This window comes from Crassostrea angulata, chromosome 2 (genome assembly GCF_025612915.1).
Source record: "Crassostrea angulata isolate pt1a10 chromosome 2, ASM2561291v2, whole genome shotgun sequence".
NCBI classification, from domain to species: Eukaryota; Metazoa; Mollusca; class Bivalvia; order Ostreida; family Ostreidae; genus Magallana; species Magallana angulata.
Window position 1 is genome coordinate 34,092,106 of NC_069112.1, and position 62,733 is coordinate 34,154,838.

General features: G+C 35.9%; 3 protein-coding genes, 1 long non-coding RNA gene and 1 pseudogene across 4 annotated transcripts; 3 read left to right on the plus strand and 2 right to left on the minus strand.

Moving 5' to 3' along the window:
• Nucleotides 1–4,502: 4,502 nt before the first annotated feature.
• On the minus strand, nucleotides 4,503–6,896 carry LOC128174231 (zinc finger MYM-type protein 1-like). The gene has a single exon (XM_052839829.1). The coding sequence runs from the start codon at nucleotides 6,894–6,896 to the stop codon at nucleotides 4,503–4,505; it is 2,394 nt and encodes a 797-aa protein (XP_052695789.1).
• A 5,335-nt stretch (nucleotides 6,897–12,231) lies between these two features.
• On the minus strand, nucleotides 12,232–13,230 carry LOC128174232 (uncharacterized). Its single transcript, XM_052839830.1, has 2 exons — nucleotides 12,641–13,230; nucleotides 12,232–12,610 (listed from the first exon to the last, which is right to left on the minus strand). The coding sequence occupies exons 1-2, from the start codon at nucleotides 12,791–12,793 to the stop codon at nucleotides 12,239–12,241; spliced, it is 525 nt and encodes a 174-aa protein (XP_052695790.1). The 5' UTR covers nucleotides 12,794–13,230; the 3' UTR covers nucleotides 12,232–12,238.
• Nucleotides 13,231–30,574: 17,344 nt separating this feature from the next.
• On the plus strand, nucleotides 30,575–31,855 carry LOC128174233 (uncharacterized protein K02A2.6-like). The gene has a single exon (XM_052839832.1). The coding sequence runs from the start codon at nucleotides 30,575–30,577 to the stop codon at nucleotides 31,853–31,855; it is 1,281 nt and encodes a 426-aa protein (XP_052695792.1).
• A 9,626-nt stretch (nucleotides 31,856–41,481) lies between these two features.
• LOC128174234 (uncharacterized) lies at nucleotides 41,482–42,695 on the plus strand (annotated as a pseudogene).
• Nucleotides 42,696–50,621: 7,926 nt separating this feature from the next.
• On the plus strand, nucleotides 50,622–52,940 carry LOC128173485 (uncharacterized). The gene is made up of 2 exons (XR_008242510.1): nucleotides 50,622–50,845; nucleotides 52,643–52,940. It is a non-coding gene; the product is annotated as an uncharacterized LOC128173485 (long non-coding RNA).
• The last annotated feature ends 9,793 nt before the right edge of the window (nucleotides 52,941–62,733 follow it).

Below are 62,733 nucleotides of genomic sequence, written 5' to 3' on the forward strand. Positions count from 1 at the left end.
TTGTATGTAATGCAAAGGCAATCACCCCAATTCCAGATGCACTGATCATGTCAAATACCAATCACAAACTGCATCAAAACATTCAAAAGCTGGGTTTTTTTTTCGTTAAATATTGTATAATCTGAAAATTTTAAACCAATGAAAGTATTTCAATTAACGTGTACTTTAATCTACATAAATATTAACAGATTTCCCATACCACATTAAGCCGCTCTTGTTAGTACACTACAATACGTGTATACAGGTAAATCTGGTATACCACTGTAAAAATGATGTAAAGATTTTAAACAAATTATATACATGTATATGTTTAACATGTTCAAGAAAATGTTTACATGCTTAACCCTAAGGAAACAAAACGCGTCTTAACTTTATATGTTTAAGATGTAAACATGTTGAGATGGGTTAACATGGAGGTAACCAAGAAACTTAAGTTTCTATGCTAAACATGTTTAATGTGTAAACGCATTCACTTAGTTATCACCTGTTTATGTAATTCGCGCCACTTTCTGAGAACAAAGGAATTGGTCAGTGAGTGACCAGCCATGTTGGAAGCATGATCAAGGAATCTTCTCTTGGTAATATTTATTTCTTTTTTGAAATGTTATGCTTGTTTTGTTTACTATACATAAAATGTAATGTAAGGGGAAACTTTGTTTCTTCGGGATAATTTAATAATGTACAATTTATATTTTAAATATATGGAGATTTTGGGGGAAAATATTGTAAACAGACTCTCTAAGAGCGGTACTCTCTCATTAAATCCTGTTTATATATATAAGTTGTAAAGAAAATAAATGTGCATTTGAAATCCATGCAAGTTTAGTTATTTTTGAAACGTTGTAAGTCTAGTTATTGTATTTATGTAAACAAACTCGGTCATCATCATGACAAAAATATTCCATTTTACCAATACTCTGTCCATTTTCAATAAGATAATATTGATCAGTTACTTACATTTTAAGTTGTATTTGAGAATTAAAAAATTAAGGAATTCTTTTCAAATTAAGTATTTTGTTTCTTTCTGGTTTATTATGGACTCATATGACGTTTCAATAAAAAGTGAAATTGAGTTGTTTCTTTTGAATTACGTTCCAACTAAAAGCTTGATATGTGCAAACAACACGGAGGCACTCGCCTAGAAAGATAGAAACGGACGGCATTTAGGAGGAGGAGACCGACAGACAAGAATGTTTGATACAAGAATGGTATCAAACAACTGCCCTTGATTTCATCATGCAAGGTATGAAATAGAGTCAGTATCGGTAGTAAACAAATAATTTTTAGATGACAAAACTGATCTCTTTTCAGCGATAAACCTTTAAATGTTTAGATTTGACGCACCTTTTTTTAAGGCAAGCGAGTGGAAAGGTTCACACGCGAAAGATAAAGACCCCCAAGATTAGTTGGAGTTCTCAACCACCCGAATGAGATTCAGCATATGTATATTGTTGGAGCAGGCCAAGAGACGGATACAAATGTGGGAATACTCAGAGATGGGCTGTTACGATTAATGTACATGTACTTGTACTAAGCATGGGACGGTGCCGGACATCTCATCGAAAGACAACTCGCCGAATGCGACAACTCATCGAAAGTCAACTAATCGAAAGTAAAACTCACCGGCGCGACATTTCAACGAAAGACAACTCGTGGATGACGACAACTCATTGATATAAAAATATAAATGTTTGAACACTGTTCAGGTTATTGTCTTCATTTTTTTCTCAGTCACAATATGGCAGAGGGAGGAAGCGATTTTACATCTATTTCTTCGCAAAGGAATAAAAACAAATTTGTTTACAACGTGACTTGTCGTAAGAATAACGTTCATAGTAAGTACATGTACTTATACCGTTTTCAATTTAAACTTAGGTACTCGATCGATGAAACATTCGGAGAACGAGTCGCGAATGGCAATTTTTACTAGCACACAATATAATATATTTATGTAAATGTTAACCAGTGCGAATACAATTAAATTATTGATACCTATTAATTAATATGTTTTACTTTTCACTTTTAGTGTCTAATTTTTCACTTTTTCAATTTCCACTTTCGATAAGTTTCGATGAGTATCGTTGAATGTTCACTTTCGATAAGTTTCGATGAGTATCGATGTACTGTCGTATCCATGAGATGTCTATTCCATGACTTGTCGTATCGATGAGCATTGGTGAGTTGTCGCATCGATGAATTTTTTCGATGAGTTGTCATAGACCTGGCATGGGATTTATCAGATCCAAAGAATTATCAACTTTTGGTCTTCTTACATTTACAGCATTATATTCTTAAAGACGCTTGATAATATTTTTTTAATTCTATATTTCTTAAAAATTTTGAATTCCCCATCTTAGTATAATTGTCTTATAAAATACATGATGTACATATTGAGGTACTTCTTTAGTATTTGAATAACACTTATTTTTTAGAAGGTAAATCTATGCATATTTGTAGATATATTTGATTAATTTGATTTGATCATCAGAGTAAGGTATATGCACACCATGTACATTGTTATGCTAATACATGTTGTTTAACATGTAAATGACATATGACCCTGGTCCACTGCCCACCCGAATACCTGGAGCTCCAGAGTAGTCACTCAAGTCCCGTCCGCCTACCAGTAAACTCATAGCTGTATCTACATGTTCGTCTTATATTGTGTGATGTACCTCATAACCTTGTCCATTGTTTGTTAATCATAAGGTAAGGCTTATTGCATTATGCACATGTACTGTGTAATGATTACACAATATCGGTTTCACGACAACTCTTTGGTGCACCTTGTTTTTCACTCACCTCGGTTGCTAACAGTTGTTAATCGGTGCGAAATAACCAACAGTTGCTTGCTTATACTACATAAAGAAAATCGGTTTTTTTCTTGGGGAATAATATCGATAAACCTTTACACTGTAACCGTTTCGAGATATTTATAGAACGACTTAACTTCATGTATTAACAATCAGTATTAATAAGTCGTACATGCAATCTCTTCGTAAATCGCAAGGCCGATTGTGGGCATTGTCGCAAATCGAATCAGTATCGTCATAAACTACAGAGTCTAAAAAAATAATATTGATAACACACTAATAAACGAACAATTTCAAGGAATTGTTCGCGTTATATGTTAAAATATTACAAAACTAAACTGATAAATCGGACATGCAATACATTTTAGTGTACGAAAATTGTATGTACAAGTTATCTTTTAATAATTTAAACAATATTGTTAACTTTTACTTGCAGTTTCCTAAAATATGAATCCGCATTGCGTCCATTTTTAGCGCCGGGTACTTTTTATGCAGTATATATCATATATTATGACATTCATGTAACATCATTAATACACAGTGCAAAAGCTGAAATAAAGGAATGGCATTCTGTGGTGCAGTGGTGTCTGATAGAACAGCAGTTTAATGCGTAGTTTATATAGTGTCGCACTGTAAGTACTGCATTTCTCAGTTATTCATGAGCTAGCAGTATAAGATTCAATCAAACTTAAAGCTAGAAGCCCGTCTTCGTAGCATACTAATAAATAACATTATGAATGCCGCGGATCTGGCGCACAAGTTTGTAATGTCCCATGTTCTTTAAAAATAAACCGTCGCAGATAATGGGCATCTAACTGTTGGTAAATCCTCTTAACTTCCAAAATTGTATGTTATGAAACCTACTTTGTTCTTGTAAAAGATTGTTGGCAGCGGAAAACGAGGCACTCGACATTGAAGTATGGATCGGCGGAATCTAGGTCATTGCTTCCCATCATCACAATAACATGGCTTGGTCTGATACGACTTACCGCAAAAGTTAATGACACTAAATGTCTATGGTTGGAAACACGGCCCCCACTGATAACGTAGTAAAGCATTTCACTCTATGAATCAACATTGTAAACAATGGACGACGGGGTTTTTCCCACGAATGTTATGCGAATCCTCAATACAGAGTGACGTCATAGTGGTCAAATAAGATGCATTTGTGTGAAGATTCACTTCGATGAAAGCTCTAAGAAGCCGCTGTTACATATCGAATGTAACTTCATTGAAGCATATCAAATTACCACATACGTTATCAGAGGCGTAGTCACAAACTTAAAAGTGGGGGGGGGGGGGGGGGGGGGGCTCAAATCCAAGAAAGATGTAAAACGTGTAATATAAAGAAATTAAGATGTAAAACATGTAATATCAAGCCCCTGTCTAAGTTGAATGAGAGGACTTCAAATAGTGCATTTAAAGTTGATTGACATTCATCACAGGTATACCACAATCAGAATATCCAATACTGCAGCTATCTTGTAGAAATTACTAATCTTGATGAGATTCGGAATGGCTAGAATATATTCTAAAGTACATATATGTAAACATAAAGAATACTTTTCAGATGCAAAACAAATTTATTAAACTTATACATGTAGGTTTGAAAATGAAGAGTCCTTAGATAATTCAATACTTAATTCTTGGAAACCAAACTGAAAGAGAACAGTCTTAATAAAACTATAGTTAATAGTTTCCAAAGTACAGTTTCCGACTTGGAATCTTCTGGATGAATGACTTTGCTATTTCTTTGATGTTGACTTGGTCTGTTCTCTCTTTGTGAACAAAGCAAGTCATACAGTGATTCAATCTTGCCTGCGTCATTGTACTTCGGAGGTAGGTTTTAATCCTCCTTAAGGACGAAAAAGATCTTTCTGGTGTGGCAGTTGTGACTGGAATGGTAAGATAAATTTGTACAAGCTTCGTAACTTCTGACAGAAGTTTCTTTGTGATAGGCTCCTTCATGTGTTGACAAATTGTATCTATCAAGGTAACTTTTTTGATTTCATTTTCACTGTCAACTTTGAAAATATCAGGCAACATTTTGAGCTGCTGTTCAAGCCTTGGAAAAGAAATATCATCTTTGTAAAGCATGGCAATTTCTTCAGACACAGAAAACAACTCTCCATTTGCTGCATTTAACAAAAGTGATTCGATTTCCTTGACGATGGTCATGTTTTTTTGTTCAAATCTGTTTTCAAGAGTGCCTACAGCTTGTTCTAATGCTTCAAAGAACTGCTGTTTAAAGTAATCCTTGGGATTGTCATAGCTATGGGGATTGGATCCATCATCTAATCTTTTGGGGGCACGCCTATATCTTGGAAATGATGGTTCGTCTGTCAGGTCTTTTGCCTCTGCACAAACTGCATCATAAAAGTCAGAAAACACAGAGTCATTTCTCTGGCGCTCAAAGAAGGATACAGTGGCTTTTGAAGCTCTGATAGCATCCTGTGCTGAAGTATTTTTCCCCTGGATTGAAATGGATAACTGCTCAGATGCAGCAAATATTAAGTGTGATAGCTTCAATCCTAAATAAGTTGAAAACTTTTCCATCATAGCCAGTTGTCCACCTGCTCGTCTGGAGTATTCATCATTAGTATTAGTATGTATGTCATCTAAAACGTCCTGTAGAACTTTGTAGTTCTGAATTACAGATTCTATAGCATATGTTCTAACAGTCCATCGAGTTGGACAAATTGGTCTGAGGTTTGGTGAACTAAGATTTGTTTCTTGCAATTTCTTTTGCATGAAGAGATGTTTTCTCTTTGGAGATAGACAAATAAGTTTTTCAATTTCAGTGACCAAGTTCATTGAGTCACGTATTGCGGAACATTTTTTGGTAACATCTTGAACACTAAGATTAATACAATGAGCAAAACAGTGGACGCTAATGGAAGATGGATACTGGTTCTGGATTTGTTTTGCTACACCTGTTAAGTGTCCCGACATATTTGGCGCACCATCATATGCCTGACCCCGACATAATTCTAAGGGCAAACCACTTCTAATAAGAACATCTTTCACTGCCAAAGCTATAAAGTCACTTGTTTGTGAATGAATTTCAAAAAGACCTAACATATCTTCATGAATATTGAAGCTGTCATCAACCCATCTGACACATACAACTAACTGTTCTTTGTATGCAACATCCATAGTCTCGTCTGCCATAATAGAAAACCATTTTGCCTGTCTTACATCATCAAGCACAGATCTCAAGATTACCAGTCCAATCAGAGAAATTTGTTCATTCACAATTTCTGGAGAAACATATCTCCCCTTTTCAATCCATGACAAGATTGTTGGGTTATCTTCAGCTCGCAATTTAAGTAGCTGAGTGAGGTGACCTTCAGATTCACTGTGTCCTCTGACTGCAAGTCCCTGTCGCAATAGAAATTTCAAGGAAGACAACTGACAGGAGAGTGCCAATCGTCTTTTCTTCTGGTCTTCCTTTTCCTTTTTCTCTATCTGCTCACTTACAGCCATGGCACCACTTTGCAATCTCCTAATATTTAATTCTGCCTCTTCATGAGCTGATGAATTTTCATGTTCCCTGAAACGATTCATGGCCTTTTTCCAGTTTGAAAAGCCATTTTTAGAAAAGGCCAATTCCGCATTTTTACTCAGCATCAAAACTTTTCTCTTAACAGCCTTTCTGGAGAAAAAGCAGAAGACATTTTTTCTAGTTGTGCAAAGTGTAAGCCAAGGAAAATCATCAAACCAATTCCCTTGAACAGCTCTTGTTATGGTTTTATTCTTTCTCTTTATTGTGAATTTTGTTTGCTGTAGTATGGCTTTATCACGTGGTTGAAATGGAGTGTTACCAGTACAGCAAATGTCTGCACAGTCATCTGCGAGTGCTGTTTTTTCAGAGCAACTTTCGTCAGCCAATGAATCGATAAACTCTGTATTTTCTGTGTCAACTAAATTCTGTTTTTCTTCTTGTACTATTTCCCCTTCCATAATTTTTTGTGCACTTTCCTTGTTGCTGTTCTCTTCGGCAGATTCCTTATCTTCTATGACTTGGCATTTTTCTTCGTACAGCGTGCTTGTTTTGTCACTCTGATCGGATTTAATGTCCATTTTTTCTGTCTCATTATGTATGATTAAAATTGATTTTTCTTTATATGCTGTAAATGTTGAAGGTTTCATACCTTCAGTTTGTTTCTCGGATGTTTTATTCTTTTTCTGAAAGAAAGAACTTATGGATTTCTGTTGCTCAACTTTTTTTCTTGATTTCTGTGGACTTTCTGACAGTTTTCTTTTTTGATGTACTGATGTTTGTTTCTTCACGAGTGGTACAAAATGATTTGGTTCAAACAAAGCACCATCACGTGTATCAAAATTGCCATCTCTAGACCACATGATATACATAATCTCAATGTGCCCTTCATTTACTTCATTTGAACTTACTGGGTAAAATAAATTGTTGAAAAGTGGCCTGATTCCCATATTAACCTCAGGATAAACAGAGTATATAGGGCGTTGGAGAACTGTGGCCAATGCCATGATATGTATTAAACCAGACCATGCCCTATCTGTACATGTAGAAAGTGCAACATTTCTCACATTGGTTTCATTTTCACTGCTAATCTCAGCTGTAGGAAATATCATTGCTCTGGCATCATTTAAATTCCTAGACATAAATTCTGGGTTCTTGATGAAAGTTTCTAGAGCAGGATGATCTGTGTACAATTGTCCATTGCTGAAGAGTTCGCAAGCAATTAAAATGCGTAGACTTGTGGACAAATGCTCATCTCCACAGAGCACAAGTGATGCACTATTATATAAGCAATTTCCATTTCCCGTGCATTTCAGGGCTTGTTGGCCACCTTCATCTACATTTATTTCCGATGGAATTAACATTGACGCTAATTTATCTGATTGGAGTCTTTCATAATCAGGTTGACACGAATCACCCTGGACTCTTCGCAAATGTTTTAAACGTATGCTTACCACAGAGTCCTCATCGTTTATCTTCATTGCTGACAATAAATTGTCAAGTTCATTCATTGTTCTGAAATAAAATTCCAGGTGTTCAAACAGATTTAACTTGATTTTTGTTTTAGTTACAGTAACATTAATATTTCAATTTGTTAACTCCAGAATAGCGTGAATGAGTGGTCTTATACAACAGTTTCATCTATGATGTATTAATTCTATATCAATTTAATCATTTTGCTAATAACACAAAACAAAATAATCATAAAAACTTACTGATTGAAAGAGATGGTCAGACTGCAAGCATATAATCACTAATGAATCAGCAAATAATTAAAAAATCCAGAGGTTTGACAAATCTTACTTCACGGCCTATGTGTTAAACAAGAAATGAGATACAGCAAATAAATAATGACTTTTAGATGTCAGCACAAGGGGCAGCTTGTACCTCTCATGTAATTTTGTTAGATAACAGATGCTGAGTGAAACAGAAACGTCTAAACTTAGGTCAAATTTATGACCCGCACTCCCTATCCCAAACATGCGAACACAAGAGGTCTCGACAGATTTAATTACTATACATTTCTATTTCTTCAAAAGAAATGCTTACTCAGTTGTTGCTGAAAATAAAAATAAATTTGCCATAAAATGAGAACTGTTATAATGGTTTAATATAATTTCAACATAGCTGTGATTTTGTTCGACATTAAGTGGGGGGGGGGGGGGGGGCACACACATACTCTTGCCCCCCATATCTGAAAGTGGGGGGGGGGGGGGGCTAGTGCCCCCGCTGCCCCCCCCCCCCCTGTGACTACGCCTATGTAACTTATGCACTTATTCATAGTTATATCACACAGTAAAGAGTTGTCCAATCCCTGCAATAGCACATTCACACGATGGCAAAATTTACCCGCGCCAAATGACGCTTTGGTAAATAAAAGACAGTCTGTAAAGAAATTCGCACGTTACCTGGATAAAATGATCGTCAGTATCCCAAGGAACGTTTCGCTGAATTCAAACTTTAATTTCTGCAGAACAAATGGTGATTTTCGTAGAAAGTTGACCAGACTGATTCGTTCTGTTTACAAACGGGGATTATAGATGCGCATGCGCAATTCCGTCAATGATGATATTATGTTAACAGTCAAGTTAAAAATAGCATTGAACTAAGGAAGACACATGGCAACATACAAAACCATTTATTACTATTTACCATAAATTATTTTTCTAATATTTATTAAAGAGAAATAACACGCAAAGTACATGTGATATTTAGTAATGAAACGTATTTTGTTGAGCAGGTGTTCGCGATCGCGATGCTTGTCATCAATAACAAAAACTCTAGGTGGATTCGAACTCAAACCCAATACTATAACCACTGAGCTACACGATTAACAACCCAATCAAACGATATAAACAGTTAAATCGCCGTCTTCTGACGTAGTGTCTTAAAAAGTCTCAGTGCAGGTGTAGTGAGGTACCTTAAAAAGGTCGCTTGTGTATGAGGTGTCAAATTATTTCGCCGCCGTTACAAAATGGTTACTGAAATTCAGTATTTTTAAAAAATAAAAACATAACTAAATGAAAGACATTATTTACAATTATGGATGCAAATATATGAAAAAAGTGTGATATTATATTTCTTTGAGTTCCAATATTGGTAAATCTCCTACTGAATACAGTTTGTTCTGCCTGAGAAAAAGAAATTCAACATTCTTTGTTTTTTGTCATTATGACAAGCTTACAGTTATGATCCTGTTTATGGTTTAGAGAGTGTAAATCAGAATTGGCTCTTTGTAATGATACCATAAGTTGTGTTGTATGAATTTAATGATGATAAAGAAGTTATACTTAAATATGATAGGTACAGTCATTTCATGCATATCTTTTACAATTCTATGCTACGCTACGATATGAGATTTAAATGGTATGCTATGAAATTTTAATGCATTGCTAAGATACTCGTATGCTATGAGAAATTGAAATGAAGGGCTTAATGATATGGTATGCTATGAGATTTGAAGAAAAACGCCTCCATACATAGAAGAGTTCTAAACATTTCAATGGAAAATGATTAAAAGCCAAACTTTACCAATAATCTGCAATGCGGTCATTTATTCATTTTATAAAATCATTTTAAGCAAGTTAAAACCACGTTGTATGGTATGATATTGTACAGTGCTGCTATCCTGAAAGTTGACAAGAATAGGGAAGGATACAGGATACAGTCAAGCTCTATCCTATCTTGCAGCCAGATTCGACTTTAAATTTAGAGTGGTTTTGCGAAACGAAAATTAATGTAGAAATACATTTTCAACATCAATTTTATTTGTAAAACATTTAAAAATTAATAATAAGTGGTAAAGAAATGTGATGCGCACTAGATATTTGTCAATTTGAAAACGGCATAAGTATGGTGATTAAGGTACAAATGTAGACTGCACAATGAAGGTAACATTTATATATAAATAAAGTTTTATTGCTTTATTCAAAGACTTCAATAGTTAAAAAACAATTCTTATTCTACGCACAACTGACATATAAGTAGACATGTGTGTAATGCTGATATAAAGTTAGATCAGCATTCCACAATATTTGAACGGTGAAAAGGGGGAGGGGGTCATCGCAACAAGTATTATCTATTACGGTACAATGTAAGATTACAAGAGGGTCATCAGTTTGGATTAAACAAATATATATTTATACAGCTGGAATGTTTACTGGAAGAATTAAATCGCCAAAGCGGGTTGTGACCCAATTTTCGATCAGATGGGCGATTGCAAGAACACGACGGCATCCAAACATGTCTTAAACTAATTAGAACCCGACACTCTTAATGAAGCGTTAGGTCAATTGCTTCTATGTCATAGCTAGTAAAGAGTGTTCGGCGGTATTAAAAGCACATGTCATTTCAGAACTGTAATAAGGCCCGCTTCGTCAGGAGTTCACCTTATGCAAAAATCAATTAATCTTTTTAAATCTTCAGTTGGTCTTAATTTGGATCTAATGATTACTGCATGCAACCATAGGAGGTGTTATGAATAATGTTTTTTTGCATATTTCGTCATGTTGTATGTTATCCCAGTATATCATAAGTCGTATCCTTAACCCTTTACATGGGTTAAATTTGGTCACCAAAACTTTCGGTACAGCCTTTTTAATGTTTTTCTTCTTTTGTTTATTGAGAAGACCCATTCTATTTGCAGAAATAGTTTCTTGCACAATTGGTTCAATTTCTGTCGTTCAGTTTTTTTAGTATTCTTCCATAATTTAACAAATTCGTCGTCGTCCTCTAGATTAAGTTAGTTAACATGACACTGAAATTTTAGTAAGAGCCAGATTGGAAAGATATTAGTTTTCATAGCAAATTTTAGACTTCTACTTTTTGGCTAGTTCTTGTCGATTTTGCATTAATTTGTGGATAGTTCCAAAAGACGGCTCAATTTCATCATGTAGTTTCCGCACCATCTTCATTAAGTTTAACGGTTTAATCCAACTCGTCATCCTCTTGAAGGTAAACTGCTTCTTGATTACAGGGAATGATTTCATCTTCCATTTTTGTAGTCTTGTCTTCAAGTTTCTTTACTGATAATTTTGTTGAATTGTTGTAGCATATTTGCTTTTAGTGGACTCTCATTATTATATTGGCTTTATATGTCGGTCAAGACCCACTTCGTTTTGGGAGTTTTTGGTTTTAACGGAAATCACACCCAGTGACTCACAATGGAAAAGCCTTTGATGACAGAGATTTTCCATTTGTCTCAGAAGTTGGAAATTGAGAATTAATTTTGATGAAGTTCGTGAGCAATAGCAAGTCCAAATAAAATCAGAAATGCCGATCGCGTTCAAGGAAGGCGATACACGGTCGGATGCCGGCTGGGACATTGTCCCGACTCACAAGTGCAAGAAAACGACGACATCCTAACATCTACACATGTCTTAAATTTATTAGAACCCGACACTCGTAATGAAGCATTTGGTCAATTGCTTGTATGTCATAGCTAGTAAAGAGTGTTTCGGCGGTTGTGTTGATAATTGTGAATAATTGCAAAGAGGTCATAACTCGCCTGTCACACTTAATGTACATTACTACATTTAACAATTACTAATCAAGTGTGTTTGTTAATTCCTATAGATTTCCAAAGCACCCGATCCAAAGAATGATGTATATGTAACTGTTACAAAACACATGATAAAAAAAATTCATCTGACCCCCCTCCCCATGGATCTCTGACAGTGGATGAGTTCATTTAAACAATTGGATCAAGATCTCAGCCCTTGCCTGCAGAGTTAAACAGGACTTCGCGCCGTAATGTTTCTGTGCGCTGATTAGTGGATGAGTCCGTTGGGATCGTGCGAATACCCCAGAGCACATCGTGTGTTTACATCACAGTGTTAACATCATAGGCAATTACCATCGGGGGGGGGGGGGGGGGGGCGAATATTTCGAGTCCTTAATTGCCAAAATTGTAGATATTCACTTATTAGTTTCCTTTCTTCTTCCTCGCTACTCCTGCATTTTTCAGCTGTTCCCTCCACTCTGTAAGTGGTGTTTTGTCCACAGAAGAGCAGTATCTGTATTCCATGTATTGTTGGTGGGCAGGTGGAGTCCTCTTTTCTCCACATTTACCACATCTCTTCAGTTTCTTGGCCTCAGTAGCTGTAGTCCTCACTTCCTCTCCTTTCTGTTTCATTCCTCCCTGGCTTGTTGAAGTAACACAAGCTGGTGGTACACTGGATGGTATGAGTACTGATGTGTTCCCTGGACCCGTAACAAGTTGGAATGAGACAGCTGGATTGGGGGACGGCAAATATCTTCCTGTCCTTAACCTTGGCCAGCCAACAGAAGATGGAGGATTATGAAAAGCTTATGGCTGAGTGTCCCTGGTCGGAAGCACTGAAGGTTTGGACAGAGCGGCAGGAGTCTTTCTCGTTGTCTGTGAAGAATTCGGAAGCTCTAAACCTTGAGTTAAAATCTTCTTGTCCTGCTGTTTACTTTTGTAATTAAACCTATTAAATGGAAAGTGAAAATTTAACATAAAATTGTGTTCAACAACTTTATCTAAAATTAATTTTCATTCCAGTAGTGTTATAAAGTTCTAAATTTATTTAATTTACTACTAGATGTATTTACCCCTCTTTGAATGAATGAGTAATAAAAATATCCCAGAATAGCCTTAACTATCATACTTTTTACAAAATAAATCAAAGGAAATAATGATGAAAAATTAATTACCACTAGGTAAGCGTCTTTTTGTTCAAAAGTGGGAACTGTATATCCGTTTTCTCCATTGCTTCATGGTTTTCGAGGATTGTGTGCCTGATGTGATGGAAGGCTCCAAGAACCAATGAAAACCTGGTAACTGACCTCCCTCCCCTCCTAAGATCGCTCCTACAAATATGCAGGAGCTGTTGAACTGTGGCCTCTGTTTAGCGGTTACAGTTTGGCCATGGTACGGGTCCTTGATTCGGACCGAGTACAGTTCTGTGAAAAGAAAAGAGGAAAAGAGGAAACTGCAACTTACTGATTTTCAGGTATATTTTTTCAAGGTTGAAACTGGACTAATAAATAACATGTTTTATGGTATGACCTAAAAAAATCACTATCAGATTCATTGGAAACATGATTTAAGGATTTTGTTTTGAAATTATGTAATGTTTGATTTTGATTATACATGATAAAAAAATTTTGAGATGAAACTTTTCCCTCTATCAAATAGAATTTGCAGCATTGTGCATGACTTTTTTAATGACACTTGGATCAATTAATTTTTCATAAAAATGAAAATTAAGGTATAATTTATAAGTACCTTTCAATACTCACGACCCCTGGTGCCACCTTTTTCATCGGGATTTTAAATCTGCCCTGGAGAGGTCCCTTCTGATGTATTGGAGAGAAGACAGTCCTCATCTTGTCATAATCACTGAGGGCCCACCACAAGTCCTTATTTAACCTATATGCCACTGGTGAAACTCTCTTACGTTATACAATCTGTAAAATCAATGAGGTGGTTATGATTTAAAAAGAGGAATATTTATTAAAAAATGAAATTTCATCACATTTATTTTCATTCAGTCATGGTTTTCAAAATATATGACCTTGCAAACATTATTTAAAGCTGAAAAAGTTGTTTTATCAACAATTTATTTATTTAAATATAGATTATTAGTTTTGCCTTTGATATATTAAATAATATATTTATCATTATAATGCATTTATCAATGTGTATTTCAATATGTTCTTTTTCATATCATTATAAACAATGATCTAAATTTTAATTTTTCAGAAAACATTACCAGACTCCACTTCAAATTCTTGAACAGCTTCTAGTAATCTCATGTCATCTGCTGTAGCTGGTGACCTCGAAGGCTGCTTTAAATCTGAAATTATAGAAAAAAAATGACAAACTTCTTTCATTGAATATCTTTAATATTAGTGTATGTGTTAAGGAATAAAGAAATAATTCTTTGAGTATTGTAAGGTGATAATTTTGGTAAAGGTGATCAATTCCAATGAAGTTTGTAGGGCTTTATGATAGATTTGATCATTAGTTTACCAAACTTTTCATATTTTAGTTGTCTCTTATCCTAACGATACTAAACACCAAAAATGGTAACTAAAGCATTATATTAGAGAAGTTAAAAACCTATGGTAAAATTGTTAACTTATTATCCCCTCGCGCAACTTGTTGCGAAGGGGATATAGCATCGCTACCGTGCGTGTGTGTGTTCATATATGTGTAAGTATGTGTGTGTGCACTCCCATTTCAATTTTCTAGTAAATTAAAAGAAAACCTTCCAATAGAATTTCCTCAACCTTTGCACAAATATGCCTCATTTTTAAATGCAAGGCCATATTAATTGGTCAAATTTGTATGCAAAGAATTAGATAAAATTACACCATTGTAAAGGAGGGGGCAAACATTATGACAAAATTCATTCAAAACTAAAAATATTTATCAAAGATTGCACACTTCTGTAAAATAACAAATAAAAATGCATGTGCCTTTCCAAACCATTAATACTATTACAAATTATTATTTCATTATATTAATCAACTTTGTATACGAGTTATCAATCGAAATTTCTGAGTAAGAGTTATCAATCACCCAGAGCGAATGAAGCGTGACAGAATGAACAGTCTTAATCACCCCGCGAATGTTATTGTCCTTTCAATTTTAGACCACATGGTTTTAATTTAACTCTTTCAGTTTCGCAGTTAAAGTTGTGCCTCGTGTTTATAGTCTGTTTAAGAGAATCTAGGTACTCGTAGTCAAATTTAAATTCTAGAGGTTTATTGATTTTAAACTTTATCTTCATTAATTGGTTGATAAAATGTGTTCTAGAAATAAATTTGACAATACAAAAATAGTTTTTTTTTTGGCTGTTGCGACAATTAACATGCGTAGTAGAGATCCCCAAAAAGATTTTATTTTCGACCCGCGCCTGACCTAGTAATAACATCAATAGTGACACAGACTATACTATTTTATGCAGAATGTTCCTTGAAAATGGCTCGATATACTAAGTTTTTATGCAAAACATTCACCCATTATTTTAAAAAAAAAATGGTATTGCACACCACAAGCATCAAACCTGGCTATGATTTTATTAAGCAATTCAATGTTTATATTACCAAAAATATTCTTCCATATTTTTGTCTATTAATTCAAAAACACAAGGGTCATCTAGCTTTCAGATTTTGTCGCACACTTTAACCATGACAGTTGCTGATTTAACGACAGAGGTCTCAATATTTTGTAACTTCTTATCGATTGTACGAGTATTGGGTTGTAAAAATCCCCACACTGACTAGTTCGATTTGACAGTGACTAGACTCTCACAATTGTCTGGTCTAGCATTCATAGAATCTTTCGTGAGTTCAGTGTATCTATCATCTTCTATACCTTGTCTAATCCAGTAATTGACAAACGAAGCTAACTCAGCGTTAACTGTTAATGCTTGATCGCAAGTCACTCCTTAGCAATACGGTTCTGTTCTGACTGAGAAAAAGAAACTCTCCATTCGCCATGGAGACTAAAGTTGTATACCAAATTCTTTTAGAGTTCCCTTGTATGCCATTAGGAGGTCTTGTAAGATCCAATCTTAATAGACGATTTCGAGGAAAGAGTACAATATGGTGCCTCCTTTGTCATTGCTAATTCATTTTTACATTAAAAGATAATACAATTTACAACTATATTAGATGCTTAAAATTATGATAAAATGTTGAAAAAATCTTTTGAATGCCTTTTTAATGTTTATAAAAGCTTCGATTAAAAAGGACGAACATGGGTCCCCAAAGTTGTTGAGTTTATGAACGTATCTAATAGCAGAGAGATAGGATGGAATAGTTCTTTCAACATAGTCCCTTGAAAAAAAGTGTGAAACATAGTATTCTAATATAAGTTGCTTCACTGGAGACTCATTAATAAACTATATACGAATGTGAGTATGAAACTAACGTGGAATTAGTTAAGCTCGCATCCAACAGTCTCTGTGTGCCACCTCTAAATTTGGAAATGGCGGTAGTGGATGTATGCCAGTTGAATAAATGGGCATAAGCTTTATCACTGACTGCTTCTAAATGCTTAGCTAAGTTAGATTGTTGTTCCGGATATTTCATGTAATAAATTGCAGAAACATATATCATGCTGTTATCCAGTCATGCATAGATGAGAAAGTTAACTCGTTTTTGGTTATATCTTGACCTGGTGGATTATCAGCTTGCCTACAGTGTCACCATCTTCGACTTGTAGAGAGTACTTGCCTTTTCTTTAGACATCTTTGTTTGGTTTTTTAGCTGGATCAGTATCGTTAAAAAGATACTGTTCACAAAAGGTCAGTGAAGAGTGTAAACCCAACAAAAAATTCACTAATCACATAAGTTTGAAAAATAGAGTGTTTATTGTTCACTGTGGTATGTAAAATGACAGCCAATTTTGCACAACTGAACATTGCACACTTTACAACCAAAGACAGTCTCTTCGTGCTCCTTTTTTGACATGTGAACTTGACACATCCTTTTTGATCCCTTATGGACCGACTCGTGTCCAAGGTAATTCTGTGGATCCTGGACCACTTGAACGGATTCTTCAGCTTTTCCTTTGGTGGACTAGTTTCATCTTGAAGTCCAGGTGAGTGAACCTTTTCCTGGTATTTTGTCGGGTAGAAGTAGCGGAAAATAGGATAAACGCATTCACGATGGCGCAATTTACCAGGAAGAAATACATATATTTCCAGGCTTTCTTGCTGTCTCTTCCCAGGGAGTAATTCATCCTCAACTGATCGTGACGGTCAACCCCATTCATGTACTCGTTAGCCGCATTGGGTTGTGTTATCCTGAGCTCCTGGCGTCCTTGCCCTGTCACTCAATGTACTTAAGAAGGCCACAGGTTTTTTGTCTTGCCACACAGATGCAGTGAGACTTCCTCTTTGACTGGCCTCTTTGAAGTCGAAGGCGACCCTTCAGGTCACCCGGGAACCCTCTTCGATTTATTCCTACAGTTCCACAAGCGTAGATTTTATCGGCTAACAAATCCACCATCAGTTGGACACTTGTGAAATAATTGTCAAAGTAAACACGGAAATAGTTTCCTGTGATGTCCCTTGTCAATCGTGTGACAACTTCGTGTCCCAATCCATGTTCGGATACTTGTGTTCCTTTCCCAAGGTCGATTTCAAAGTCAGTCAGAAATGCATTGTCTGAATCGCATCTCATCCAAACTTAGATCCCTCTCTTTATAGGCTTTGGTGGCAAGTACTTTTCAAATGAAAGTCTACCAGTCCATTTAATCATGGCCTCATCAATTGCCAGGTGTCCATGGGGATTGTAGTTGTTTTTAAAGTTGTTTTTTTGGCCATTACAATAACCTCACGAACTTTGTAGAGTTTGTCATAAGTCCGGGTTCCCCAGGCAGGTTCTGTTCTTCTATCACTAACGTGAAAATATTCGGTAATTTTCTCGTACCTTTTAACAGTCATTACAGAGTTTACTCCTTCATTTTCGAGGAATAAATCCTTGAACCAATAATCTTTGTATGAAAGGAGTTGGTTTATTCCCATCACAATATTCCAGCCGAGGTATGCCCTCATTTCGGGTTCTGTGATTTTATTTTTAGTACCACATGACGTTATGGCAATCCATATTTGCTATTTTTGTTGGCCAATAGTTTTTCTTCGTTTTGGTATCTACCCCAATACTATCGACGTCATAGTCCCGTTTTCACACACTCTTAAAATGGAGAGACGACAACAAGCGCTTGCGAGGATATCTTCGTCTGGCTTCCATAGACGCTACTGCGGTAATTTAAGTTGGGCGTCGAGAGACGCTAGTGCGAAAATTCTGACTGTCCTTGTCCGCTCGCTTCCCTTTACAATCGGGGGAATCGCAACAAAAACCCATAACATCCCCTTTAGCATCGAAAACAGTTGTTTTCGTCTCAGAAGAGTGGTCAGTTTTAGACTTCGATGCCTTATATAACTATGCGAGTGGAGGGTTGATCAGGAATATGTATTTAGTTTTATTTGTATAATTTAGAAATTTATTCATTGAGAACATTTCAGGGGATTAATTATGCTCTCATCCACTTATTGAATTTAATCAGGGCTTACAGAAGGAACATTTTCAGGTACTATTCTGAAGTTTCCTTTCATATAAACATAGCAACCAAAAACAACAACAACACCAAAACATCCATTAAAAAAGAAAGAAAAAAGAGAATCAAAAAACTGATAACTAATAAATTTATTGTAATTCATATATTTTTTTTTTTTAAAAGAAAATAAGTATTTGGACTAGAATGAAATGTATTCTTTATCAAATACCATCCTTAAACTGAGGGGTAAAAAATATTAGGGTGCAGCTCATGGAATGAGAGTTTAATTTGATTACATTAAAAAAAAATTATGAAAATTATAAGTAACAACTGTATTTTTAAAATTTCAAGATAATTCCTGAATGTCCAAAACCTCTAAATAGTAACCTTGTATCTGATTAAACAGGGATAACCTTATGTCTTATAACAAAAACTAAATTAAATGTGTATTTCAAAAAGATTTAAACAGGTGTTTTATAAAATGCAAGCCTTCAGTGAATGCAAATACTTTGTATCACCCAGGGTTGACCTCAACTTCAAAACAAACATCATGTCATGATGAGTATCAAACAGTTTATGTTAGCTTAACAACTTTTTTATGAAAAATGATAAATAGGGGGGAAAAAGCAAGTTAAGGTATATAAATTTCAAAAACACAAGTATCGTCTCCTAATCAGAATTACTAATGTAGTAAACTTTAAAGTGTACAGTATCTTGAATTTGGCTATAACACTAATCAATGTAAGCAACAAAACAAACTTTCCTAGATATTTTAAAGAATATAAAAGTTAAATTTTAATTCTTTTAAAAAATGTTCAATGCATGTACTGACAGTATTATTGATGATTTTTATAGGTTTATAAGCTGTAATTTCTGAAATAATAGTTTAAGAATAAATATTGCATGAAAAAGGTTCCAAGAAAAAATTTAGTTTTAATTTGATTACTGCCTAAAGGCGGGATGTTGTTTACCTGAATCTTTGAATTACGTGTTGTGTTAGGACTTCTGTGTAGTTGCCATTCATTAAGCATGCAGTGTGAAATTGACAAATATTGCTAAATTTTCAAGTCTTCCTCCGCCATTTCCCGCCACAGTGTGACATCGAATATTTTTCTTCCATTTTTAGTCTTCTATACTTATTATTCTGATAACTGTGTCAGTTCCATTCACTTTCAAAGTTTTAGTAGATTCAATCATCCCTAGTTGGTTTTGATGATCATCCTGTAGAAAACAGGGTTTAGTGTTTTCCAGTTCGGAAACGGCTTTTTCAATGTTACTCAGATGTGATTTTAGATTTAAGTATTCGAGAGGGCGGAGGCAAATCCCCTTCTTGGTTACGAGGTTTTCTCCTTTCTCTGGTTTCCAGTATTTTCTTATGACACAAAAACTGTCTTCTTTGACCGTTACGAATATATTTGCACCGATATGATAGTTCAGATCTTCTTCTTGGTTAGGGCTGTATTGATCAAATCAATGGAGAGAGTTAGGGTTGTAAAAAGCTGCAAGTTTAAACTGATGCCTTTCTTAGTTGGGAACTGACGATTTTCCGTTGATTTCCATTCCTGTATGTCGACTCTACGTTCACCATTGCCTAATGTACATGTGTTAATGTATCGTCAGTTTTTCTATCTAAATGAATGAACCTATACCTATACTAGAGTTAAATCAGAAATACTGTCATTTCCGAAAATTTGTCTGATTGGTTTATAACATTTAAATGATTTTATCTTATAAAACAATAACACATCAAACGGACGTTTGTCTAATGAAACATATAATAATTACATTAAACTGTATTCAAACAAGGGTGTGAAATAATAAGATACAACTACACATCCTCGTGAAAGGTAATCATTTCCGATTTATGTTTATAGCATTGATACACATCCTTCAAAAAATTTTATTCTAAAACGTATTTTAAATGTATCTTACATAGAAAACGTGGGTCTATTCTGAGATTTATTTACGGAAAGTTCGAAATTTTACGTAGTTTTAATATTGTTTCATCATTAAACATTGCATGAATAATTTAATTTATATGAAACTAAACGTTTTTCAAGTATTGGTTCGAGGATTTGTAATAAACAATTAATCCGTGTCCGAAAACGACATCGGTCCACGACCATTATCATCCATTCCCCCTTACGATCTTCATAAGGATTGTTAATTATTGTATCATCACCTTTAAATTTTACAGTCTTTTTCATGTTTGTATAATTTTCTTTTTTGAGCGAACGATGGTGTTTTATGAATCCAAAAGAATTTGGCGGAATCTTTTTTTTGTATTCATTTACAAAGAAAGATCTAGAATTTGACTCCTCGGATTTCAATTCAAATCTATTGTAATAACAAATATATTTTCCCTTGACTTTATTATACTTCATACATATTCTCGGAATTCAGATTAATACATTAATTTTATGAAACATGTTCTTACGAACCAACTTATTGCAATATAAATTATACAACATCCGTCGCGAGAAGAAATGGCCCTTATAAATTATATGTTGTCAAAATATTTTAATATGTAATTATTTGTGTATTGATGAACAAATTAAGTTGTTAAAAGAATTAAAACTTTCGTGTTATTGATCTATTCATATCCGATTTAGACTTCCTGAACTTGCTATCTTGGTATAATACACTTCCATGATCTATCGTCGTTGCCGCAAATTTGTTGGAACTTCAAATTAGCACGAAAAGACCCACTCTATATTACTACTTCCTATTTTGAAAACAATTGAAAACGGAGGAGTTATTCGTGCAATGAGGGTACCCTTTTAGCAACCGCCTGCCATTTTCACCATTTCAATAACCGGATATTTTCGTTGGAAAATCTGTTTAAAAAGGAAAAGTAACTGCAAATGATCTGAATCTTTAACTCTTGCAAAAACACAGGATGAAGCTCTGCCATTCAGTCAACTGAATAGTCTAGAAGGTGACTGAATGGCACAAATATGCCATTCAGTCACTTTTCAGTGACCTTTGTCACTTTTCAGAGACCTTTCAATTGACTGAACGGCAGAGATTCATCCTGTGAAATTACTCAATCGTACCCAACGTAGTATGTACTTAGCGCAAGCAGTCTGACTATAGTTTTTTCCACAGTTTTTGCAATTCATTTATCGACTGGATTCAGCAGGACTAAGTTTAGTGTTGTTACATGAAGGGGTAGGACAGGCAAGGTAGGGAACACGGCGCTAATTGTTCCACTCTTGAAATCCATAGTTGGAGTGTTTCCCCAATTTCAATCATTGTCCACCTCATCGTCAAACACCAACAGCAAGGTTTCATCATAAGCAAGTTCCTACAATTTAATAAAAGTGGTGAGAAGTATCTGATTTACCTGATGATTACTGTTATTTTATTGTTATTGCCACATGGTATCACTTAAATTATCTAAAAAATATAAATTTTTGATATTAAATATAAATGTTTAAATGAATTATTTCACTTTTGTCACTATTATATACCCACCAGGGTTCGAACTTGGATCTCTTGTTAAAAAGACAAGTATGCTTTTATTGCATCATGAGAATTTTAAGTGACAGAAAGCAAAGTAAATTTTCAAAGACCTAATTAGGCATTATTAAAGATACCATAAAACTTTCTCTCTGCTTTATGAGACATACAGTATTCTTACTATATGTCTCTAAGGGCTTGGGACATTCTAGTTAAGCAGTTAGCTAAACTAGGCAGCATTAAAAGTATTTTTAAAATGTCTTTTGGGTTTTTTTTTTAAAATTTTGGTTTCGGTGAAGACTCTCACTTGTCATCTGAAGAGAGATCTCCTTTTGCAGTCTTGTCTGCCTTCGCTTTCCTCTTGCCATATCCTGTTTCTCTCAACTCCGTCTTCCAAGCATCATAGGATATGGTAGTCTTTGAGGGACAGTAAATGTTTCCAAAGTACTGCTGATGGCCTCCTCCTGACTTGTCCTCTCCACATTTACCACAAGAAGTGACAAGGGCCTTCCAAACATAGGGTCTTTTGAGGTTCCCTTTCTCCACTGACTGCTGTTTCATCTTCTGGTAGTGCTTGATAGAGTATGGTATTAAGAGAACCTGAGATGGCACTTGGTCTATTTTCACTGGAGGAATGTTGGCGATTGGCACGGGTCGGTCAAACACTGGTTGCTCTGGAAAAACCCTCCGTCTTCCTTTGGTGCTTTATCCAACAGTGGATAGATTCACAGTGAATCCATGGGGTCTGCTGTTCCAGTCTCCAAGGCCTTTAGTTTTAGCATTGGAAGAGGCAGTGACTGGGCCGCAACAGACGGGGCTCCTTGAAGTTTCAGACCCTGCTCCAATGTCTCCATCTCCCTTCTTGTCCTCTTGCTCTATACCTGCATTTTAAAAAGGAAAAAGTTATTTCTTGCATAGCTGATACTTTGAATGATTGCAAATAAACTTTTTAACTACATATAAAAATGGCATACCATGCTGTCAGAGTGCGCTGGTTAACATCTGGCTGTTGAAGGTTTGTTTCTGCCAGTATTTTCCCATCGTGAATATCACGCACTCTGTTGTAGGCGTCCACAACTGCTTTTCATCTTGGTTGGCGTCTTCCATCCTTGGAAGTTGAGGACGGAAAAGCCATGCAGAGCCGTGAGATGAAGGCCTCCTGATACCTGTTTGTGTCTGGCCAGGCTGCAGGACCGAGATGAGGAGCCAATGCACAACTGTTTTAAGAAAGGAGATTTGATCAAAATTTGATTATATTAAATTATTTTATTTTTGCAACTCTAAAAATCAAAATAAAGAATAAACACAAATAATTACCGCTTTACACTTTGCACTCCAGGTACAAGGTCCACTCTGGTTGATTTTGGGGCTTTAAATCTCCCTTTGATCAACTGCTGCTTTAAGTTGTCTCTAAACTTAGATGGCGCTTGGTCAAAGGGAGCAAGACTGTTCCACAACCTGATCACTCTGTCAGCATCAGCATTTGAATGACTGGTGGCTGTTTGTTCCTTAAATGGTAAAGGCAATCTGCCAGCGCAGCCACATGCTGATAGCCTCCAACATTGTCAGGTCCGACGGCCTCCTATTGATAAGATTTTGATTATAGTACATGTACATATCATTTAAGGAGTCTCGGGGGAGAAAGTTCCAAAAATACGATTTTTATAAAATGTTCTACAGTGAATGGATAGCTTATGATTGATCTATATGCAAAATTAAAAAAAAAATGTCTGGATGGTTTATCTGTTTACCACACTCAAAGTTTGGTCTAATTACCCGTCATCCCCGCTGATTTACAATGGGTTTTATAGGGAAAACGGTATCTGAACTTAGACAGACGGACGGACGCCGGACATAAAGTGATCAGAAAAGCTCACTTGAGTTTTTAGCTGAGGTGAGCTATAAATTGCAAGGAATAGCTAATGTACAACGTACCTTGCATATGTACATGTAACATGACTTAAGACATGTACCACTGATCTCAGCATTCCCGAGTCAGGAAAACAAAACTCTTCTTGATAACTTTGATGTAACTCTTGGTTTGCCAGATTTCGTAGGTTCAGACATCAAGGCATGTAATCAATCAATTCCATCTCTTTCAACTGCTAGTCTCAAGTGGGAGAATTTCAAGTTTGAACGTGCAGCTTTAGTAGCTATTGCTTTGGAAATGGCCTTAGCATTAATGGCTTCTGAAAATGTTTCTAAATTTTTTTGTTCAAGTTGAAAGTCACTACAATATGAGCACGGAAAGCTGAATTTGTTTAACCCTGGCTTCGTTAAGCTGGCTCTTTTTCTCAATAAGCTGAAGAAGTGTTGAAGCATCATCATTGGCATTGTGAGCCATGAAACTCTGACCAGGTAGAAGTGCTTGTACAAGTGAAGTTTGGCTATAGGAACTAAGCCCTGGGTGAGTTTCTTTAAATAGTCCAAAGTGTCCAAAAAAACACACACATGATTAGAGAATTCATTCCACATGTGTTGTGATTTTAGTGCGTTGTACAGAACATGACAGTCAAAACGTTTAATGTTGTGTCCAACAAACAATGGCTTCCCCGGAAAGGTGGACATGAATGAAATAAAGTCTTCCAAAGCATTGTGTGGAAGCTGATAATTAACTTCCTTACTCTGGAAGAACATTTTATTCCTTAACACGTGAATTTGCGTTATATCTATTGCCTCCTTTGATTGGTTTGAAAAGACGTGTTAAAGGTATCGTAATGTGTGGAGTGTGCAGCAATCTGGATTATATCAGCTGACCTACCTGTAAAGATGTTTTACTATGTCATATCAATAGCAATGAATAATATACACTGAAAAGAAATTAAAACTGCTCATGCACCCTTGCACAAATTTTTCAAATTTCAAAATAGTCTCAAGCCAAATACTTCACTCACTCAGTCCAGTTGTTTCCAGATCAAACACTACAACTGGAGCCTTGGAAACAACAGATAAATCAATGTCAGTTGTACATGTAATTGCAGGAATTTCCTCATCAACATCCTGGTCTTCACAATCCATTCCTAAATAAATGTAATGTAACTCACAGACTTTTTACTTCCATTAGATGAATCAAATATCCAAATATTTATTTCAAAGTTTGCTCTGAGAATGCATGATGTCAACCTATTTAGGATTGACATAGTTAAGATGGTGATACATTGTTTTACCTTGATTATTGACCTAGAAACTTGGTTCATATTATCTCTCAAACTTGAGAGATAATCTTCAGAAAAATGAAATGATAGATATTATATAAGTGATCTACAATGGACAGATTGATGGACAGACATACTATAATCACTATAGGTCAATCACAGAGTAATGCCCTAGTTAAATATTATGGTATGTATGGGTGTATATATTACACATACACAGACAGACACACACACATTGCAAAAACTCTCAAATTGACACATACTGTGGAATCATGTCAATTCGTGGGGGTCAATTTTGGTGGATTGTTGGTTTTTCGCTTACGCGGGTAGGTTAAGGCAACTTTTAGTTTAATGACCGTCAAAATTATGATCTATTTGAAAACTGTTTATTTTTATGAAAACAGTGTGTTATATTAATACCAAGTGAACGTGTTCACCAAGATATTATTTTTCTACTTCGGAATCGACTTGATCTTTGGAGCTGCCGTGCCATGGTATCACGTGACAGTTATAAATAGATCAATTTTTTACCTTAACAAAAAATCAAAAAGTGTAACACTACCCCGAGGTTCATTTGTCTGTTTGTTACAATAATTCGATCGTCAATTAGTTCAGGTTTATTAGTATTACTGCTAGAATCCTATTGTTAATCGCATAAAATAAATATTGTAAATATTTATCGGAAACCCTCTCAACTTCTATAATTTCATTGAAAATATTACGTATATTTCATTTAAAACAATAATTCACAGGATTCTAGCAGCACTTTTCAAGTAGTTTAGGTCATACACCGTTGATATTTAACAAAGTCATCTTTCATAATATCCGGGGTAGTGTTACACTTTTGCCTTTTTCTGTACACACTGACAGAGGAAAGGCTGGTCAAGCCATATAAATGTCGATCTGCTTACATTATAACACTCGCTGATTAAACAAAATATCCATGCCTGTATTATCCTGATTATATCCTAACTGACACTCATCTAAATCTTAGGTATCTGTATTAAATAAGTCTTATTTCGGCATTGTTTACACTGCATTCCGATGATTTGTCTCCCGACATGATCTTCTCTATTAAACATGCTTGTGACGTCATCAATGATAATTATACGTAATAGAGAAAAATCAAAGATATATTCAGCTAGAAGAGTTTTTAGTGATATTTTATGTCTGTAGTTTTTATAATTTAAACCAGAAATAAAGTTAAAATCGACATGTTTCTGAGTAAAATATGACATCATGCTGCTTATTGTGACGTCATATCGATCAGAGGAATTTGATCGCTGTTAGGGATGTAATTTCGTGAATGCGTCAGTTTTCAGTTTTAGTAAGAAAGAATACTCTTTCTAAATTTTTTTTCGTTGAGGATGTAAATTCGTGGAGATGGGCTACCCACGAATACCACGAAAATTGAGCCACCACGAATTCTAATGATTCCACGGTATACCTGCCCAAAGTGAATATTATACAAATATTGACTTTATTGACTTGGGTTGATATATATATAATTTGCTCCTTTATTTTTATACTTTGCTGTAAGCTAGAACATTATGGGAGAATGAAGTATATTTGATAGATTCATGTATGTTAGAGATTACCTATGTTTGAAACATAAGTTCTTCTTTCTTGAATTACAGCTCCGGTGTTTTTTGATGCCCTTGTTAGTTTTCTTAACTTTCTTTTCCCACTCTTAGAGCTGTTGGTAGCTAAGTTTCTTGTGCCATTGTACAAGTTTGACGGGGACTTTACGTGTGACATCCTCCTATACAAAAAAATGTTAGTTCTTAAAACAACATGTTAGCATATTGTTATTTCTTAAAACTGCAGGTTTTTCAAAGGTGTTTGACAGTGTTTCCACTACTTAATATTGAGACTAAGAAAATGCATTATTTACTTACTGAAACAATCCGTTCTACGACTGTCGCAATCGTTTTAGTTGGTAAAGTTCCTACCCGCACTAACGGAACTTCTAGGCCAGGTATGCGACATGCAATCAGCTTTGCTAGCCTTTGCAAGTCCTCTGGGACTTCTAGGCCCCCGATCTCCTCAGAACTGTTTCCTTTATGATAACTAGGCTCTCTGGGTCACTCATAACGATGGCATTGCTGATAAGAAGGCAGTGACCAACTACGCATTTTTGAGATGTTCCTTATGGTAGAGCACCCCCTTAATGGCAATCGACTCGTCCGCTAAACCAACAATCCACATTTTGTTGTCTGGTTTTCTTTCATTCATGTAGTGGAACACATGGGGGTCTGACGCTTTCCTCAGTCTAAATTGTTCATCGTACTTGTACCAACCAGAGGATTTAGATGGCGCAATGTGTATATCCCGCATATATTTCAACAGTTCCTGTGCTCTTGTTCGATATTTCTCCAGCATAACGCTGGAAAAAATTATAAAAGCAGTTGTCCATTTTTCAATAGAGAGGAGCGAGTTGGTATTTTGCTTTAACAGGCACATTTTACCTTCCCTGATTTGCAATTCCCCTTTTGATTCAATTTCATAAGCGAGTTCTATTGCGGACTTGAGGAGTGCCAAATCAATTAATTTCCCCTCCCAAATTATTTGCTTAAGTTTTGGGGGATGTGGCCGCCAATTGGGTCAAAAGTTATTATAGTTTGAACAGGTTGATAATTAAATAGATTAAAATCAGATTCCTCCACAACTGAGGCGATGTTAAAAAACTCACCGGCTTGCTGTGGTGGTTGCAGTCCCTCCTCTATTTGTGTGGACATAATGGAAGCAGACACATTGACAGTGTCCGAGGACGTTGTTGCTTCATCAGGTTCGAATGTCTGAATCCTTCCCTCCCCCTCCCATGGCCGGTGAGTTCCTCTGCCTATGGACCTGTTTATTTGACAGTTTGGACTGTCTCAAGCGGACGGGTGTCATGCTGCTTACAGATTTTTTTCTTTTTCAGAAGTAGTTTTCAACAAGGCTGTTCTTTGGCGGGAAAGAGGAAGAGGAACTTGATAGCTTGTACGAAGAATTACCTTTACTTCCTGTGCATATTTTTGGCAATTAGTCCCGAGTTTATTCCCCTTGTGATAACTTGTACAGTTCTATGTAACACCGTTAAATGTGTTTTTTCCTATATTCCGTCAATTAAGTTGATTATTTGTATATTGCATAAAATAATCATTATAATTTGCAGTTGCCGTTCATTTTCTTTGCAGAGGATTAACATATTTTAAAATGAAATTTAGTATACATGTTTATCATGATAATATCTAGGTCAAGTTCGATATTGGGTATACAGGTGCTTGGGGACAGGATCGATCATAATCCAGGGGACATGAAAATTAAAATTTCAGTGGAGGACTTCCTGGTACATGTAAACATAATTATAAGTCAGTTTTTAATTGAATGTGTGAGAATAGAGAAGAACATTTTTAAACGTTTTATGCATTAACAATTAACACTAAATCCCCCCCCCCCCCCCCTCGTCATGTCCTAAACCCCTGACCCAGGGGCGAGGAATTTCAAAATTTAAGTAGAGGAGTTAGTGGACATCATAACCATGTATTCATTTTTTGCCCACATGTGTGGATGTAGAGAAGACTATTTTTGAAGATATAAAACATTTTTACTATATGGCCATCTTGGCCCCACCCTACAGCCTTAATCCCTGACCCAGGGATTGTGATGTAATTTGTGTTACCCGGAATTGGTCGACCATGCATGTTTTTTGTGTATAGTATGACAATAAAAGAGCATTCTAGAAAAGACACATGGCGGTGTTGGTCGTATGTTAAACGTTGTCTCGATGAAAGACAATACATGGTGTCAGAAGTGAACAGTCACTGTTATGGAGCAGTTAAAACCTCCGTTGCACCTAAGTTTCTAAGGGAAATTGGCCGAAAATTGGAAAGAATGGCTGCAAGGATTTCGCCTATACTTGATCGCATCGACGAGAAAGCAGGCAAGGTACAAGTTGCTACGTTTTTACATGTTGCTGGTGTTGAAGCGAGACGCATTTATAATACATTCAACATTCCGGAGGAGGATGTAGATAAATTAGATGTATTGATTCAATGCTTCCAAGATTACGTCGAACCACGTAAGAATTTGACATATGTACGTCACATATTTTTCACACGTAAACAAGAAACTCATGAGACTATTGATAACTATGTCACAGACTTGAAAAACAGAGCATTACAGTGTGAATTCGGGGATTTGAAAGAATCGCTAATTCGGGACAGAATAGTATGTGGTATATCGAATGAAGCATGCAGAGCGAGACTCTTGCGAGAAGCAGATTTAACACTCGTTAAATGTATAGACATATGATGAGCATCTGAATTAACAGAACATCAGTTGAAGACCTTACATCAAGAACCATTGGCAGCTGTATCCGCTCACGTTGTATGTCAAAAGATAAATTAATCGAACAGTATGCAGATATATTTAGTGGTTTAGGAAAACTACCAGGAAAGTACCACATTGAAATAGACAAAAGTGAAAACCCAGTGGTTTACCCACCAAGGAAAATACCCACAGCGTTACTTAAACCTGTACAAGATGAATTAAAGCGAATGGAAGATCTGGGCGTGATGGTCCAACAGATTGGGTCAACAGTATGGTGACAGTACGCAAACCAGGAAAAATTCGCATATGTGTGGATCCAAAAGATTTGAATCAGCACATTAAAAGAGAACATTATCATCTAGTGACCGTAGAAGAAATTATTGAACGACTGCCTAATGCCAAAGTCTTCTCAAGATTTGATGCCACACATGGCTTTTGGCATATTCAGCTCGATGATGGAGAAAACAACGCGGAATATGATGAAAACCTTATTCGCATGCTGGAACGCTGTCGTAAAGTAGGACTCAAACTCAACAGGGACAAAGTTGAACTTAGAGTACCTGAAGTAAAGTACGTTGGTCACATTATTGTGAAAGATGGACTCAAGGTGGATCCGGAGAAAGTACGGGCCATTGTGAATATGCCGGAACCAACAGACATACAAGGTGTCCGCAGATTCCTTGGACTAGTGCAGTATGTGTCCAAATTCATTCCAAACTTAGCAGATGTTTCGGAACCACTCCGGATACTTACCAAAAATGATGTTGTATGGCACTGGGAAAAGGAACAAGTTGACAGTTTTGCTGGATTAAAAGAAACACTGACACAAGCCCCTGTGCTAAAGATATATGACCTTGAGAAGGACGTCACAATTTCCGTTGATGCTAGCTGCAAAGGATTGGGTGCTGTATTGTTACAAAATGGGCAACCAGTCGCTTATGCCTCACGAGCTCTTACTGAAACTCAACAGAGGTACGCACAAATAGAACGCGAGATGCTGGCATTTATATATGGATGTGAAAAGTTTCACCATTATATTTACGGTCGTTCGATTACCATAGAAACAGATCACAAACCGTTGTTAGCAATTCATCGCAAACCATTATACCAAGCTACTCAAAGACAACAGAGAATGCTGATGCGGTTACAGCGCTATGATGTACAACTGAAATATGTACCTGGAAAAGAAATGTTTATATCCGATGCTTTGAGTAGAGTATTCTTGTAAGAGTGCAAAGAGACTTTAGTAGATAAGGACATTAATGTGAACTTTATTGAACAAGAACTTCCAATGACAGAGAAAAAGCTTCAAGAATTGAAGGATGCCACAGAAGCCGATGAACAGTTTCAAACATTAGCGGACATTGTTAGAGTAGGATGGCCTGAGACTCGTGAACAAGTTCCAACTTGTGTCAGGATGTTCTGGAACTACCGTGGTGAAATTACTGTCCTGAATGGACTATTGTACAAGGGACAGTCTGTAATGATACCATCATCACTGCGGCGCCAGATGCTTACCAAACTGCATGAACCTCACCTTGGTATCGTGAAAACTAAGCAGAGAGCCAGGAACATAATATTTTGGCCGAACATGAACTTTGACATAGAACAGTTAATTCAGACTTGTGGAGTGTGCAACTCGTTCCGAAAATCAAACATCAAACAACCTCTCATTCCACATGATATACCGAATGCTCCTTGGACAAAGGTTGGAGCAGACATTTTTCATTTCAAGGGCAAAGACTATTTGTTATTGGTGGATTATTACTCGAAATACCCAGACATCATACCACTTCCAGATTTACGAGCCCGATCTACCATTGCAGCATGCAAACCAGTATTCGCTAGAAATGGCATACCACTAGAACTATTTTCAGACAATGGACCGCAATTTAGTTGCCATGAGTTTAAGTGTTTTGCATCGGATTGGGAATTTACACACAGAACATCAAGCCCTCGTTATCCACGTTTGAATGGTCAGGCAGAGCGCTGCATCCAGACCATTAAAAACTTGCTCAAAAAGGCCGAAGAGAGCAACGGTGATCCAAATATTGCTCTCTTAGAGAACAGAAATACACCTATTGATGGAATTGGAAAATCACCCGCACAGCTGTTGATGAACAGAAGTCTTCGTTCAAAGATTCCTACAACTCGAACATGGTTGGAGCAAAAACCTTTGGAATCTCAACTCTCCAAACTTCAACTTCGTCAGATGAAACAGAAATATTTTCATGACCGAACCTGTTCTAAACTACCGCACATTGAAGAGAGAGAGAGAGAGATCATTCGTATGCAGAATACAGAAAATCGAAATTTGGAACCAGGAGTCATTCAACAGAACCTTGGAAACCGTTCATACAGCATATTGAACCAACATGGAAGAGCTCTTCGGAGAAACCGTAGCCAGATATTGAAATCGCGGGAAACAAACTTCCAGATGTTACCCCCAGAAGTTGAACCACAATTGAGTGAATCTGTACCAAGTGAAAGTGAAAATTCTGGTGATGTGTCCAATGTTAATACCCCACATTCAAGTCAGGAAATCCCGTGGCAAACAGCAAACCCTCGGTAACCAGATCAGGAAGAATCTCGAGACCACCCGCCTACCTTTCAGAATATGTGAAATAACTTGATGTACTTGTGTTCATGTTTGTACGTCTACTATTCGTTTGTAAAAAAATATTACTTATGAAATCCAATTGATTATAATTTTGAAGAAACAATTTTGAATTTTAAGAAACTCTAAAACTTAAATGTGTTAGATTTTATAGTAAGTAAAGAGGGGGGATGTGATGTAATTTGTGTTATCCGGAATTGGTCGGGTCGACCATGCATGTTTTTGTGTATAGTGTGACAATAAAAGAGCTTTCTAGAAAAGACACATGGCGGTGTTGGTCGTATGTTAATTGTCTCGATGAAAGACAATACAGGGATCATTAATTTCACAATTTTGGTAGAGGTCTTCATGGACATTATAATCATACATTTAGTTTTTAACAAATATATATGGTAATAGAGAAGAATATTTTCCAAGATTTAATAATTTTTACAATATGGCCATATTAGCTTCACCCCTGACACTGGGGTCACGAATTTCACAATTTTGGTAGAGGGCCTCATGGACATTATAGCCATGCATTTAGTTTTTAACAAATATATATGGTAATAGAGAAGAATATTTTCCAAGATTTAATACATTTTTACTAAATGGCCAGATTGGCCCCATCCTAGAGCCTGAACCCCTGAACCATGGTAATAGAATCATACAATTATTGATATAACGGATGACAATACATGTAAAGGGGGTAAAGAAAAACTTTAATTTTCAATTCGGGCTAATTAGTGAGCTGTATGGTGAATTGGTTACAATTACTAACAACGGTCAGCTATAGACTGTTAATGATGCAGAGGGTTAATGATGCAGACTGTTAATGATGCAGAGGGCAGGGACAGCAACATGAAGATTCTAAGACCCCGGGGGAGAGAGCCCCGGGGCCATTGATTAACACGGTTACAGTGAAGCTGCAGGAAGCCCAGAAAGTGAAACTTTTAGACTTTTACACAATAAGAAGACTTCGGGTTATGAAACGCTTCATATAAGGATCATCGAACATTGAAACCAACCTGTAAATGGAGTTTAGATTGGAACTACTCTCGCGACCAAAAACGAGGACTGGCATGGATAACATCTCTCCGCTGTGTTAACTGCGTGTACCAGAGTTCTCCACGTAAGCTCTATAAGGAGTTAAGTCCCCATTTCCAGGGAAGAAAGCGTCATGCCTCAATGTAGCCATGTCGGTGGATCGTATGGGGACCTGTCTGACGACCGTGGGGATGCGCAGAATGCTCCTTTCAGCTAATATCCACCTAGGGTCAGCCAGTAGTATAAAGGAGGCAGCGAACAAAGTTGAGGAAAAAATACTGGAAACAATTCAACAAAGTATGAGAGGTTTTCTTTTAAAAATTCAAGAAAACACAACAAAATGCGGGCTTACTGCAACCTCGATTATACGAGCGGGAGACGTTAGATACAACAATTTAACATTCAGCGCAGTCGGAAAAAACTCCGTTTCAGGTAGCAACTCAAGTGACATGCATTCATTTCTTAAAGATTTCTCAGCAACTGTTCATTGTAGGTGCTTGAAAATTTAACACACTTTTTAAAACCGGCCATAATGTGGGATCTTTTTTTTTTATCCAATAGGGCGTCAACTTTCTGTCAAATGACGGCCATATTTATTTTTTGCCAAAATTTCCAAACAACTTTTTGTCAAAGTTATTTTAAGCAATTGGTTGAAGTTAATCCACTTGTGTGTTTAAAAGACACAACTGATTGATCTAACTTTTAACCTATTTTTTTTTGGCTAGGTTCATGTGCTTTTTAGAGACTGAACATGACAAGAAAAGGAAAACAGGCAAACAAACCTGTCGAAATAAGTTGGTACACAAGTGAAAATTCACGGTGGAATGAAAACGAGAATTGATTAGTGACCAAGGAAATTTGAAGACTTAATGCTGCAACTATCTTAGTGTCGGCGTCTTTACGAAAGTCACTATGAATTCAAATATATCGTGACGATGTTGTAGAGGGACATAACAATTCCAATATGTTAATAAAGTTGCAAAGTAAATAAAAAGTAAAACGTTTTAACGAATAAATTGAAAGAAAGGAGTGAACAAGCAAGTTTGACTTTGTCCTCTCCTAGACGGAGTGTTTCAGAGAAGCGAGTTTTGAGAAGCCCTGTCTCGTTACAATTTATAAAATTCATAGGATTTCCAACTGCAGTATCAACTGTTGTTCCAGTAAAGATGGAGAAGTTTTGTGATTTTACAGCATCAAGACCACTCGAAATACCATCGGAAGTGTGTCAATTTAAATTTTCTTCCGATTTTTCCGTGAGCAAGATACATCATTCCTGTAATTAAATTCATTTTACTTTTTATTCCTTCAATTTTTCATTCACTTTTGCCATACATTATAAGTAAAATTATAGGAAAGGAAATACCATCAGTTGTTCTTCAAGTTGAATTTTAATTTTTGTAAGTTGAATTTAGTTTTTTAAGTCAAATAAAACTATGGTTACTATATAAAACAATTGCTTTTAAAACTTAAGTGAACCATCTAGTATATAAACTAAGTTTGATATGGAATAAATTTACCGTGAATGCTGTTTGTTCAATTTAAATAAACACTCGTGCTTTGTTTTGACATGTTCGTTTAAAAAAAAAAAATATATATATATATATATATATATATATATATATATATATATATATATATATATATATATATATACCATAAGTGCCCGTAAAGATTTAATATTCTTGACTGTAATGTCGCCCATTTTTCTGTATGGGTAAAGTGATCTTGTATCTCAGCTCGTTGGTCTTTGTTAAAGCCTGTTCCCGACTGCCATTTTCGTTGAAATGCACTGTCGTAAGAAGCAATCTATGTGAATAAAAATATGTAAATAAAAATATCTTTTAAGGTCAAAGGTTTCAGAATGTAGTCATAATGCCACAGTTTGAAACATAATTTTAGTTCATTGAGATAATAATTTGTGTTTATTCTTGCCGACTCTGCATCCCCTGGTAAGAAAAATCATTCATTTTTTGTGCAAAATGATCGATCAGGGAGTGGTATGCTTCCAGATTGGCAGTCTGCAGCCGTGGGAAGGGCATCCTGATGTCCATCTTCATCTGCTTTGATTCAATGATGCTCTCCAACTTTTCTACCACCTTTGATCCTAAATAATAAAAGTTATAGAACATAAAACAAAAATATAGTCTTTATGCACATCAAACTTACAAGAATAACTGTGCCCACCTGGCCTGTGCCATCTCTGTCGGACATCGTTGTCCAGCTTTCCATGCTCTCATTGACGGCATCGGTCGCCATTGCCAACATGTATTTTTTGTACGTGTCAAAAGACGCTGAGCAATTCCCACCTAATGTTCTCCTCTTCTCTCTTTAGTGTTGTTGAGGGCACCAAGTAGAGGTGATTGGTGATACCTCTGATCCAATCTTCTAATACTTCAGAATCCGAACAAATAAGTTATTTTCACCAAGAACTCCCTCATGAAAAAGACGAGGAAAGTGCTGCTCTCCTGGAGACAACAGTTGAGGAAAAAGGAAGACAATGAGACAAGGTCGATGAACTTGAAAACTTTATAGGAAAACTCTGTCACATTTAGAGATAGCAAGACAGACAGAAAGTTAGTGTTCACCCCGTAATTATGCCACTACTTACACCTTCCTGCCCCATACCCAAGACTCAAGCCTAAATGTGAGACTGTAAAACATCCGCAGTGCAATGGTGGGTCAAATTCATGGCCCTATTGAATATGCAAGGATTGACAGAACAACGAGTTATGCTCTTCCTACCATTCAGCAGCAGCAACATGGTTTAATACCTTGGACGCTACAGTAAAGTCATCATTAACTGCGATGCATATGACATTCATTAACTGCTTTAATCCAGTGTCACATTATGCTACTGATCCCTTTTATTTTACACGAGGAGACACAAAATCCGTTGAAGAATTTGTACAACGAGTCTCCCTTGAAGCTACAAATATAAAAGTCGATTCACCAAAGATGATAGGACGCATTATGAGCGGGTTTATGCCCAATATAAGGGGAAATTTTATTTGTCACAATCCCAATACCATGGAGCAATGTTGGCAGAACACAGAGCCTGGAGTCAGGAACAACGGCCGTTTAAATTCCGAACAATGCCACCATGAGCAACGCCGTCAGTTCTCTGGAGGAACGGGTGCAGAACATATGAACAAACAACATAAGCATAGAAAATATGGTTAACACGCCGCACTTCATGAACCACAAACCTCGGCCAAACCACAGTTCACCCTGGTAAACTCCAGTGTACCACCAGATGCATGCGCAGTATCCTCTAGCCCAACCTCCTCACATGCAACCTGCGCATTGTCCTGCGATGCATCCAGCTGTCTAGGCTCATGTTCAATGGTCAGCAGCAAACGCAGCCCCCCCAATGGACGATGTCATCGTTGAGACGAGTCCTGTGTTTCTTTTAACAACTGCAGAGCAGAACCAAAGATAAATCACAGCAAGACAGTGCCATTGAAGGACAATTTTCCCCTTTGTTAATTTAGCTTACAGAAAAAAGACCCTGTTCCTTTGAAGCGCTCATATTTAAAAACAAAGTTAAGAAAATTACTTGGAAATTGGATAGAATGTACATTTATGATCATGACACATTTGTATTCTTTAAAATTGCGTTGAAATAAAGTTGAACTGTCAAACTTGTTACTTAATATTTTTTGTATACAAAAAATTATCGACGGTTTTGATGTTTAAACACCAACAGCTGAAATTTTCCTTTTTTAATTTGTTTGAAATGTGTAGCAATTGAAGGCGTGGATTCAACATTTAAGAGCGAGTATGAGGGAAATTAAAGACCTTGTCTTTTCTGTGTAAAATTAACCCTGCTCCGCGTTTAGCAGAGTCCTCCGCGTTCGGTAGAGCCGTAAGATGGGGATGATAACGGATGCCCTACACGGATGGCGCAAAAACGCTTAAGATTCGAGTGGTTGCCATTGGTGAAAAGAAACAGTCATCAAGAATGAAAATGTGACCAAACAAGATGACATCATAAAAAAATTGGAACATGGAGAATTTATAAATATCTAGAAGATCAAGGAAAAGCCATGAACGTCCACATTCATGATAGAAACCTATCTATTAACAAATTCGTCAAAGATTTGCGAGGCCTGGTTAGTCAAAACGATTTCTGGCACGAAGTGAAGCCAATCAAAGAAACATTGTTAAAACTCAAGTGAACCAGCGCATTTAAAAGGTAAAAATTGGTCTGAAGTGAACATGTACGAAAAATTTGATCCTGTTGTAACCCACTACCACTGGGAACTAAGAAACCGTGGGCTAAATCCAGAAAAAACAAGAGATGTTTGTGAAACACGTTTGCCCCCCCCCCCCCCCCTCCATTGGAAACGTCTGCTAAAAAATGAACGGAAACTACAAATAATTGAAATTTTTCTAAGTCCAAGGCACATAACTCTAGCAAATTTTATTTCAATATGTGCATCCTACGCGAAGAAAATGAACGGAAACTTCAAATAATTGGAATTTGTCTACGTCCAAGGGGCACAACTCTGTTGAAAAATTGCTCGATCGTACCCATAATCGAACTTGACTTAGATATTTTATGTTAAACCTGTATATCAAATTTTATGTTAAACCTGTATATCAAATTTCATTTCAATATGTTCATCCTTTGGGAGGAAAACGAACGGAAACTGTTGGTGGACCGATCGACAGACAGTAGCAAAACAAGATACATGTACCCTCTCTTCTTCGAAGGGGGTATAAAATGAGCTCTTAGTGAACATAGTTGAACACTAAAAAATTAACCATTCTGAGTGTCATCATTCTTCGACATGCAAGATTGACAAAAATTACGAACCATCAAGACTTGAAATGGTAGACAAATTTCACAAAAAATGATTGTGTGGTGTCATAACAAGTTTCAACCTCTACAAATATCAAAAGGATTATGTTTCCGCTAAGGAGATATACTTTGTGGAATGTTTTAATAATACTATGAATATGTTCCAAAATAAGAGGATAGCATTCGGTGACCAAGCATACGATAGGTCATTTTAGGCTGTCTGTCATTGGAAGGAAAGTTTGGACGGAGCCTTTACTTCCGTTTGGAATCCAGTGAGACTAAATGCACCACACAGTAAAGAAAGGAAAAAGGTTAATGAGGCTTCAACTTATCATTATAGAATGGGGATATGGAAAAGACAAATACGTGCTCTATGATACAATTTGTACCCTGAGCTCTCTGTATTAAAAAATTAATTTTTTTTTAAGTCTTAACCTTTTCTTTATTACTTTATGAATAATTGAAAAGTGTATTAATCAATCACAGCAGTGAAATCTTATCCGTTTCGTCTGCTAAAAAGGAACATGTGTATGTGATAGAACACGTTGCAAGTGATTTTAATTATTGTTTGTTTGAATAAATTTATTATTGCTGTCATATGAATCCATATTATACAGTTTTATTCGTTATTTATTTGGTAAAGACACTTATTGGTTTCCATACATGAAAAGTAGGGCATATTTAGATTGTTGTTCATGGTCTAGTGATTCTTAACTTTGGTTGGTTGGTTTTAAGGTAAAAGGTTGAATTCTTTGAAGGTAGAGTGATTTTCGGGTGTTTGATTTAATTTCTCCAGTGACTGAGAGCTGTCTGTTATATTTCAACCTATACAGACATGGACTAAGACCTAAAGTAAGAGAGTTTATTAACTTTATTAATTTGTGTGAAAATAAATAAATTATGAATTAAAATAAAGGGTTAGAATGCTATTTATTTAAGTAATTATTTTATCAGTAATCAATTATTTATTAGGTTGATTTGTAGAGTCATTCCTACGCAAGTAATTAAATACAGTGATGTTAATTGCATAGGTTCGGATACCATATATCTGGTAAGATCTATGTTTTGTGTGAGTAACATATAAATGTATGTGGTGTCAAAATTGTCTATAAACTTTGTCTATACTTATTTTTGACATTTATATCTAAAAGTCATAATTATGCATATATATGATAAATGTACATATTGATCATTCCTAATAATAATGGTGAAATATGAAAAATTGATTGGATTTTAATTTGATCTATTTTCCATTTTATTAAAGTAGTAAATGTGATTGAATTATGAAATGGAGCTAGTGTACTTGATATATGCGTTTGTGTTGTCTTGTGATGTGTATGTTTCAGAACTATATTTCGTTCATCAATAGTGGAAATAAAATCTGTTACAGTATAGTAAAATTGTGTCCAGTGGTAATCCCGTAACATGTAGGATGCAAGCGAATGCCGATGACAACTGCTTCTGAGTCAGCCCTGTCCCTCTTGCCATATCGGCCTAATTGCTGTAGGAGTGTAAAATTTTCTTTATATCTCTCGGCCTTAAATTACATTTTTGCAAATAAATGCATTTTGGCAATCGTGAATTATCTCCCTTTAACCTTTTTAACCGGTAGGTGGCAATGTTGTAGTAATTTGTACGGGTAGAGTTGTCTGCCCATTTCACCGCTAGGTGGCAGCTTGGATCAAAACAACGCACCCAAAATGAAAGTTTAAAAAGATGTTCAATCTGTAAATAATACAAGGAATTTGCTTGTGGAATTTAATCCAGCAATATCAGTGTAAGTGCACTCATCAGATACTTCAGTTAGATGCCGAAAAACATATATTGATAACGTTGGTTATCAAATCTAAAAGATAGCGTTGGTTGTTACGTAATGTGTTCATAAGTTAAGAGTAAAGAAGGACTTATACATGTATTTGTCTGAGCCTAGTAAACGCAGCTATGCAGTGCCCGAGCTATCTACAGTTCTTTGTTAACTAAAAACGGTATTGGAAGTTTTATTCCGAGACCTTTTCCGAATCGCCCTCTGTCATGTGTGCGTTGTTTATCAGAATGACTAAAGATAGACGGAAATAGCGTTCTAAAAATATCATGGCGGATGTTGTGCTTTTGGGGAGTTCGCATATCGTAAAACTGAAACAATATATCGATTCAGATGTGAAATTTAAGAATTTTGGAATTGAAAACATTAGTGTTGAATATTGTGGAATTCCAGGTGGACGACTCGCTAATCCGGATCATATAGAACGTTTTAAAAATTTTAAATGTAGATTTCGTCCAAAGTATGCAGTGTTCCAGCTGTGTGGGAATGACATAGACACAAAGGATATTGTAATTAGCGAAGTCCGCCTTATTATCCTTCGGTTTGTGAACATTTTAAAACGTATTGCTAGACGACATTCTGTGAAAATTATTGCATGTCAACTCCTCTTTCGTGAGAATACACGACATATTTTGCCTTCAATTTATAATAGCTTGGTTATTGAAGCAAACAAACTTTTAAAGCATGAACTTGCAACGGATTCAAGTGTCTTTTATTGGAATTTAAAAGGACTTAAACAAAGTGAACATTCTAACTTTAAGGATGGGGTACATTTAAATTGGGAAATTGGCCTTCCGAAATACTATAGGAATATCCGTGGAGCAATTTTGTGTGCAATAAACTGTGATGGGTAAGATGGAGTCCAGAGAAAAGGAAATACCTTGATATTTGCCATTTAATTGATGTATATGTGATATTATTTGCATAAATTATTGTTCATTGTGACAGTGAGTGTGATCATCATTATGCTTATGTCTTTAATAATTCTGTCAACATCCTCGATTATGTTTATAATGAAAAATCTTGCATGATTTTTGTCTTGGAAACAGGATATGATCTGGTGCTACTGCTAGTTTAGTTGCATGGCACTTGTTTTGTAATGATTTATATATTCAATTTTGCAGCAATCAAAGTACAGATAAGAACAGCTGAAGTGGTAGCTCTGCTGAACTGATCAACTAACTCAGTAACTGGCCTTTGATTGTGTATAACACAGGTATTTTATCATTGATTAAAAAATTATCTCCACATTAAATTGTGGTTACAGGTTAAGATATTTGGTACTAGCCAAGTTTTAATGTGTATTATTTTCTATTAGGAATGACTTAATATTTTAGTCCTTGTCCACAGGGGCTCGTCACGAAATTTTTCCAACCTTTTATATATACCACCTCTATACTATAAAATACACAAGGGAGGAATCAAAACTCGAAAAAATCGCTACCTCCCGATTTCGGTCGCCTCGTATTAATTCTTCTCGGACGTTAAACCCTGCACTCTAGGTATCATTAGATCGGGAAAGGACCATAGTTTTTAGGAATACCTGCAAAATTTAAACATCGGCAACAATTTTAGAAGTTTTCACGCATTTTCTTCCAGTTTACTCTCCGGTGACACTTTCTTCGATCAGATGTTGCGCACCAAATTTATTCATGCGCTCTCATTGGTTAATTTTGTTGATCAAGATAAATCGTACGTTGACTCGTATTTTAGAGGGATATTCAAAAGATGAGTGAAGAAGTTCTTATTACGTGGTGAGTATATGAATTAATTTTCATATTTATGTAGAAATATTTTAACCATACCTCGGACATTCGGTAGGACGTGACTATGTATTTCTTGCATCAAAGCAAGTTTGAATATCGTTTGAAAATCCCTCTAAAATACAAGTCCGCGTACGAGTTATCTTGAGCAACATTGAATTGACCAATGAGAGCGCGACATCTGATCGAAGAAAGTGTCACCGGAGAGTAAACTGGAAGAAAATGCGTGAAAACTTCTAAAATTGTTGCCGATGTTTAAATTTTGCAGGTATTCCTAAAAACTATGGTCCTTTCCCGATCTAATGATACCTAGAGTGCAGGGTTTAACGTCCGAGAAGAATTAATACGAGGCGACCGAAATCGGGAGGTAGCGATTTTTTCGAGTTTTGATTCCTCCCTTGTGTATTTTATAGTATAGAGGTGATATATATAAAAGGTTGGAAAAATTTCGTGACGAGCCCCTGTGCCTTGTCCTGACATGTATGTAACAGTGCAGTGGTATCTCAATTACAACAGAATACACCTGTGACAGGTCCAGTCAACGTCAACGCAATCTGCCAAGCAACATCAGTTGGGGATGATGCGATTGAACAGCAGCAGCAGACATAGGACAATACAAACCAAGTACCTGATTCCGTCGTCTCAACGCCCTTAAACAGTAATTTGCGCAATGCAAGAGGTCCTCTGCATTCAGGCCACCAATTAGGACAAGGTATCGATGTAAAAGTAAAGTCAAAAATCTGGGCTGAAGAATACATTCCACTTGGTTCCCTCATTTTCAAACAGAGCTCTGCTAAACTTGAAGCAGTACAAGGAAAAGATAATTCTTTTACTTTTCAGCAAAAGGAACATAAGTATTACTTCAGAAATCTACAGCAGTGGATGAATGCCTTTCATATCTTCGAAGCGGTGTACTGCGAGAAATGCCCTGCGTAAGCGCCTTGTTTAATGAAATACATAGCAACAATTAAAAAACTTAGCAATGATGTAGGGCACAAGGCTGCTTTTTATTACGATGAACAATTCCGAATGTGGAGAGCTGAAAATCCAGCCCAAATGCCCTGGGAAAAAATAAATGCTGAATTACACATAGAGGCATTGCAGGTTGGGTTGAAAAGTCGGCTTGATGGTCAAGAAAAAACATCTAAACAAAAGTCATTTCAACAGCAGCCCTTTCGTGGCAAGTCCAAATAACCATGCTTCAGCTACAACAACAACAATGGTAACTGTACCAGACCGAGCTGTGAATACGCACACATCTGCAGCAGATGTTTTGGGGAGCATTCCAAGAAAGACTGCTTTGAACCATCAGAGTCAAACAAAAGAATTTATGGAACCTCCAATTAACAACAGAACCCAACCAACCAAATCAGAAAATGAGGTCAGCCTGAATCCCGGTGTGTTACTCCTGTTAACGTAAAAGCTTTGGAAATGTGGTAACAAGGTTATGATTCAGCAAAATCTAAATCTTTGTTAGATGGGTTTACATTTTGGTTTAAGATTACTTATTGTGGGTCGAGACAGTTTAGACATTATACTAATCTTCAATCAGCCAAAGAAAATATAAATATTCTTCAACAAAAAAAATGATCTTGAAGTTCAGAAAGGGCGTGCTGCTGGTCCATTTTCTACAAGTACGTTACCATTTAGAAACCTTCAAATATCACCACTTGGTTTAGTGCCTAAACAAAAGCCAGGGGAATCCAGAGCTATTCATCATTTTTCTTTTCCGGAGGAATAATCAATTAACGATGGCATTTCAAAAGAATTTTCTGCTGTGACGTACCAGACTGTAGATGATGCAGTGACATTGATTAAGCGATTTGGAAAGGGGGCATTACTTGCAAAAACTGACATTGAGCATAGATATAAAAACATTCCCATCCATCCAAGGGACCATGAGTTGTTAGGATTTGCAATTGGACATGATATTTATTATGACAAGACATTGCCCATGGGTTTAAGTTGTATGTAGTCTCTTTGAACATTTTTCAAGTTCATTGCATTGGATTGTCTATAATAAGCTTGGTATAGAAGGTTGCGTACATATGTTAGATGATTTTTTGTTAGTTGGCCCACCCTGTCTTTCTCTATGTACAGGTCAAGTAGAAATATTTTTGCGGTTTATGCAACAGATAGGGGTTCCTTTGAAGCAAGAAAAAACTGTATATCCAACAACAATGTTAACATTTTTAGGATTGGAATTGGATACTAATGATACGGAGATTCGACTTCCTATGGAGAAATTGCAAAAAATTCGTGAAAACTTTCATTGTACAAACAAAGGAAAAAGATCACTTAACAGGAACTTCAATCACGTGTAGGGCTCCTTAATTTTGCATGTGCAGTAGGGCAGCCAGGTTGCACCTTCCTACGTCGCTTAATTGACCTTACTAAAGGATTACGCAAACCTCACCATAGGTGTCGGCTAAACAGAGAAGCTAAAGCAGACCTTAAAGCATGGTCACTCTTCATTCAAAACTTCAATGGAAAGTCTTTGTTTCTTGAGGATACATGGCAAACATCTATCACTTTACAACTGTACACAGATGCTGGTGTCCTGGGATTCGGTTGTATATTTGGAAACAAATAGTTCTATGGACAATGGACTTCAGATTGGCATATTTATCATATAACTATTAAAGAACTTTTTCCTATTGTGGTAGCGGTTCAGTTATGGGGACATGAAATTTCGAATAAGAGAGTTTGCTTCTTTTCTGAAAATATGGCAGTTGTGCAAGTAATTAATAAACAAACTGCAAAAGAAACTACCATTATGAAACTTCTGCGTAAACTCATTGTGCAATGTTTAAAATTTAATATTTTACTTGTTGCTAAACATGTTCCAGGAGTTAATAATGTGCTCAGTGACAAATTATCTCGTTTACAGATAGTGGAGTTTCACAAGCTAGCACCTTATATGGATCATCATTCGACAGCAGTACCGGAGGAGATGTTCAAACTCTGATGTCCCTGTCCAAATATTTAGCAGAAAATGCGTTGACAGTATCAACCTGGAATGCTTACAACAGAGCGAAACTAATGTACAGCAATTTTTTATCAAAGTACTTTACAGGTGCACCATTGTTTCCAATGTCAGGTGAACATATTGTTATACCCCCGCTCCGAAGGAGAGGGGGTATACTGTTTTACCCTTGTGTGTCTGTTTGTCCGTCCGTCTGTCTGTCCGTCCGTAACAAAAATTTCTGTCGCATTTATCTGAGCAACAATTTATCGCAGATGCTTGAAATGTTTACACAGTGTTTGTTAAGCCATGCCATATCGTGGGATATATTTTTGTATCTTCCTGTTAGATGACGACTTTGCTTATTTTTTAACCAAAATTTTCAAACAAATTTTCGTCAAAGATTTCTCAGCAACTATTTATCGCAGATGCTTGAAATTTTTACACAATATTTGTATAGGCATGTCATATCGTTGAATATATTTTTGTACCAATCGGGAGTCAACTTCCTGTTAAATGTCGACTTTGCTTTATTTTGCATATTCACATCAGAGCGGGGGTATCACTAGTGAGCATTGGCTCACAGATATCTTGTTTTATTTATTTCTTGCTATCAAAAACAACTGTCTCCACAAACTGTGACAACATACTTGTCCGCATTGGAACATTTTAACAAAATGGAAGGCTATCCTGATCCAACCTAAGATTTCATTGTGAAACGGACACTGCAGGGGATTCAAAAGCTGAAAGCTAGACCAGACACACGCCTTCCAATCACACCAGTGATCTTGCAGAAAATTGTAAATGCTCTACCGCAGTGTACCCAATCCTTTTATCAAAGAACACTTTTTAAGGCAATTTTTTATTAGCATTTCATGCCTTCTTACGAGTGGGAGAGATTACGTCAACAACGAATAATACGTTGAATTTATCAGCAATTTCATTTGCTCATCAACAGAATGGTGTTCCAGAAAGTATGTCTTTGACAATGGTTGATTATAAACATCACAGAGGGAAACCTCCAGTAACATTTCATTTAAAGGCAACCAAAGAAAATCCACAATTGTGTGCAGTTTCAGCTATGTGGGAATAACTTTTCATGTTTCAGGACAAATCACCAGTTTCTTGCCGTTATTTCAATCAACATTTAAAAATATCACTCAATTATTTAGATTATGACACAAAACTGTACAAAGGACATTCGTTTCGAATAGGTGCAGCTACGTCAGCTAAATCAAAGGGAATATCAGATGAACAACTTCAATTGCATGGACGATGGAAGTCAAACGCATACAGGAAATATATTCGCATTCCCTTGTTAAATATTTAGTTTATCCAATGGGTACAAATTATTTTAACAAACTGAAGAACATGGGGACAGGGGCCTCTGTTTTGACAGTATGAAGGTTGAGCTTTAAACTATTATACATTCTGATTACTCGTATTGTTAATTACAGCAGTTCTTTGGGACATATGAAAATGACTGTTATAATTTTTGTTGCAACAATATTGTCCTATATATATGTTTACTAAGAAGCATGGAGTCAGGGGCTTCTGTTTCGTTAGCATGCACTATTTAGATGTTCTTTGTAGTTTCTAAACAAAATTTTGTTTTGCTATAACATTATATTACTTATGGTTATAAAAGAAAAACATGGGGTCAGGGGCCTCTGTTTTCATTTTTGTTAATAGAACTTAATTTTGCAGTTCTAAGTAAACGCTTTAACATGGTTTGTGTTTAAGTATCTTGCCTAAAGTTTAACATCACAGAAACATGGGGTCAGGGGCCTCTGTTTCAACTTAAAAAGGGTATAATGAAATATTTTTGCACAATTATAAGTACTCTGAATGATTTCTGGGCGGGGGGGGGGGGGGGGGGGTATTACTTGTTAAGTAATACTTTGGCAAAAAGTTGATCCCTCACCTTTGATTTTAAAGGCAACATTTTAACTATGTTCAAGTATTAAGCATTGTTTTTTATATTATTTACATGTTGTGTATAATTTTTATATATGTGATAAAGTTTATCGTCATTTTGTTATTAAATGACCAATTTCGATTCAACTATGTGTTTTATTTCATCAATTTAAAATCAAACCACAGGGGCTCGTCACGAAATTTTTCCAACCTTTTATATATATCACCTCTATACTATAAAATACACAAGGGAGGAATCAAAACTCGAAAAAATCGCTACCTCCCGATTTCGGTCGCCTCGTATTAATTCTTCTCGGACGTTAAACCCTGCACTCTAGGTATCATTAGATCGGGAAATGACCATAGTTTTTAGGAATACCTGCAAAATTTAAACATCGGCAACAATTTTAGAAGTTTTCACGCATTTTCTTCCAGTTTACTCTCCGGTGACACTTTCTTCGATCAGATGTCGCGCTCTCATTGGTCAATTCAATGTTGCTCAAGATAACTCGTACGCGGACTTGTATTTTAGAGGGATTTTCAAACGATATTCAAACTTGCTTTGATGCAAGAAATACATAGTCACGTCCTACCGAATGTCCGAGGTATGGTTAAAATATTTCTACATAAATATGAAAATTAATTCATATACTCACCACGTAATAAGAACTTCTTCACTCATCTTTTGAATATCCCTCTAAAATACGAGTCAACGTACGATTTATCTTGATCAACAAAATTAACCAATGAGAGCGCATGAATAAATTTGGTGCGCAACATCTGATCGAAGAAAGTGTCACCGGAGAGTAAACTGGAAGAAAATGCGTGAAAACTTCTAAAATTGTTGCCGATGTTTAAATTTTGCAGGTATTCCTAAAAACTATGGTCCTTTCCCGATCTAATGATACCTAGAGTGCAGGGTTTAACGTCCGAGAAGAATTAATACGAGGCGACCGAAATCGGGAGGTAGCGATTTTTTCGAGTTTTGATTCCTCCCTTGTGTATTTTATAGTATAGAGGTGGTATATATAAAAGGTTGGAAAAATTTCGTGACGAGCCCCTGTGATCAAACAAAACAGAAACATTCAGAGTTAAGAGTTGACAAAAAAGTTTTTTTCGGTTAATTTCGGTTAAAAGACATGTCCTATTAGAAGAGAGCGAACGATGATAGTAGATCCCCCATGTAACACAACACTGTAAGTAAGGCAAAAATGCACGATTGCACTATCGAAATAACACAGGTACAAATTATTTAAATGTTGATGTACGAAATATTATCAACGCGTACGTTAATAACAGTTCGAAATTACACCAGATGGTGGTCTGAACAAGAAGAATTATTCGACTACAGAGAATGACAGTTGAAGAAATCCCTATTACATGTACAAGTTATTTCTCCAAAAAAATGAGTCAAAGGTTAACTCGTACGCAAGGCGTACACAGGTGATGTACACATTTTATACACGTTTTGTATGAGGGCTGTTCGATAATTATTGAGACGTACTCCAACTTCTCGAGGATTAAGGACTATGCTGGAGGCTCTTTTGTTAAAACCTTCTATCATTGTAATATCACTGAAGATCTAATGTTTGTGGACTCTTTCCTCGTACGGGTTATCTAATAGCCCATGACGTCACCACGCGGGAATCTGCACGAAGTGGATTTTACCGACTGCAGCCAGCGAGAGAAGACGTATGACGTGCTAGACCGGCAAGCTTAGCGGTTCCCACGGATTATCAGTGACAGTGGCTGAGAAACACTATAATAGAAATCATTTAAAAGGTAGTTGCTGGAAGAGATCATGGATAAATTTAAAAGATAGGCCTCCCTCTCGGGTTTGTTAACTGTTGACCGTGAGAGGTCTATGTAAGGCCAGTTATAGAATTTGTGTTTCGAGGAACCCGCCAGACTATAATTTTACGCACCGACTCAAACTCAGTTTACTACAAATCCTGATCATGTGCCGCAATTACATGTAGTTCTAAGAATAAAGTCTAGAAAATGCCCGAGGTTACAGCTGGTTGCACAGGAGTATTAATTTCTCAATTCTCTAAAATATTCTTACCAAAATTACCTACCTTTACACTGTCAACACTGATTCTAAATGAGCTCAGAATTTCCCTTTCACATCTTGTAGGTTTACATTTATGATACGAAAGGTACATGCACCCTCAGCAAGGCGGTGGATTTAGTGAACATTAAAGTCAATCAGGTGCTTTGCAACCGTGTCGAAAAACGTTTTTATACAGTTTTAAGGCTCAATATATTTTATAAATATATTTTTCTCTGAAAAAAACATACCACTCATTTGTTCTGAAAACAAGGAAGAAACACAATTAATTCTGGTCGGCCGTGATTCGACGTTAAGCAGGACTAAATAACTGTAATGACAACTGCATTCTACAAATAAAATTCTATTGATTTAAAAATATTTTCTTTAAGATTTATATGTGAATTTATTTTATATCGTTTTGGTTATTTGTTTAAAAAGGCCAATGCAAAAATGATCAGCTTTCAATAAATTGATGTTGATGAGTCACTCTCGGAGGTGATTTTGATTTTTAATAACTTGTTTGTCAGTGTTAAATTGTGTTTAATATGATTGTGTTGCTTTTAAGGATGCCTAGGGCAAATATACTGATTTTCATGAAATTTCAAGTATTTCTTTAAGGACGTCGTTTACTCAGGGTTTGAGTTCTCAAAATCCGAATTGTTAAAAAGTTCAATGTCATGAGTAAAATTTTTTCTAAATACTAAAAGTATTTATGAAATGAATTATTATTGACAAACCATTCGATATTTTTACTTTATCATGGAATTAGGCTCGAACAAAGTTGGACTTTTAGCAAAACAGAGGAAATTCGGACTAAAATTTTCAGATTTTGTATTTCACTTTAATATTTTTGGTAGTACTGTAATATTCAAAGTTAAGATTTTATTTGTTAATGCACATAATTTTGCATATTTTCTGTTGGTTTTATCTCACTTTTTGTCCCCCGCCGCAACGCGGTGCGGGGACATAGAAATGCCGGGCGTGCGTCGGTGTGTCCGTCCGTCACACTTTTTTGTAAGCGCTCTCATGCCTACAAATTTTGACGGATTTTCATTAAATTTATACCAAATGTATATACCACTATTACCTTGGTCAAGTTCGAAAATCAGCATTGGTCGATACTTTTTGTTGGAGTTATGAGACTTTGACCACAATAATGACTGTTTTATCCAAAAATTGACCTTGTAAGCGCTCTCATGCCTACAAATTTTGACGGATTTTCATTGAATTTATACCAAATGTTTATACTACTATTACCTTGGTCAAGTTCGAAAATCAGCATTGGTCGATACGTTTTGTTGGAGTTATGGAACTTTGGCCGCAATAATGACTCTGTTTTATCCAAAAATTAACCTTGTAAGCGCTCTCATGCCTACAAATTTTGACGGATTTTCATTAAATTTATACCAAATGTTTATACTACTATTACCTTGGTCAAGTTCGAAAATCAGCATTGGTCGATACGTTTTGTTGGAGTTATGGAACTTTGGCCGCAATAATGACTCTGTTTTATCCAAAAATTGACCTTGTAAGCGCTCTCATGCCTACAAATTTTGACGGATTTTCATTAAATTTATACCAAATGTTTATACTACTATTACTTTGGTCAAGTTCGAAAATCAGCATTGATTGATACTTTTTGTTGGAGTTATGGGACTTTGACCGCAATAATGACTCTGTTTTATCCAAAAATTAACCTTGTAAGCGCTCTCATGCCTACAAATTTTGACGGATTTTCATTAAATTTATACCAAATGTTTATACTACTATTACTTTGGTCAAGTTCGAAAATCAGCATTGATTGATACTTTTTGTTGGAGTTATGGGACTTTGACCGCAATAATGACTCTGTTTTATCCAAAAATTGACCTTGTAAGCGCTCTCATGCCTACAAATTTTGACGGATTTTCATTAAATTTATACCAAATGTTTATACTACTATTACTTTGGTCAAGTTCGAAAATCAGCATTGATTGATACTTTTTGTTGGAGTTATGGGACTTTGACCGCAATAATGACTCTGTTTTATCCAAAAATTGGCCTTGTAAGCGCTCTCATGCCTACAAAGTTTGACGGATTTTCATTTGATTTATACCAAATGTTTATATCAATAATACTTTGGTCAAGTTCGAAAATCAGCATTGGTCGGTTCTTTTTTGTTGGAGTTATGGGACTTTGACCACAATAATGACTCCAGTTTACGCAGCTAGGTTAAGGCCTCCCATAGATTTCACCTCATGAATATCACGTGACATTTCATGACGTTAGCTCCGCCCATTATTCATGTTTTCATCTTTTTCCTACTTTCGATATAGTAAAGCGATCGCTGTAAAAATTTATCGATTGACTGCTTTAAATAATCATTTTGAATTTTTTTTTAAAGAATATTGTATCGAAAAAATGTGACTGAAGGTGTTTATTTCTTAAAATTACATTGTCGTTTGCTTACCATCCGCGTCAACACAGCGCTTTCACTCGCCTTGTTTTGGTTGCGAACAGCTGACAGCGGTGTGTCAACATTTTCATAAGATGCATGGCCTGCAAGACGCCGAGAGTGGAAAATGCAGCTCAACCATCGTTTGAGAGATAATAAAGGTATGTTTTAATACAGAATAGGTAGTGTTGACCTTTTCTTTTCAAATCATTTGCTCTTTTCAGTCCGTTACACACGTGTTGTTTTGCACATCATCGCTGTTTTGAATTATTATTTCTTATTAGGCTATTATTTTGTGTATTGAACTACACACCAGACACTGTAAACATTGCACTTGAAATAGGTGGGGTTCCCAGGGTACACAATTATAGAATTCATTAGGGCCTATAAAGTGCATATGCATGTTTGCATGGTGATTATACATATGTTTTGCACTTCAGTAAATTTTTGGATCTTAGATGATATAATTCATTTTGCTGGTATAGTTTACAGTAGATATCTGTAAAACTGTTTTGAATTCTTATTTGTTATTATGATATATATACATACTGTATGTACATGTGTGTCTTAGTTCCGGTTTGTATTGAACTATTGTATATACACACCATAATACATGTAGGCTAGCATACACTGTATAAACATGTGGGGTCCCATGGTACACAAGTGTAGAATGATGTAATCATCAAGTGCATGTATGCATCATGATTTCTTTACTTTATTTTAATAAAACAATACTGTATCATATTGCCATCCACAGCTTCATTTATGAATTCAAATGTTCAGAAAGATTTGTACTACATATTCAATTTGTATGTGCTGCATTAAAAATATATGATTAATATATTTGATGTGTTAAATATGTGCAGTTATGCTTCATAATAATCTGATAATAAACCCCAACCAGTAAAATCTAACATATGTGGTGGTCAGACTCGGCCGCTTGAGACCAGGTTGCATAGTGGCTAGATAATATTCGAGGGGCACAAGCTTTAAACTGACCTGGTTTGTTATCATTATTCACTACCTTATCCACATGTATATGCATACAATAACATATACATTTCCTCAATAGCAGACTTTTTTTTTTAAAAATTAACCAATGTAAATTAAACTTATATGCTATTCTAGAATTCATTTATGTATTTTCTTAAAAGAAGATTTTAAATTTTTAAATTGAAAAGAACTTAATATATATATTACCCTAAGGTCAGAATTTTTGGGTATTTATATTCCCTGATATTCATAATACAGTCTTTTCTGGATTTTTTTTTACAGAATCATTGTTATTTGTTCTGAGTTATGGTTTATCTTTATGTAAATACATATTGATTCACTTCTCGGTAAAGTGTTCATGCATAGCACATGTACATTGTGTACAAACAATTTTGAGATAACAAATACATTTGTATGTTGGATTAATTGTTACTGTGCTCAGATACATCAGCTTATGTGTGACATTATGGACAATTCATTGATATGAAACTAATGGAATTATAATGTCAAAGATTATTTCGAGAAGAGATATATAGTACTGTATATCAAAAGAAATTAAATATTTACTACATGTATCACGCTTTGAGTAAAGCAGACTCTCTCTCTCTCTCTCTCTCTCCTCTCTCTCTCTCTCTCTCAATTTGATATGTGTTAATAGTTTAGACCTAAGCTATTTGGTTTGGTTTTTGTACTGCCATCTTGTCATATGCATAGATCCAGAATTTTTTTTCCAGGAAGGGGAGGGGGGGGGAGGAGGTCCGAAGGGTAATTGTTTTTTTTTTCATGTGGTCTGAGGCATATTTGCGATAATTTTACAATGTAAAATCTTCCTCCCTTCCAGATCCGCGCATGTTTTCATACATATGACACTGCATGGTCAGTGTATTTTTTTGGTAACAAATATTCATGTATTTGCTATGCATATGTTCCCCCAGCTAATTGATTTTTTAAAATTTTTATTTCAGCCCAACATGGACTTCTGCTACCACCTGGCGACATGGGTTTTGCGGATCGATTCTTGTGGTTTCAACTCTTGAGGTTACCCTGTCTTCCCTACCCACATATTCGCTGTGTTCTACAGACTATTTAATAAAAAAAATAACCTGATAATGCATAAACATGATGGATAAAAAGGTGCTCATCATCATGCTTTGGTGTATTTTGAATGTGTGAAGACATTATTAAAAACAAAATTTAAGCTGTTTAAAAAAATTACAATTGTGAGTTTTGAAATTTTGCTTTTCAATAAAAGTATAAATTGATGCCTTTATTTTGTATAATTCATTTGATATCATATGCACTATTTTTTATATACAATTATTTATGAAAATCTTGACAAATATGAGGTTCAGTGTGTCTTTAAAAGAATTCTGTATCTTAATATGATGAAAAAAATATTCTGATTGTATGGTAGAGATACTCTTATAGTTATAAGCAAGATTAACTTATATCGTGGCAGAGACACCATGCGCGGATCCAAAAAAAATTCCAGGGGGGGTGAGGGTGTCTGAAGGATGAAGGGGGGGGGATGGTCGTGCCCGAGGCATATTTGCGATGATTTTACTAGACGTATGTAAATTTAATAAATTTTCATTTTTCAGGGGGGTTGGGACTCCTCTTACCCCTCCTCTAGATCCGCGCATGGACACACTTGATAACAATATCAAATTACATATTTAATAAACAGGGGTAGATTGAAGCAGGTACGTAGCATAAGATGGGGGGAGGGGGGGTTTCCCCCCCCCCCCCCCCGCTTTTTATTGCCGATTTTTTTTTTTTTAATTTACATATAAGAAATTAATATGCATGGAGTTGGCCCCCAACTGTTTTGAGAGTAAGTAAAGAAATATTGATTTTTTTTCTTTGCTTGTCAAGGTTTTTTGGATGAGTCTGCCCCCCCCCCCCCCCTTTTCAAAAACGATCCTACGTACGCGTGGATCTGGCTTCTTATTTTTTTTTCTTTAGCCTGTTATATAAACACTTTAATTAGTCTAAAATTATAAGGAAGACATTTATAGAAATCCAGCACCAACCCCAGACCTTAGATCCGCGCATGGGGTTATCTGATTCCGTTCTGGTGCATCGAGGAATCTATCACTCTATTCAGTTTAAACTGAACAAAAATAATAAATTGGTAATATTCCTGTGTATTTTACGAATTGAAAGGTTTAAAAGGTTAATGAAATGTGCAGGTAAGGAATAACCAACGATTAACAATGTAAATCTTTAAATTTTCCGCGCTTCACAACGCCAGATTATCTGCCCTTGATCCTGATCATCAGTGCGTTTGAAAATCGGCCAATTTGCATAAAATTATATACATCTGTCTAAAATTGCAAAAGTTCAACGATATCCCGTCAATTTTAAGGATTGTGTTTAACTTTTTTATTTTCATCAAATACCAGTGATTGTAAAAAGTGCTGGGAGCAAGTTGTTGCTTGAAAGGAAACATTTTTTTGACACGTGAATTAACTCGGTTATCGAAAATTTTTATTAAACTTGAACGATCAATGCTAAAGTTAAGCATGTTGCTGGTACTGCTATAGTTGCTCCCAGCACTTTTTAGATTAAGCAATTAATTTTCTTTTAAGTGATATAAACAACAATTTAATATTTTATTCGTATATCGTCGAACTTTTGCAATAAATGAAGTCATATGTAGCTGCTCTATTTTTAGCGTATCACGTAATAAACAGCTGATGCGGTGGCTGTGTTCCGGTGAAAAATGTAGGGGAGATCGGTAGTAACATAATGATGTATAAACTTTATCATTGCCATATTTGGATGAGTTTGTATACTTTGTCTGGAATAAAGTCCGTTTTTAGTGTATTTATTTCATACGGTAATCCATGGGCGTCCTTAACCTAGCTGCGATATCCGAAAATTGGCCTTGTAATCGCTCTCATGCCTACAAATTTTGACGGATTTTCATTAAATTTATACTAAATGTTTATACCACTAATACCTTGGTCAAGTTCCTAAATCAGCCTTGGTCGATGGACTCGATACTAGACCGGCGGGGGACCCAGGAATTCTATTCTTGTTCATTTAGATTTTTGAATGGCACACACTAAAAAAATATTGAAAAATGCTTAAAAACGATAAAAGACACCATATCTCAAAATTTTGATCATTGACCTCATATAACTTTTATACCAGCAGAGTAAGGTCAATATGCCTAGTTTACAACTATAAATGTTTTAGTATTATCATCATTCAATTTTTTGTAAAATTGAATCAAAAAAGGGTAGGAATTTGAAAACTGATAGAGGAAAATCGGACTGGAATATTCAAAAAAATTGTGGATGAAAACTTAATGCTTTGTGTCTGTTCAGTGTCACTGCCATTCATAAACTGTATTTCATTTTTAAAAGAGTTAAGCAATTTGTATTATTTTCACAATTAAGAAAATTTCAGTCATGGTATAAAATTTTTAGGGACTTTTCTTATATTTTCAAAAAATATTCAGTGGCCATTATCTCAAAAAGTAGGTCATTGACCTACTTTTTTGAAAGTGGAAAATAGCACTACAATGATAGGTCTTTAACACACAATAGATGGTTTTTCATTATCATCAGTGGAATTTTGTTTCATTCTGAGTAAACGTATACCTTAAGTAAGCTTTATATAATTTAAGGTGGCTAACTACTCCTTGGAATATTTTCTCAAATCAGCAGAAAATTACTTGATAAAGATAGATATCATAATGGATAAGAAGTGCATGGTCACGATTTTGGTCAAAAATTATTTTTTCGATTTTAATGTTTACAATGCTTCAGTAGGGTATTTTTAATAGGCAATCAAAATTTGATTGTCATTTGTTGAGTTATAAGCGAGTTACAGAGCTTACAATTCTTTGCTATGTAAACAAAGCTTTTGTTTACATTTTGAATGTTGAGGTGAAAATTCCAGTTTTAGACCTCAAATGAATGTGTTAATCTCTAGTTGCTGTTTATTTATGCATAGTATGAATAAAAGATAGACCAATCAGTTTGAAAAAGATTTCTTACTGGTATATTGAACCTATGTAAACAAAAACAGGGCAAGAGCCTTGTTTACATGACGAAGAATTGTGAGCCCTGTATCTTGCTTAAAACTCATCGACTGGCACCCAAATTTCATTTTATCTTTAGAAATGCATTCCTAAAGCATTGTAAATAATAAATACAGAAAAAAAAATTCCTTGAATGACCCTTCAAGTATAAAAGGCAAAAATAAATGTGCAATTTTGGATGAAAAAATTCATTTCAAAACTTTAATTCATTTAACATTTACAAAAGCTTCAGGCGGATTAGAACTCATGATCTGCGATTCAAAGGCCCAATAATTTAGCCACTGAGCTTCGACGATATACAACTCAAACGATATAAACAGTTTAACAAAACATTTAAATCGCCATCTTATGACGTAGTGTCTCAAAAAGTATAAGTGGGTGGGGTACCTTCAATATCTGTTGAGTGTTTCCTACAAAAATTTGTTGTTATCATAGAGAATCGCCTTGTCTTCATTGAATTGCAACTGATCTTGCCACAATAATCGGCCATTAGGTCACAATATGCCAAATTGCTGTCAGCAAGAGCTGGTCATTAGAATCGGAAGGAAAAAAAAGAATAAGTCATGGGTAAAGGCATCTTCTAAAGTCAAGGATTTCTGGTCCGATTCGCTCTATATAAACCCTTGACCGAATATAGGCAGTTTGACGGGGTCAGAAACCTCGCACGCTGGTTGATGTCATACAAGTTTGAATGAGACAATAAGAAACTTTGTTTCAATAATGATGTTAATTGTGAATTGATCAATGTTGAACCGTTGTCAAATAAATTAGAGACGGAATAGTAAGTATTTGACTTACTGATATCAGTTTTTAGTCTGAGTGCATCCAACAAATGCCTATGACAAATATGTACATGTAAAGTGACACGGCCGAGAAAAAGATCTAATAAACAACTACTGGCGTGTACCAGCCAGAACCAACATCACTCCAAGATCAAAAAAGAGCATCACAATGAATTGGGCACACATAGAGAAAGCTCCAAAACAAATTCACCAGGAAGTCATTAGACTAAAATCCACAGGGCCAAAGTAAATAAGGGTAACCACTACACAGTTGGAAAAAACAAGATTTGAAGAACTTGAAACTATTTGGAAGACCTGGAATGTGGCAAAAAGAACAGCCCAAAAAGTGAGATGGAGAGCAAGTGTAGTAGCTTTATGGTCCACCAGATACGACGAGGACTTAGTAAGGAAGTGAAGAATTCTTGAAATCTAGCAGTTGGAGTAAAGGAAAAGAGCAAGCAACGCAATATATAAGCAATCAACGCAAAAGTATGAGTTTTTAAAGCCGGTGATGGCCGCCGCATGGGATCACCTCCGAGGGGAAGGAAGAAAATTTAAGCCAGGTCAAGTATTTCGGGACAGATTACTACAGACATTAGCAAGACTGGAAAATGTAATCTAAGAGACCACGTACTTCAATTCATACAGAGCCGAAACGGATTACACTGCAACCCCGCACCAAGATACCATACATAAAGTTCTAGCCTAGCCCTGCCACCGAGGCCAAAAGATAAAACTATAGACTATTTCATGGCGGAAAAACCGTGCGACATGTTCAAAGTAGCATGCACCAGCTCCAGAGCCCAAGCTGCCCTACAAACCTACCGTTTGACTTCCAAAGTGCAACACAGGAGAGAATGCTGGAAAGAGACGCCGAAATGCGTATACTGCAACTTCCGCTAAGAGAACACCAAACTGTACAAGGAGACAAAGTCAGAGACCTGGGGTTAAGAGAGCAAAACTAAACATCGGACAGTTGGTGGCACTTATGGAAAACCCAATAAATGAGAACTGACTTGCATTAAATCCTCATGGCCCTAAACTGCCCTGTCCCGTCGAAGACAGGCAAGCAAGGCGGGACCTGCGGCGATCTTTCAGGGTTAGGACATTATTGAGAAAAATGGATTCCCTCACAAAACGTCCATTCCGGTAGAAGGGAATTGTATGTATTATAATCCACTGTGCTGGTTGCGGGATATCAGCTAGCAGATGACCTATAATGTATCTAATAACACCTGAAATTAAACCATAGGCTAAGCGATGAAAAACAAGCTATGTCACAACAGGGTTTTGGAAAGACATTCCAAAACCATCTTGGAAAATACAATGTCTAGACCATTCTGGGAAATGCATTGCCATCCTAATCTAATGATGGACGTACAGGAGCCTCCATGGTTGTGGATCGACGTACAGGAGTCCTCGTGGTTGTGGATCGGCGTACAGGAGTCTCCGTGGTTGTGGATTGACTAGTTCTAGTCATCGTAACGGGCATGGATGACACATCTAAACATATAAAAATAAACCTTAGAAATCCATTACTTAAACTCGAGAACAAATTCAGAGAATCTCAGGACTATAAAATATCAAATGTTTACTAATTTTTATGAGTTTAACTGATGAGAAAATAAATGCTTTAGAGCATAAAAAACTTGGCAGGCTGAATAGTTGCAAATTTGTTTCTGGTAGCATTGTCTACCAATTTACATTTATTAAGAAAAAATTATATTGCTAGCGCTCTTAAGTGCTAGCAACTACGTTAGTCTTTTTCTAATGCAATACTTAAACTTGACTTTATAGCAAGGCATTCTGGATGTATTTCTGTAGATGGACTGTACCATATGAATTTCGTTTTATCGTTCTATGTTGTGATGTTCAACCTGTACATAAGTATCCCCACCCCACCCCCTAAACAATGCGCCATCTAAATAAATACTGTCATTAACAACTGCAAGATCCACCAAAAACCATAACAGATACCTACACCATTTTTTTTACTTACTGCATTCGTAGTTGGTCAGCTCTGTCAACTCCAAACATGAATCTGTTATACTGCCGACCAATAACTGGACAGGGAACATCCTTCATTGTCCCATCTTTTTGTTTACGCAAAATACTGATGTGATCATTCGGATCCGAGTTTGTTGACAAATTAAACACAGTTTTTTTGTCCCCCCCCCCCCCCCAATGCCGTAGCGATGAGCAAATTTTTCTGAAGAATTTTATGATCTCGTCGTGGTTTTTCAGTTTGCAGGACTTTATTCCCTCGAGCATGCATTTCCTATTTCCACGGACAGTCCCACAACAGTAGACTTCTTCTGCGTACAGGTCCGTGAAAAATAGAGGGGAGAAGAAGTTGTCCATGTGGACATGGTGACCTTTTTTGATAATTTTCCTTCCCAAATCCTGGACAACTACAGCCCCAAGTCCTTCTTCTGTAGCTCCACCATCAACTTTCCCTGTGTAGATCTGAAATTCATGACAATACCCGTTTTGGGGTAATGCACGCTCCCAAATTTTTATCCCCAATTTTGTTGGCTTTGCTGGCAAGTACTGTTTGAATGATAGCCGTCCCTTGTAGGCTATCATTCCTTCATCGACACTCTGCTCCCGATGTGGGTTGTAGTTGTTGGTGCATTTCTGCAGTATGTCGTCTAGTATAGGTCTAATATGGCATAATTTGTCGAGGCCTGGTGTTCTTTATGGTGGGTTATTTGTAATGTCATTACAATGCAAATATTTGGTCAGAAATTCAGATCGTGCCCTTGTCATAATATCGAGAATAGATGGGAATCCAAAGGGCCACTTTTGGCTCCATGCTAGAGAGTGTGTTGGTATCTCACTATGGAAAAAACAATGTAGATCCCAAAGAATGCCTTCATTTCTGGTACCCCAACTTTCTTCCATTTCGGATTTGGGTTAGTTGACATTAGTTGACATTTTTCAGCGTAAGAATGTGTTTGATTCACTATTTTCTCGAACAAATTGTCATCAAAGAACTGAAAGAAGAAATCAAGTTCGTCTTCTTCTTTTTCAAGGGTAAATGTACCACCTACCGGCTTTGTGAATGGTCGCGTAAATGTTGAAAATAAAAGATGGTAAGCATGCCAAGTCTTCGTCGTCATTTTCCGATGCCGAGCTGGAATCGACTGTCGAAAGTTCAGGAGTAGATACTGGAGACACGGAAATATCACTTCCAATTTCACGAAATATATGTGTTTCAAACTTCATTTCTTAATTATAACTTTAAATAGAATTCATTCGTCTTTTAAACACGAGCACGTGAGTATACTTACTGCGTCTCAGCTTTTCTTTAAAACGTATCCTTTCGACGATCGTGGCGATTCTAAACGTTTTCATCATTGGGTGGTGTTTGTGTAATACCTACTTTTGTAGGACCCTCAGCCTGGTAGTGTTCCATGAAAGAAGTCCAATTCGCTATCCCCAGTGGCCACACCTTTAGGTTTCCCCATCAGTGATGCCATTTCGAACAAGGAAGCATCTTTTGGATGAACCCAAAAGTTAGCTGCCAACAAAATCCAGTGGTTTTCATGTATGTTTATTGGTAGAAAGACCAATATTAAAGTACTGAATACTCATGTTATCATTTGTTTAATTCAAATATTAAGTTAATGAAAATAAAACTGTAACAAATTTTACAAATTAAACTGTATTCTTTGTCACAAACGGCAATATGCTTTGTGAAATCTTGTAACTTTAATTCTACGCAAAATACAAACTGCATCGTTCATAATCAAACTGCTTCGTGGAAAAAATGTACTATGAAAGAAAACGGACACTGAAAACTAAATAGAAAATAATAATAACGGATAATACACTGACATATAGATAGTTTTACTTCAATGCTTTATATAAGCATCACCATTTATACTTTTCCGTTTTCGTTTCTTGAATTTTGAGGTCAACCGAGTCACTATTGAAATTAGTCTTCGTACGGTGGACGTTAAAGATTTTACATTTTTTGGAGTTGCTTTTAATCAATTCTTCTTTGCGGTTACTTTGGCAAAACGGAAGTGAAACAGTGCTTGGATCTAAGCTCAAATCACCACCGGTGACAATACTTAATCAAAGTACTGAAAGTACTGTTAGACGGTGGCGTCGTTTGAAAGTGGCATATTACATGTAACAATGAGTGATGTATGATAATTATTTTTGTCGAAAACCGCGGCCAGTATCGCATTCATGTACTAATACTTAACGCTTACTCGCACAACTAGTCGTGAGTTTCCTACATGGATAATTCTGTGGAAATCGTAGCTGTGATCTCACTCTACACTTAACAAATGCTGTGTCTCTTGGTCGTCATCTTTTGGGAAAGACCCAAAGATTTATCACAGTAGTCTTTGTCGTATAGAAGTTTGTATCTATATTTTGTATCAATATGTTTGTATCTATATCAGTTGACATTAAAACCCCGTTTGAATGGTTGCCACCACATATTGAATGAATAAATCAAATCCAAAGCGATTTCATCACAGTACGCCCAAATATTTGATTGTTTGAAGAAGGGGAATTTTGGTTTATTCCTTTTTGACCTTTGGGTTGGCCCCGCAAATGGGAACAACTTTTGAAAAGTGTGGATTGGACTATTGTGCTTTAAATATATTGTAGATTTCTCAAAGTAACGAGAACAAATAAAGCTTTGGTATGATAAAATACTTATTTTTACTAACTATTTGGGCATACATATAGTATATTAATTGTCCCTCTCGACAGCATTTTCCCTCATTTTCTTCACGGGGAAAAAGTTGCAGTCTTGTGGATCATCACATTTGCTTTTTTTCCCCTCATAGTCAGTTAATACATTAAGGTGTAAAGAAAACGGAATGGGTTTACAAGAACCTGTTTGATAAAACTGGTATTGCTTTTGGAATGCACGTCATCATGAAACAGAAGAGTAAATCAATATTTTATCTTCGACTTTAGGGGATTATTTCCATTTGCTCACAACGAAAGTGAATGAAAATTTTTAAAAATATCATACAACATTCGGTCGCGGCAGTTTCATTAATCAACGTTTTAAACATTTGTTCTATTGTATTTAGCTATAGTTTTATTCAAACCATTTGAATGAATTCGGGAAAGTCACATGTATATTTTATCGCTTCTCAGTACACTTTAACACGCATAAATTACTTGCTACATTAAACTTTTCTAGTAAACTTACAACAAATATTGATTAATTATACAAAATAAGTTTTTAAAAACACCAAACAAACAAAATTCAAACTGAACGCACGTTTTTCTGACCGTACAGCTGTGTATATAAAGAAGATGGGGGGATAAGATGGCGCAACTGCCCTTTTGGTTTAGTTGTAAAATACAATTTCAAATTTAGCATTTTTTCAATTAAATATATTTGATATGTTATTATGCAAGTTTACAAAATGGTAATTTCTAACTATATTCAGTTTGAAATATTTCAAAAAGATAAGAAAAAAAATAATAAATTTTTAAGTTTTGGTGGTATCGAACCCAAGTTCTATAAAGTTTCCTAATAGCTGGTGCTCTAACCATGGTGAGCCATTTCATTCACAACAAAGTGCGTTGTTTAAATGCTATATGAGACTATGACCACGAATTTTCGGACTTGTATTATATTTCTAAAACTTTCAATTGTTGAGCTACAAAATGACATTTTTGAACTGTAGTGGGTCATTTCTCCACATTTTTGTTGAGTTCAATCGGTTTATTAAATTCCATTAAACCACATTTAGACTGTAAAAAAAAAATATTGAGCTCAGACCCACTCTATGAAAGAAAATGAATTGAAGTTATAAAAATTACACGATTAGGAGGTTTTGACACGCATACGCCAGTTTAAATCAATATATTGCAAGTATATTTAAAATATTTAAAGATTACAATCCGATGTTACGTTAAATATACATTGTTAGTATCAGATTTAATGATATTTTAATTTTGCCGTATCTAATCATTCCTCATATGGGCATTTTACACGCCTTATTCGCCTATCTTCTTTGATTTTATTCTTTGCATGTACTAAACAATAGATCTAGGGTTCGCAAATCCCGGCAATATTTTCGGAAAGCTATATTTCTGTAGCTCAGCAGAATTCTACAGTCATCTATGAAGCACATTTTTTTGCCTTCATGTTTCATTATTTATCGCAAATATAGCATGAATGTATACGCTACGGCCGATGTAGCATTGTGTTAAGTGATGACACTTTCTAACCGGT

Coding starts and splice junctions, on each gene's coding strand:
- LOC128174231 (XM_052839829.1), bottom strand. CDS start 6,896: ATGGACATTAAATCCGATCAGAGTGACAAAACAAGCACGCTGTACGAA.
- LOC128174232 (XM_052839830.1), bottom strand. CDS start 12,793: ATGTTAAATTTTCACTTTCCATTTAATAGGTTTAATTACAAAAGTAAA. Junction 12,611..12,640: donor AACCTTCAGTGCTTCCGACC/AGGGACACTCAG, acceptor GCTTTTCATAAT/CCTCCATCTTCTGTTGGCTG.
- LOC128174233 (XM_052839832.1), top strand. CDS start 30,575: ATGACAGAGAAAAAGCTTCAAGAATTGAAGGATGCCACAGAAGCCGAT.